We start from the raw sequence: 72,089 nt of genomic DNA on the forward strand, positions 1-72,089 counted from the left end.
GTCAATTAGTGTACTTCGATCCATCCAGTAAATTATGGCTAGATGATCAAAAAAACTGATTTTTTTTTTTGGAAAATCAACCTAAAAATTGTTAATAAAGTCCTATAATCAAAGTTTAATACTTAAGTTTTTTAATTAAAACCCAAATATTAAACCTTGATTATAAAAAACCAAAATCTAAATAGCCCCCAAGACCAAGATCACACTTAGCTTTTTAATTAAATCCTTAAGTATTAAAACATGGGTTATTTAAACAAAAAATCAAAATAATCGAAAGTTTCTAAAGGCAAAGACTTCCCTACAAACTCTGACTTATCTAAAGGCTAATACTCTCTTGCATCGCAAATAAACAAAGTTCTAAAGAAAATACCCCTCTGCATCTTCGATTGCGATTATGATTTAAGCCCAGACCTAATGACAAAATTAAAACAATTCATACATTCCCCGCATCTCCAATTATCACAAAAAACCACAAAATCTTAAGTCCTGCCTCCTTCCTATTGTGATTTCGATTAGACCAGACCTGATGGGATTATACAAACCATTCCTTAAATCACTACTTCCGGAGCTATCACAGTTACCAAAGAGTCCTGCCCCATTACCTTTGCTGACTTGCGATCTGTGATCAGGCCCGGACCTAACGAGAAAAGAAACTGCAATCTATAAACTCCCGTGTCCATATGCTATTGAAAAATTCTAAAAGATTGTGTCCATACTCCTTTCGAATTCCGATTGCGATATGCGATATAATCGACCCGCCAGGATTATACAATGAACTTAAATTAAATATTGTGTTCGCGTTATCGCAAAACTCCAAGAGTCATGCCTCATTTGAATTGTGATTATGATATCATTCCTCATGCTGATTGTGATGTGACTTCATCCTCCATGTCATACTCCATGTCATTGCCACATCACCCTAGGACCCGACAATCAAAAGTTTCAAAGGGACACGACTTATAACAAATCTTTCACCCCAGCCGATTTGCAATTGTGATTAAGCCACCTGGACCTGACACGATATTTAAATGGATATGAATGATTTCGCATATGGGCTTATCGAAACTTTCATAACCCTACCTATACCTTTGCCTTTGCTCCGAACACCAATTGTGATATAAAAAACTGACTCGCCTTGATTTAATAAATGACTCAGATCTACCTAGATCAACGACAAATAATGGTTTCGGACCCCCCTATGCTCAATTCTAAGTGTCTCACAAGGGGTCCAAAAAGGGCTTTTTCCATCTAAAACCTATATCTATGTGTCACTCCTCCATTCTTTTGGACCCCCCCACTTCAAAACCCACTTACCACTTTGAAGCCCCTCCAAAAAATCTTTAATCCTCCCGCCTATTTTGCAATTTGTGATAACACATCATTCGCCACATCATCTTCCACATGGATTTGCCACATCGTCCACCACATCACGATTATATTATCCCTCTATTCGCAAACACAAATTTTGAAAGGACATGGTTTGTAAAAAAGCCATCCACCTTCCCAACGTCGATTATGATATGTCTTAAGAAACCCCCATTTTGTATTTTGTTTAGAATACTCTAGTCTTTAAAATGATTGCGATTATTCTAAGTTCTACCCAAGTCTAAAAGTGATTGAGAATTGTGTTAAAATAGTAAAGCTCTAACTTGTCTTATCACAGGAATTACTCTACATTCCTCTCCATGATGGTTGTATTTAGAATTTATTGCAACTCTACATTTTTCCTGATTTCCTGCAAAAGTGATTTGTTTCAAATAAAACTCGCTTATCAGTTTCATTTATTTCTAACTTATCAATTCCTGTTTTTCTTGTTCAGGTTCATGACAGAGGAAAAAAACTATGGTGCTAAGTGGAAAATCAATTCAAACAGGAAGACAAACATCCTGAGAATTCGATGGAACAAATGAAGTTGATGAAGACAATAAATAACTTTCAAAAACTTCTACCAAAAAATTGTTTTCCTTTAAGTGTTGTTGAAGGGATCTATTTAAATGCCCTCAATGCTCTGCACAATAGATTCAGTTGTTTCCTGCTATTTAAGCTTACTTTTTGTATCAAATAATGGTCCTGAATTTTATGAATAAAGGCTTACGAAATCTCGCACTACTGTACTTTCATCCTTTTCTCAATAGAACGACTAGAACATTGTTTAGGATTTTTCATAAAGAATTTTGAGAAGTTGCATTTTTGGGCATGGAATACCCCCAAGGCACATTTTGGGGCTTAAAGCCCAAGTTTTGACTGAATCCTATTGTAAAAGCTCCACGAATTGTGGCGCGAAAGTATAATAGAATCATAGGGTTGTCCGCCCTAGTTTTCATAATGTAATGTCGGCTGGATAGACCTACCCATGGTCCGCGAACCATGGAATTGTATAAATAGAGTGATGCTCTATGTGTAAAAGATAACAAAAAGAAGGAAGGAATGGAATAGAAGAAGAGAAGCCTAAGCGATTGAGTCGAAGTGTAAAGTGTGTTTGTGGGTTGTAGAGTAGGAAAAGGCTCTGGAGCTGAGTGCGTGGACCCCTGCAGCTGAGTGCGCAGGGCAGGTCAAGTCTCTAACCTTTGGAGAATCAATAAAGAGAAGTTTTGCTATAATTTTGTGTATCTTTTCCTGGTTTAATGCATGACTGGATATAATTTGCAAGTATATTGTTTATTTATTGTGTGAACCTATATGAATGTTTTGTATTGTTAAGTATAACTTATAACTTAAGTAGGTGAAGGTGCTTAATTGATCTGGAAGATAAATAAGATCTCGAGTAATAGTGCAGAGTGTGGAACAACCCCTGGTTAGGGCTGTGAAAAGGTGGGATATCAGGTCACGAGGAATGGAAGATGCGCAAAAGCCACCTGCACGTAGGAACAAACAAAGGACTAGTCGAGCCTCTCAGACATCTCAAGGTTGCAGAAACCTGGTTCTAGCACCCTCCCATACTACCTCGGGTGAGACTTCAGTCCACACTCCGCGGAATGTTTCCGAAAGGGCCAGTAGTACAGGGATTTGTTTGGCTAATTCACACCAAACCTGGGTCAGGCCCCAACAAGCCAACAAATGGTTCCGTTGCCGGTACTAGGATCTGCATAGAGATGTCTAATGTCATTTCATTGGAATCTGACAAAGAAAGGAATTGAAGAGTGGTTGGACAAAAAGATTCACGAGTTCGCAATGCAGGAAAACAGGAATCTGTGACTGTCAAAGGAATAATGGTTATATTTCTCCTTGGATACGAAGATCCACGAAATTTTCTTTGCATCCTTCCCTACTAAGTTGTACAAGTGGATCGCGAAGCTAGTAGATAGCCAAGGAAGGTGTAAACTTGAAAAACCTATTGTGTGGACTCCAGAATTGGTGCGTAGACTAGAAGCATCGGATGATAAGATCATGCACGCTGTTGATCACTGGCTCAATCAAATCATAGGAGGGTTCATCACTGAATTTGTGGTAGATACTTCAGTCAGCTATAGTGAGGTAGAACGATGCTTCCTCAAGGGACCGCGAGGTAAGTACGTTAAATGTTTGAACACTTGGATTAAAATGCTACTTTGTGAAAAATTGGTTATGCGAATATATTGATGTTTGGGGCTAGGCAGAGTGAGAGAATCTACAAAAAAAAAGGTAGCACAAAACTAGAAACTAGCCCCTTGATTTCACCTCTATGAGGGGCCGAAGAAGAGCTCGCGAAGGTTTTTCCAAGTGGTGTGATCAATGTGATAAGGTAGAGAATTCCGCGCATACCACCCCCACCCACACCACCACTAGTTTCACCATCTTCACCTCCGACTTCGCCCAAACCACCTCCACCACCACCGCGAAGCAGTATGGCCAGTGTGATAAAGCTACCAGTGTTTAAGGGCGTAGGGAATAAAGATCCGAACCAGTTTTGGTTCGTGATAAAAGTTGTATGGGAAGCACAGGGTGTCCCAGATGACAATATAAAGACGGCAATGTTGGTCAGGGCTCTATAGGATCACGCGCTGACTTGGTGCATTAAGAATTCCAATGAAAATCTGAATGTGGGGATAGCGGATATCCAAACTGCGTTAAACAAAGAATTTAGCAGGCCAAAATTGTAGGAATTCACAAGGTAAGTTCCTCAGACATAACACCAAAGGAAACTGCTCACAAATAGATCACAAATCAATGCACTAGTATTGTTGACGTGGTTAAAACCCTCAAAGAGGGAAATAGTCCATGGCCTGAGCCAACACGGCCATTCCAGGCAATTTATTAATAAAAGAATGAAAATTTACATAAGCTTCTCTCATGAACGGTTACCCTACAAATGACCCTCCATGCTCTTTAAATAGAGATCATGGACCGATCGGGTGTTAATCCATGGATCAAGTGTCGGTAATACCAAGGAGAGAATGAACCGTCAGATCACTACATATCGTGACCTTCGGATTGTAAGTAACAAATTTACATAGTATAGAAACACACTTTACCTATCTCTACACTAGACCAAGTTATACTTAACTATTTCCTATGTGTCGGGATATCCTAACACCCCCCCTTAAGAACAACATGGGATAGGATAGAAGGATGTACAAATATGACACAATAGGAGAAGGAAGGAGGCATTAGAGCCTATCCCCCCTTAGTGACAACTTCCTAAACTCCAACCATAAATAGAAGTTTAGTAAACTTTGCCTCTGTGAGAGCCTTTGTAAAGATGTCTGCAACTTGATCATCTATTGAACAATATTGGACTTCAAGAACATGGTTGTGAATGAGATTTCTGATGAAGTGCATGTGCAGTTTAATGTGTTTGTTGTGCTGATGTTGGACTGGATCTTTGCATAGTTGAATGGAACTTTGATTATCACACCAAAGTGTAGTCGGATTCTGCTACTAAAATCCAAACTCTGACAAGATCTAACGAAGCCACATGGTTTCCTTACTAGCTTCTACGACACCACGATGCTCTGCTTCTGCGGAAGAAAGAGAAATGGCACTTTGTTTCTTGCAATACCATGTAATAGCTCATGAACCAAGAGTGAACACATAACCTGCAGTAGACTTCCAATCATCGAGGTCACTAGCGCAATCAGAATCATTGAAACCAACCAATAGAGGATATGCTTCTGCACTGTAATGAATCGCAAACTGAACTGTACCTTGAACAAGATGAAGTATTCTTTTATCTGTTTTCCAATGAATTTCATGTGGGTTTTGTATAAACCAAGAAATAAGGCCAACAAGAAAGGAAAGGTCAGGATGAGTATAGGTTAGATACAAAAGTTTTCTTGCAAGTTGACAGTATAAGGTAGCATCAACTTCAGGGGAAGTACACGTGACTGAAAGTTTGGCTCCAAATTGAAAGGGAGAAGGGTTTGGCTTATAGTCTTCCATGTGAAATGGCGTAGAAGATCACATGCATACTTGGACTGGGAAAGGGAAATACCTTCCTTGGATTGCAAGACTTGAAGACCAAGAAAATAATGCAAGTGTCCTAAGTTTGTCATTTCAAACTTATTTTTAAGGTTGGAGTTCACATGGTTTATAAGGTTGGGATCACTACCAGTAAGGATAAGATCATCAACATAAATAACAAGAATGATAAGAGACTTGCCCACTTTCTTAGTGTAGACAGTATTGTTAGAATGACACCTAGAAAATCCAGTTTCTAAAAGAAAGCTATCCATTTTGGCATACCAAGCCCAAGGGGCTTGCTTGAGGCCATAAAGGGATTTCTTAAGCTGACATACAAGGTTGTATTCTATTTGTATAAAGCTAGTAGGTTATTCCATATAGATTTCTTCATGCAAGTCCCCATGCAAGAAGGCAAATTTAACATCCATCTGATGGACTTCCCATTTGAAAGAAGCGGTAAGGGAAAGAAAAGGTAGATAGAGTTCATTTTGGCAATAGGGGAGAAGGTTTCAGTATAGTCAATGCCTTCAACTTGTGAAAAACCGTTAGCAACAAGACGAGCTTTATGTTTATCAACTTTTTCATCTGGTCCATACTTGGTTTTGTAAACCCATTTGCATCTAACAAGTTTTCGTCCCTTTGGAAGGGGAACAAGATCCCATGTATCATTTCCCGATAATGAACGATATTCTTCATTCATAGCTATGTCCCAATCTGGATGGCCTGAAGCTTCTGTAAAGGTGCCAGGATCATAATTAGCTGAAGCTTGAGATAGTAAAGAAAAGGCTCTATCGAACTGAGAAAGTGTACATCGCTAATCTATAGGATCACTGGCAAGAGTGCCTGCTGCATCCCAAGTAGCATGGACCCATTTTGGAAGTTGAGGAGCTAAAGGAGGATCTTGAGAAGATGGGGGAGGATTTTCATCCTCATTGTCATCATCTAAAGAAGAAATATTTTCAGAAGTAGAAGGGATAGAGAGAGGTGGCACATCCACCGAACTAGGCTCGTAGGCTGATATATTTTCAGCAAACTTTACATCTCTTCTAATGATAACATTTTTGGAATTAAGTGGAATAGGTAAGTATCCTTTGAAATCTTCAAAATATCCAACAAAAATACATTTTTCACTCTTAGAGTTTAAAGCTTTATGTTTCTCATCTGGAATATGGGCCCATGCTTCACTTCCAAAAACACAAAAGTGACTTACATTTGGTTTAATTGAGCTCCATGCTTCTTCTGGAGTGATATTATTTAAAACCTTAGTAGGAGCGTGATTTATTATGTAATTTGCACAGTTAATTGCTGCTGCCCAAAAATTAAGACTAAGTCCTTTAGATTGAAGCATACAATTAGCCATTTCATTTAAGGTGTGATTCTTCCTTTCAACTACACCATTTTTTTGCGGAGTATATGGAATAGTATGTTGCATTTGAATTCCATTCTTAGTGCAAAATTTGATGAATTTGTTGTTAACATATTCTCCATCATTATTAGATCTTAGCTTAAGAATTTGATGCAGATTGTTTTTCAACAAAGGCCTTAAAGGCCAAGAACATGTTAAATACTTCACTCTTGAGTTTTAAGAAGTATACCCAAGTGCGTCTGGAGAAATCATCAATGAAAGTTAAGGAATACTTGTAGCCAGAGAATGAAACAACTGGAAGTGGACCACATAAATCACTATGCAAAAGCTATAAAGGGGTTGAGGCATGCCAAGAGGCACGTTTTTCAAAACTATCCTAATGATGTTTTCTGAGCACACATTTGGAACAAACACCATCTGTATAAGACACCATTGAAAGACCTATCACCATATTTTCTATACATAGATTCTAAAGGGAGCGATAGTTCAGGTGACCAAATCACTCATGCCAAAGTTGGCTCACTTCATCATTATGAGAAAAAAATACCGAGGGAAGATTTGATGACCCAAAGTTGTTAAACTTATACAACCTTGTAGAATCATCAGCAATGCGAGTAGCTAAAATCTATCTAGGATCTCTTAGGTCCTTAATTACAACATTGTGAGGTGAAAATTCAACGATTTTACCTTCACCTGAATGAGTTATCTGATATCATATAGAAGGTTGCAGGATAAGGTTGGAACACATAATACATCATTGAATTGACCATTGTCTTTATGAACAGTTCTAGTCCCTAAAACACTAAAATATCTATCATCACCAACATATATATTTTTGGTGTTACAATCATTTAAAGAAGAAAACATGGCTTTGTTTTTGGCCTTGTGATAAGAAGATCTAGAATCAATGAGCCACTCATGAGAATGAGAAGAAGAAGATACATTTAGTGCATATCCAGACCAAAATTCTTGACAAACACATGCAAAGAGTATTCCTGAAGATGGAGTTGAAGTTGTTGAGTGCTCCAAATGGATGTTATGCTTCTTCATTGCCGCTTCCAAGGCTTCCATCTTCTTAAAGAATTTGGATTCTAAGTGGCCATCTCGATTACAAAAGTGGCAATGTCTATTAATCTTCTTCCCTTTGTTTTTATTTTCCTTATCATTTTGTTGAAATGATTTTTCATTTTGAGACTGAAATGGCTTAGGAACCTTGTTTGGTTTAGGACCATTCTTTTTATGATACGGCTTCTTAGGATTCTTTGAATTTGGATGTTGTTGGGTGGTGAAGGCTTCCTTAGAAGAGTTTCCAAGATTAACAAGACCAAGATGTAAGATTTTTTCTTGTTCTCTTATTAAAGAATCACAAAAGGCATCAAAGGAAGGGGACTTGTAGTCTTGTCCTTGAGAAATGAAGGCTTATCTTGTAGAATGGAAGGTGTAAACAAACACAGAGTAGGCTAGTCCCAACTTAGTAAGAATAGAATAGATAAGGTTACCATCTTCTTTCTTAACCTTAAAACCTTCCAAGAGAAGTCTGAGGGTCTTGAACTTGGAAAAAAATTCTTCAATGGAAGAAAAATTATTGGCGTCCAATGTAAGCAACTCATTTTCGAGGTGATGGGCTCTAAGTTCATTTTTAATTCCAAAAATTTTAGTGATCTATTTCATTTATTCATTAGGGGTATCAAGTTCTGGGATATGGAATCTAAGGTCTGGAGAAATAGACATCCCTATCAACCCACGTGCTTTATTTTTCCTATTTTCCCATTTGGCTGCCTTATCTTCATCTTTCGGTTTGGTTTCTTGGCCTAAGGCTATTCTGTAAATACCTTTACTTCTAAGTAAATCCACAATGTAGGAACACCATTGGAAGTAGTTGGTGCTATCAAGAATAACTTGGCATGGAATTTCAATTTTAACAAAAACTGAAGCTATAGATGCTAAAACTAAGTGTTCCAATGGAAAGATCTCGAAAAATTAGGTTGATTAAAAAAAAAACGGCTCTGAAAACGACTTCCAGATGAAGAAGTTATGGTTTTTTGAAGAAAAGTTGTTGAAGATGCTGACGAAGTGCGGGAATGTGCAGAAATGAATGATAATGTTATAACTTAAAAATAAATCTGCCCCTTTCCAAACTTAATCTAATTAGCTCAGCAAAAAGAAAGACTTGAACTCAAGACATCTATTCTCATATAGTAGCTTTGGACCAAGTGAGCTAGATTAAAAGGTTAGTAATTTTTGGAAAAGAGGAAAGGGTTTTTTTTAGTCACTGAAGCTTTGGGCTGCATGCTTACTTGAGAAAGCTCTTTTTTTGCCTACACATCGAGATCACACTAAGGCGCAGTGGAAAAGAGCATACACATGAGAAAAATCCTTCCTTTTTGTTTCTAATTTTCCTAGATCACACAGAGTTGCAGGGCAAAGAGCATACGCAGAAATGAAAGGTATAGATCTGATAATAAAAAAAAAGAGCTAAATAAACCAAAATAAATAGAGAGAAAATAACTAAAAACTACAAATAAACATTGAATACCTCCAGATCTTAAAAATGATGTAGCTAGGGCTACTGGAAACCTTTTCGCATCAAACGAAAGGGGTTCCTCACTAGAACATATGCTCCTAACACAATAGAGCAGTCCACTAAGCCTGAAAGCAGTCAGTAATAGTAGATCTAGGAAACGATAGCCTAATGCAGTTTTACCAGTTTCAGATTTGGATCACCAATGGATACGACCCTCAAATAGCTCTAATACCATCTAGGAATTTACAGGGTAAGCTCCTTAGACAGAACACCAAAGGACACTGCTCACAAACAGATCACAGATTAATACACCAGCATTGTTGACGTGGTTAAAACCCTCAAAGAGGGAAACAGTCCACGGCCTAAGCTAATGCGGCCACTTTAGGCAATTTATTAATAAAAGAATGAAAATTTACATAAGCTTCTCTCATGAACGGTTACCCTACAAATGACCCTCCATGCTCTTTAAATAGAGATCATGGACCAATCAGGTGTTAATCCATGGATCAAGTGTGGGTAATAACAAGGAGAGAATGAAATGTCGGATCACTACATATCATGGCCGTCGGATTGTAAGTTACAAAATTACATATTAAAGAAACACACTTTACCTAACTCTACAATAGACCAAGTTATACTTAACTATTTCCTATTTGTCAGAATATCCTAACAAAAATTGGAGGCACAGTCGATTATTAAATTCAAGGAAATCATAATGTTGTCAGGCGAAAACCCGTGGAAATTGGATCAAAGACTGAAGTGCACAATTCACGAAGCTAACATGACATTAACAGATGGACAACACCCGCGAATGGTTTGTAGCATCGTTAACACCGAATCTACGGAACGCACTGTCGCAACATAGGCTAACCACTCAGACTGAGGCTTTAGAGGTCACAATGAGATTACATGAGACTCCAATACAAGATCCTAACCTGGGAGTTCAACAGATTCATGCGTAGTTGAAAAACTTGTGCCTTGAGATGCAAAGTTTGAAACAAGACAGGACGGCTCACCCAGAAGTGCGCGACGAGGTATGGTGCATAAAATTCAAAGGTTGGGGGCATGACAACGACCACTGCCCGATGTTCATGAATTACCTTGTGGGAGGAGGGCCAATGCCACTATACCACATGCACAAGTAGGACCAAGTGCGGCACCGGCGTTATGGTGCTTGATTTGTAAAATAGGAGGAAAGCATGCTATAGGTAACTGCCATCTATTACAGAAGTATACGCAGAATTCCTAGTAGTCATTCTGTAATTTCTGCAGGTCAGTAGGACATGATGAGTGCACCTGTAGAAGTTATGATTTAATGATGGATCAAAGTCCTACCTCCAGAGTTTAGGCTGAAACATGGACCCTCGATCAAAACATAGGAATGACGTGCACCAGATTTTAGGGGCGCAGATGAGGTTGAGGTGGAATGGGACCAGGAAGAGGTCACAGATAGCTAATATGTTACAATTGCGAAGGGCCAGGACATTATGCCCACGATTTTATGAACCCAATGCGACCATCATGCTTGTACTATACGTTGTTTGATCATAAGACAGAGGTCTTTCCAACATTGATAGCGAGGTTGCACGATAAAGGAGCACTCCAACCTCCCCTGACTCAAAACCTGCAAATGATGAGGTCTGAGCCGCGCGAGGAAGACCCTAATGTAAATATCATGCTCTAGGATGGTATTACGACAGGAGATGACAAAGGCAAGTAGCATGAAGAAAGTACCTAGGTATGCAAGGCCCCAATGAAGGAACCAGAATTTGATTTGGAGCGCGCTAAGGAGACCTTCGTGGAAGCCAAGAGGAGCTTCATTGATGCCTCCACTCCAGGAAGTAAAGATAGATTGGAGTCGGAAATGGACCCATCGATGTTCACTACATTCTTGGAGACATGCATGAAGCTGTGTCACAACAGCAAGGCTATAAAGGGGTTTCAAGAACTCATAATTAGATGCACTGGGACTGCGCCAAGAGAACCGCATGTAGTTTGGAAGCTCGGGAAGCACACGACACGAAAAAGAAGGGGGATGAGATTGACTGTGCAAATCGGTGAAGATGAGATGGATCAAGTGATTTTGGACCTAGGATCAGATGCAAACGTCCTGCTAAAGCAGACATGGGATCACATGGGCAGACTTGTGCTACAATGGTATCCTATCCAACTGCGAATGGAAAACCAGCAAAATATCCTACCTATGGGGAGATTGTAGGGAATCACAGTAGACATTGAAGGAGCAAGTGTGCTAGCAGATTTCAAAGTGATAGAGATTGTTGATGACAACAATCCCTACCCCACGCTATTGGGAATAGATTGGACCACTAACATGAATGGAGTAATAAATCTAAAGAAGCGCAAGATGATCTTTGAGAAAAAGTCACTACGCGTAGTGGTACCTTTAGACCCTGCAGAAGGATCGCGCTACACAGAGAGTGTGCGACTATGACAACGACGATGATCTCGACTGCATCTACAAAATAACCGCGTGGGAGTAGGACTGGGTAAATCCAACCGCGGATGGCCGAATCTCGTGGGAGTGTGAAATCTTCGCACATCAGATTCTAAGGAGGAGATAGAATGATCACAGAACGGGTTACACGAGGTAACCACGCTCAACTGTAGCATGATGACAAGGTCGCTGCGTTGCATAGCAACAAAGGTAAGAGATCTACCTACGTATGATGGGTTGAGCGAGGTGGATGAATTCTTGAACAAATTTGAAAGAGAAGTGCTGGAACAACAACGTTTTGACACTCTGAAATGGGTACTGCAAGCTACGCCTGCAAGATGGTGGGGTACGCACCAACGAAGTTTTGAGGACTGGTGTGAATGCAAAAGTATGATGCAAATGCGATTAAAGGACAAGTATGATGGACGAGATGAGCCACGTGCACACCTCACGAAATGGACAAAGGTCTATGGGGAAGAGCCACAACTTGAGTGAGTGCAACTATTCTGTCATACCCTAGATATTATACCCATGAATTGGTATATAGAAACGGAGCTCTGCCATGGCACAAACGAATGGGATATCTTGCATGAAGGATTCTTGTTAACCTTCACGTTTGAGGATCATTGGTGGGATACTGTTGATGATGCGCTACAAGCAGTAAAAGCAGTTATCTTTAAAATACCCCAGGAGCCAATGGAAGTGCTTCAGCCTGAATGGGCAACCCAGCTGAGCTGCGCACTAGAGTGTTACAACGTAAACATTGAAGAAGACGATGAAGATCCATGAAAAGTTAACATTCCAGAAACTGAAGGCTATCATGAGGTTCAAGGACCATTGATTGAAGACCTTGACATTACCGCGCCAGTAAAAATGAAGCAGGTGAACATTGGTATGGAGGCCGAACCGAAGTATGCAATGCTCGGCGACTACTGGGATGATGCCACGGTGGATAAGGTCGTTGAGTTACTCCGTGAGTATACTCCATGAGTACCAAGTCTTATTCCCGACCAAGATCATGGACTTAAAGGGGATCGTTGGCATTTAGGGATGATGAATATCACCCTAGAACCCGATGTGAACCCAGTAAAACAGATACCTTACCTCTTGAATCTGAAGTACAAGGAAAAGGTGTGCATAGAATTAGACAAAATGCTCGTAGATGGAATTATTGAGTCGGTGGAAGAATCTAATTGGGTAAGCCCTATGGTAGTACAGGAGAAGAAGCAAAAGGGCAAGATAAGAATATGCGTGGACCTCAGGAAATTGAATGACGCCTGTGTGCACGACCCATTCCCAACTCCTTTCATAGATGAAGTATTGGAAAATGTCAGTGGGAAAGAAGCATATTCTTTTACTGATGGGTTCTTAGGGTACCACCAGATCAAAATCGCACTGGAAGATAGGAACAAGACCACCTTCATGACTGAGTGGGGCTGCTTTCAATACACCGTTATGCCGTTTGAGTTAAAAAATGCGCCAGCCATCTTTTCGCTCATAGTTGTGGCAACATGCAAAGAATATATCCACAAATTCTTAGAGGTCTATCTAGATGATTGGACTGTATTTGGATTGGTTAAGCACCATGTAGCGAGCTTACGCTTGATGTTGGATACTTGCTGACGACACAAAATTGCATTGAACCTCAAAAAGTGTACATTCCTAATTCCCTTTGGGAACCTATTGGGACATGTGATCTGCAAACAGGGACTAATGGTAGACCCCACAAAGATTGCAGTAATTTTGAATTTGGAAGCACCGCGAAGTGTTAAATAGTTGTGTGCTACCTTGGGACATACGGGGTACTACAGGAAGTTCATCAAAAGCTATGCCCAGATCACCGTGCCAATGGAGAAACTATTGAAAAAGGATGTCACGTTCTGCTGGAATGATGACTACATGAAGAGCCTGGATGTACTAAAAGAGAAATTAGCCTCCGCCCCAATCCTGGTCTTCCCAAAATGGGATGTGGAGTTTCATGTCCATGTTGACGCGTCATGTATGGCACTGGGAGCGGTGCTAACACAAGAGGGTGGAGAAGTCCTGGATCACCCTATCAAGTTCGAATGTCGTAGGTTGTCCAAAGCAGAAAAGAACTATTCCACAATCTAACATGAGGGGTTGGCTATGGTGTATGTGCTCCAAAAATATCGGCACTATTTGCTAGGAGGACATTTCAAGATGTATACAGAGCATTCCACGCTAAAATACTTGGTCAATAAGCTTGTGTTGTGGGGCCACATATGTAGGTGGCTCTTATTGTTCCAAGAATACAACTTTGAGGTCATGGTAAAGCCTGGACGCCTAAACACGGGATAAATCACTTGTCACGTATCGAGACGGGAAAGAAACCTACTAGTTTGGAGGAAGGATTACCTGACACATAGCTCTTTGATGTGCATGTCACAAATGGGCACTTTGAAGATATAATCCACTTTCTAACAACAAGGACTGTGCCAAAGGAATACTTAGTCCAACAAAAGAAGGAACTGGTGGTGCGCACAGTTGATTTTTCTATCATCGCAGGGCACCTATGCAAAATGGGAAATGATGAGATACTGCGAAGGTACGTACCTAAATTTGAACAAAGTCATATCCTCATGGAAGCACATGGGGCACTGCAGGAGGACACTATGCAGGACAAGCGACTGCGCAAAAGATTCTTCGTGCAGGGTTGTGGTGGCCAATCCTTCATCAAGATTCAAAAGCACACTGTAAGGCCTGTGATATATATCAAAGGACAGGTAAACCATCACAAAGGAACGAGATGCCTTTGAATCCACAAATAACCCTACATCCCTTCGAAAATTGGGCAATCGACTTTGTAGGACCTATCAAACCTCAGGGAAAAATGGGTGCGCGATACATTATCACCACGATAGAGTACCTGACTTGTCGAGCAGAAGCGCAGCTGGTCAAAGACTGCAAAGCCACCATGGCTATGAATTTTTTGTTTAAACACAAGTTGACTCGATTTGGATGTCCAAAAATATTAATGAGTGATTGCAGTACACATTTCCTGAACGAAACCATCAGCGTGATAACAGAAGAGTTCCAGGTATATCATCAGAAAAGCACACTGTATCACCCACAAGCCAATGGGACAATAGAAGCATTCAACAAAATACTGGAGACTGCACTAACCAAAGTATGCAACTCGCAGTAGAGCGATTGGGACCTATGTGTACCTACAGTACTACGAGCTTATAGGACAACATGCAAGAAACTGATGGGACAGACACCTTTCCAGTTGGTTTATGGCGTGGAAGTTGTCATGCCAATGAAGTATATTGTACCAAGTCTACGCATAGCAATGCTCACAGGTATGATGGACTGTGAAGCCCTAGAAGACAGGCTTACGTGGTTAGAAGAACTTGAGGAGGAATGGTTCCTGGTTGGCTTTCATCAGCAAGTGGAAAAGCAGCGTGGGAAGGCCTGACACGATCACCATATTAAGTTGTGCACCTTCAAGGTGAATGATTTAGTGCTGCTGTATGATAGTAAGTTTGATAAATTCCTGGGAAAGATCATAATGCATTGCTTGGGACCATACATTGTTAAGGAGGTCATAGATGGAGGTGCGGTACAGCTAGTCAAACTAAATGGAGAGCCTTTCCTAGGAAAAGTGAATGGCAGCCGCTTGAAGCCCTACATGGGTGGCTCGACTATTTGGATAACTGACAGAAGCACAATATTCATGCTCTAATGATCCAAAAAAAGGCGCAGGACTATAAACAAATGCAGGCAATACCGACATAGATGCAATGAAGTAGTTCTGACACAAAGGTCTCAAAACAACGTATGCAGCAAATCCAGCAAGCAGCAGCTTAGTGTGCTAATGACCTTGTTGTAGTTCAAGAATAGTTGGAGGGACTCTATGCAAAGATCTTCGCACTGATAGAGTGACTCGAGGGTGAGTCACGATGTTTTTGTTGGGGCCCTGTTGGGCATGGAATCCCCCCAAGGCACGTTTTGGGGCTTAAAGCCCAAGTTTTGACCGAATCCTGTTGTAAAAGCTCTGCAAATTGTGGGCACGGGGCGTGAAAGTATAATAGAGTCATGGGGTTGTCCACCCTAGTTTTTGTAATGTAATTTTAGCTGGATAGACCTATCGATAATCTGCGGACCATGGAATTGTATAAATAGAGCGAGGCTCAAAGTGTAAAAGATAACATAAAGAAGGAAGGAATGGAATAGAAGAAGATAAGTCTAAGTGATTGATTCGAGGTGTAAAGTGTGTCTGTGGGTTGTAGAGTAGGAGAAGGCTCTACAACTGAGTGCGCAGAGGCCTAGTAGCCTGCAACTAAGTGCGCGGACCTCTACAGCTAAGTGCACAGGGCATGTCGAGTCTGTAACCTTTGGAGAATCAATAAAGAGAAGTTTTGTTATAATTTTGTGTATCTTTTCCTTATTTAATGCATGATTGGATATAATTTGCAAGTATATTGTTATTTACTACTGTTGTTGGGAAAAGTATCCATTCGATATGCCCCCATCCCACTCTAAGGTGTGACAGTGCCTTAGCAACAAACAAGGAAAACTATCTTCGTATTCTTCTTTATGAAATGTAAATGGAGAAGAAGGATGTAACTAACCTGTGTCTTTCGCTAGTTTTTTGATCCACTCGTTCTCCTCTTTGTTCGTTTCCCGCTGCTTGCTTTCTCACTGGTCCAGCTTCAACAAGTTCCTGCAAGATCACAGAAGAGAGAAACTACACAAAAGACATAGATTTACATTCATAACTAGTTGAGGATCAGATATAAACTAAACATGCAAATATAACAAAGCATCATTGATATACAAGCATATAGGAGAAACTCAAATAATTTTATTGATATGATAAGAAAGTCCAAGAGGAGATACAACCAAGTGAGTCCCGATCCAGCATCTACCTCCCAGCAAAGGAATCCCTTCCTCTCCTCCAACAAAGCATAAATCACCCAATGCACTAATCTCAATCTCAAACCAATAGCAATTCTCTGCAAAGTACAAAATTCCAGCCTCTGGATCTCTTGGATGAGGGATCCATATATAGATGTAAGCAGAGAGGATGAGTCAGCTTATGTTTTGAGTTGTGGCTTCTCTCTGTCAATTCTTGCTTCCACTTGGAGGCTGAGAGCCTCTTACTCATCACTGGTCGAATTCATTGAGGCAAGTGTCATTGAGGAAGATTCTGGAAGCTTCCAGTGTCTGTACACCTCGCGGAATGACACTGCCATTTGTCATTTCTCGCTCAGCGCACCCTGGTAGTGCATTTAGGTGCGTTGCAACGCACCTAGCTAGTGTACTGGGGTGCATTGCAACGCAGGAAGCTAGTAGAGCATCTGAATTGATCCTGAATTGACTGTTTCTGAGTGGTTTTTGGTGGAGAACTTCTGGGAGAAGCTGTCATTGGTTGACCTTGTTCCTTTAGGGGCAGGAACAACTCTTTTAGGGACTTTGGATCCCTTGGATTATGGACATTTCATGCTCAATGCTGTAAGGCACAAAAATGTCTATAACAGTTGCCCCCTAAAGTATGAGGCCGTTTAACGGGTGAAATGCTTTATTAGGAGGATCCGAAGTTCTTTCAATGCTGGGAGGAGACCTGTAATAAGATACAATACAATACATTATTTTCATACTATTTTCATGATCTAGCTGAGGCGGGCATTCCCATGCTCAGCTTTATAAATTCATTTTGATGTACATAGGACAGACAATCGTCTGATGGTAGACTGATGATTTTGATGAAATCATCATCCTTTTGGTAGGATGATTATCTGTGCTGCAATGTTGTACATGTCAATGTCTTTATTTTTCCTGAATATATATCGCAGCCCGGATGGATGAAACTAGATCCGGGGTCTTCAATCTCATCCGATCTTCACTCTAAGTACAAGTCGATCCATGTGAGAAATGTTCTGAAGTCGAACATGGAAAGACATCGCTTGATTACCAGTCAATGATGTAAACTGTTAACAAGCGCGAGAGGAATCACCGATAATGATAATGACCCTCAAGGTACTGCAATACAATTCACGTGGTGTGAATAAAGGACTTGGCGTCGAACACCACGCAAAATCTTTCGGTCGAAGGTCATTGATGTATACCTGTCGCTGGAAGTGAGAAACTTGCCATTGAGGCATGCAAGCTTCAAAGTACTGAAGGGGGTGTTCCTAGATCAACTTCTTGGATAATGAGCTGATGTCGACAAGAAGTGATCCGTCAAAGGAGGGCCTTAATGTATCCCACATCAGTGACACGGAATAGAGCAAATGATTTTTATGGAGGTGAAAACGATCTGATGATATATGGTTCAGGGTGGCGGTCATGAAAGAATGAAGTATAATGTATGGTAGTGGATGGGACACAGTTGACTTCTCTGGATGACTTCTCTTGAACATATCGGCGACACTTATGTGATGGATTGGTAGCATTTACCCCAAAGATGGATGGTATGGCGAGACCATGGTGATGTGACCGGTGAATGAAACAACCCAACCCGACTCAGGCACGGAGTGGAAGTGTCATGTTCAAGAGCGACTTGCTACCAATAAAAGTTCTTTGAGTTTCTTCCCAATTTTTCCCCAGTCATTTCTGACCAGTACCTCTTTATTTTTTTCAAGCTTGAGGAGGATAACATATGCTTGTTCTATAATTTTCCCTTCGGGCAAACCGATCGCTATGTTTTAACGAGCCTAGCGATAGTGAAACTCGTTCTCATCTAAAGACAAGTTTGTCGCTATTAATCTTTTTAACGAGTCTAACGACAAAGATAACTCGGTCCTTTTCATTTTTAGAGAGTCTGAAAAGGTACGTAAAGATAACTCCGGAAGTCCTTTTTCGTCATCCAATCCCTTAAGTCTGAAAAAGTATAAAACAATACAGAAGGGATGAATTTTCGATAGTTTTAACGAGCCGAACAAAACAAGTGCTCGATCTTTTTGTGCAATAATCCCTCAGGTCCAAAAAGATTAAAATCTAGAGGAGGGATAGCACTTCCGGTCGCTTTAACGAGCTGGAAGGCCAAAACTCGGCAATCTTTTCATATTTTACGAGTCAGATGAAAAGAGCTTAAAGAAGACTCGTCTTTTGAGGAACGAGTGATAAAACGGGTAGCAGCTGATTCCAGGTAAGGGTTGGAATTTTCCAATCACGGCAGTGTCACAAGGATGGCTACTGAAATCACTCTTCGCAGCTGTTCCTCAAAATGGGTAAACAATCAAATGGAGGTGAATGATCGGCCAATGGAAAAGTGGAGGTGACGGTGCAAACACGACCAAGGCTTTAATGGCTGATAATGTTACATTCACGGTGGTTATTTACCGGAGGGTAGTTCATTTTTTAATGAGCTTAAACGCGGATTGAAACACTTGCTCGGTATTATGTTTCTTTTTTAACGAGCATGAACTATGTGCTAAAACTGCTCGATAGCATGGTCTAGTTTTGATTTTTTACCATAAATAGCTCTGCCTTTTCAAAGATAGTATTGTACCCTTAATTGCTGCATCAAACTAGTTAGAAATGAATAACATTTACTTGAAAATGAGATTAAAACACTAATATTTCACTTTGAACTACGTAAAAAGCTATTAAAAAGTGTTTTTACCTCTCATTTTACCATTTCATTTGAACTTGGTTTGTTGGAGCTTTGGAGGTGCCTCTTCCCCCTTGATTTTCATCAGCTGATTTCGGGAGATTCTGTGGACGATTCTCGACGCCGTCTGGATCAGGTAGGAGCTAAACCTGAGCTCTTTCATTTCATGGTTTCCTTTCTGCATTCTGTGCTTCATTCCCTGTTTTTCTGAGCCCCTGGGGTTTGATGGGGTCGCTCTGCCATCAGCGCACCTTGGGCACTCGAAACCTGCGCTGAATGTCAAGCAGTATGAAGGCAGTTTGACCTTCAACGCAGGTGGAACACTGTGCAGGTGCGCTGGGCGCAGAAAATGATTTTGTTGCACAGTTTTTGATGAAAATTTTTGCCTGTTTCTCATCAAAACCAGGATCTAACTCCTCTCATGTTTGTTTTTCAGAGATCTTGGAGCAAAATGACCCTTACATGGCGAGAACGAGAACATGAAGAAGAGGACATGATTGCCCTACATGATCCGGTTACGGTGAACGCGCTGCAGAACTGTGGTCTGCTGAAGTTCTTCTGCATCTCTAGCATGAGACAGCAGATCAACCTACTGCAGTATTTGCTCGATGCTTGGGACCCTATCAATCAAGTTTTCCAGATTAGGGGCAAATCTATCCCCTTGACCGCAGTAGACATTTACTTCTTGATTGGCTCGTCGAGGCGGGGTGCCCCCATCTCTTTGTCAGGTTCGACCCGTGGGAGTGACTCTGTGAGAGATTATGTCTGCCAGTATTGCAGGGAAGGATCTCAGCCGAGTAAAGACGGCAAGATCATCATCCGTGATGTTACTGACAGGTCCCTTAGGTCTATCCTATATACTTTTGGTAGGATGGCCGGAAGTGTGTCTCTTCATGTAGCCAACAGATCCTATATGCAGCATGCCTTGGAGTGCCTCCAACCGAAAATATTCAACTGGTGTGATGCAGTACTTCTTGTGATGAAGATTCAGTTGACCAAGGTAAAGGACGGGAGGTTGAAGAACTTTGGGTTTGGTTCTATTTTGACCGCCTTTGCCTTGGAGAAGATACCACTGATGCAGCCGCAATACATTGCTCTTGACTTACCTTCTCCTACTGAACCACGCATTCAGAGATGGGTTGACCATATGTCTAGGCATGCTGGTCAATCTCAGATTTCTTTCTCTGATACCTTCTTCAGGTGGTTTGAGTGTCAGGAGATGGTCTATTCCGAGTATCCATATGTTGGCATGGACTTCCGGGGTGATCCGGATTTGGTACTGCCGGATGGCGAGCAGTGGGGCGCTATTGGTAAAATCTTCGACCATATCATTGTTTATTGTTTTTATATTTAATGTCCTTGTGCTTTATTCTATCAAGACTTTTAATCAAACTCATGTGTGCATGCAGATGTTAGTCCTGTTCGTCCAGTAGTTCGCCTAAGAGTGCCAGCTGCTGCCCCAGCAGGAGAGGCTGCCAGGAGGGTTATTCTTCGTGACCTTGATGTGGCCGAGACCCTCACAGCTGTGCAGGAGCAGGTTGAGAGCCTTACTCTCGGTATTCCAGATGTGAGGATCGACGAGTTACCTTTACAGTTGCAGCGGCATACTACTGGTGTGCCTAGACGATGGACTCGTCTCTTACGCATGATCGCACAGGCTGTGACGTGCTATCATGAGCATCACTAGACTAGGGTGCCCCTAGCATTTTGAGTTTTTGGGTCATGTGACCGATTTTGTCTTGGTTACAGAACATTATATGTAAACCATAAACAGTTATATATATATATATATTTTGATTTTCGGGGTTTTATTCTGGTTGAGTTATATGATCCACATGTAAAACATTGATGATGTGTTTCTTTTTATAAATGTCGCAAATGTCTATCTAACACATAGTTTTCTAATGAGTCGGTTAATGTGTTTAAGTTTCTGGAAATATGTTGGTATTGAATCCAATCAAATTGTCTTTCCAAAATCTTAACCCTTAGGAACATGCGATAAATAGCTGGGTTTCGAACGGAATATATCCCATTGAGCTGTAGTATTACGAGTTGTGAGTCTAGCCTGACAATTAGTCGGCGTATACCATGGGTGATGGCATCAGAGAGAAGTTCTATCAACGCGCTATACTCAGTGATGTTATTCGTTGATTGACCAATACATACGCCTCTGAAACTTAATAACTCACTGCTTGGATAAAAAATGGCCCAGGCTGCGGAGGACAGGTTCCGCGAACTACGACTTGCTCCGTCGGCATATCCCACACATGTTTCCAAAAGGTTTGACATCTGCAATAAATGTAAAAAGGTGGATCACTCGACCAAAACAAACACTTTAGCAAAAACAAAATACAACAAAAGCATATTGGTTACTATTTAAGCATAGTAACGCTTGAGGTACAACCCATTACGAGGTTGCGCCAGTGGAATTCCGTCATAATCCATCAACTCGTAGGCTCCTTTTGCTAACACTCGTTTAACAATATAGGGGCCCATCCATAAAGAATTAAATTTACCTGCTCCCAATTTATCGGATTCTTGGTCGTAAAGCAAGACCAAGTCACCTTCTGAGAAGACACGGGGTTTGACATTTTTGTCGAACTGCGCCTTGACTCGTTTCTTATGGACTTCATTAGCCAAATCGGCATCACGACGGGTTTCATCCAATTGGATTAATTCCAAGAAATGGGCCTCTTCTTCTGAAGTTCCAGGGAGGAGATCGATTGCGAGTTTAAGAGACGAGATTTCGCACTGGACTGGTAAGATTGCTTCCAAGCCATATACCAATTGGAAGGGTGTGAACCTCGTTGCATTTCTTACCGATGTTCGGTAAGCCCACAAGGCTGAGTATAGGATTAGGTGCCACCTTCTTTCGTGAACTCCGACCATCCTTTGCAACATACGCTTCTGGACCTTGTTGATCGCTTCAACTTGTCCGTTGGCTTGCGGATAATACGGAGTAGAGCTGTCGTGAGATAGCCCTAGCTTGGCAGCTAATTCAACCATCATGTGATTATGAAAATGCGATCCATGATCTGTGACTATAGCCTGTGGTAGGCCGAATCTGGCAACTACATGATTGAAAACGAAAAGGGCAGTTGTTTCACCAGTGTTATCTAATGTAGGCATCGCCTCGGCCCATTTGGTAAAATAGTCCATGACGACTATAATATACCCATGCCCCCCGGTCGAGGTGGGGTTACATGTCATGAAATCGATGCCCCATTTGGCGAAAGGCCCAACAACAACTATCGGCTGTAATGGTGCGGGTGGTCTTCTGGTTTTGCTATCAAAAATTTGACAAGCATGGCAACTTCTGACTGCGGTTATGCAATCCTTGAACATGGTTGGCCAGAAGTATCCTGCTCGTAAGATTTTTTGTGCTGTAGCATATCCAGATTGATGGCCCCCACACGCGCCTGAATGGCACTCATTCAGGGCTTTTTCGGCCTCCTCATGGGTGAGGCACCTTCTCAAAACTGTATCGACACCACGACGGTAAAGCGTATCACCGACGATCATGTAGTCTTTTGCTTGGTATCGTATACGTTTTTGTTCAGAGTGAGAGGTGTTAGGCCTGAACTTTTGGGTTTGGAGATAAATTATGATATCTCCATACCATTCATTGCTTGTAGATATCAGAAACAAATTCTCATCCACGATTGATTCTTCGGATGTTTCATCGTTGGACGACGATGGGAGATCGCACAATAATTCTGCGAAAACTAGAGCTTTCTTTGATTTGGATTTTACAAATTCCAGATCAAACTCTTGAAGGATCGCTATCCATTTTGAATATTTTCCCCCCAGCAACTGTCGCGACAATATATAAGTCATGGGGTTGCAATCTAACAGAATGGTAGTTTTCCGAAAGAGGACATAGTGTCGAAATCTTTATATCGCTTGAACAGCTGCAAGCGCTAGTTTTTCAACATAAGAATATTTGCTTTCTGTATCATTTAAGTTTCTACTTAAATAATATATAGGGTGTTCAATTCCATCGACTTCTTGAACTAAAACCACTGCGATGGTTGTATCTGTTGCAGCCAGATACAGGTTAAAATCTCTTTGATAATCGGGGGCGTACATTAATGATGCTTTTATTAAGGAATCTTTTACAGAATTAAAGGAAGCTTGCGCAACCTGATCCCAGACGAAGGGTACCTCCTTTTTCAAAAGACGTGTATAACCTTTAGCAAGTTCGGCGTAATTTGGAATGAACCTCCTCAGAAAGTTTGCTTTCCCTTGGAGTTTCTGAATCTGAAGCAAATTTGAAGGTGGAGGCAAGTTGATGATTGCCTGGACCTTGCACGGGTCGAGACGAATCCCATCCTTGGAGACTACAAACCCAAGTAAACGACCAGAACCGACGCAAAATACACATTTGTGCGGATTGAGTCGTATCTTGTAGTGTCGGCAACGTAGAAATATCGCTCTTAAATGCTGCGGATGATCAGTCCGCTTTCGCGAATGAGCCGAAAGGTCGTCGAGGTATGGTTGAACGATGTTCTTGATGTCATGGAAGGCATAATTCATAGCCCTCTGAAACGTCGCCCCTGCGTTCTTTAAACCGAAGGGTAATTTTCGATATGCGAATGTGCCCCATGGACAAATAAATGCAGTCTTTGACTGGTCCTATGGGCGGATATTTATTTGATTATACCCGGAAAATCCATCCATGAATGAAAAGATTTCGCATCCGGCGCATTCATCAATTATATGGTCGATGAAGGGTGTAGGGTAGTTGTCTTTTGGACAAGCTTGGTTTACATCCCTATAATCGACACACACTCTAATTGTCCCCTGTTTCTTCATAACAGGGACAATATTCGATACCCAATCGGTTAGAGGAACTGGGTAGATGAAACCAGCATGGAGGAGTTTTTCAACTTCTGCCTTAATGGCAGCGCTTTCTTGGGGTGCACCTGCCTGAGCCGTTGTCGTACTGGTTTGACATCTGGATACATCTTAATTTCGTGTTCAACGATACTCGAGTCAATGCCTGGCATTTCATCATATGACCAAGCAAAGACATCTCTGAATTCGCGAAAAAGAGCATTATATATTTCCAGTTCTGAAGGAGAACAACCTTTGCCGACATAAATATTCTCTACAACATCCGTTTTAGTCGAGATATTTATGGCTATAGTCTCTTCAATATTGGATAAGTTTCGCTCGGAATCCACCGTATTTACAGTATTTGATAGAAATTCAAAAACTGAAGGATGATAAAGGTCATCTTGAGTATCTTCTTCATAATCAGGAAGAAGGGAACGATGGTGGTGATCATTCCATGGGGTCCCTTCAATCATCATTGATTGTAGGATTCCTTCGTCGGTTCCATGCACTCGCGACCAAGGATTTGAAGGCGTACCATATTCTCTAGACCTATCTACCCAAACGCTTGATGAGCGTTGATTTGGGTTTGCCTCCCATGCTAGAAACATTGATTGCTACAATATTTCTATTGGGCTTGGGGGCAAAACCATTGCATGATCCATGTTGACATTGTTTTCTGAGATCTTTGTGGAAGATATCATATTGTAGGTTCCTATAGACGCTACTTCCACCAAACCAATTGGAGGTGGAAGAGCGAAAGTTCCCATTAGTATAGGATCTTTTAGTAGGCCTACTCCGATATTCTGAAGCGAATGAGGGCTTCCATGGATCATGGGAATGCTTCCTGTAACTTGTGAACCATTGGGGAGGAAGTTTTGTTGGTCGATGATTGTAATCCCCCCTTGAAAGGGAAATGAAATCTTTCTAAAATAGGTCGACACAACAGCTGCCATGGCATATATCCACGGTCTTCCTAGTAGGATGTTGTAATCAAGATTCCCATCGATGACTTCAACATCTATTTCTACTGTTTTTCCCCCTAGTTCAACTTTCAAGTTATTTAGGATACCATATGGGGTATATGTCCTACCATCGAATGCTTTTAATGTCGTCGAAGATTGCGACAAGGTTGGAGATCCTAAAGTTTTCCAGCAACTCATCGACATAATACATGTAGATGCCCCCTCATCAATAATCGTTCGGTGAACAGTTTTGTTGAGGGCTTTCACTTGAATAAGGAAAGCTAGTTGAGCTGGTAACTGAGGATCGTATCCTTTGTGGTCGAAGGATACAAGATTGGAATCCTTAGGATCAATCCCACCAATGGCTGATAACAAAGCGTGCCTTTGAGATGGACAATTTTGTAGTACTTCAAGAGTCGACATAGCGGATGGCGATTGGGCCAAATCTTCCACTATGTTATAATGCTGCGCTGCTCTGGCGCGAGGATTAAACGTCGACTTGTGTACTACTCCCTTTGGCGGTTTTATTGTTAATTCAGGAATGATGGGTGGTACAACTTCTGTCGAAGTTGTTGTCGAACTGCTTGGTTGATCTTTTTCCTTGCCGTTCGACAGCTACAGATTCCCGTAATCTTTGTTCCTTGTCGAAATCAAAGCATCATTTTGTTGCTTCGAAATCGACAACATTAGCACTTGCGACGGGGAAGCATTTCCACTTTCAACCAGATTTTTTCCTGGATTTGGAAACGGGTCAGTTAACACAGCTGAGGTTTGTGAACTTTTAAAGAATCTTTTAAGCTCAGCTTTGTATGGACATTCTCTTGTCCAGTGATTTTCATCACATATCTGACATGGATATTTTAGTTTCCTATCTCCAGGGGGGTTTGAAGAAGTTTTTTCAGGAGATGATTCACCCTGTTTCTTCTTCTTCCCTTTGCTTTGTTTCTTCTTGCTTCCTGGTTGTTTGGTTTCTTTGCCTTTATCTGCTGATACGGCATTTACTTCCGAAGCAAGAATTTTGTCTTTTGTATTTTGATCTGAAATCTTACAGGCTTTCTTGGACGTAGCCTTTGTCGATTTCGCGTTTGTCGTGCCAATCACACCATCGCCGGCATGAGAGTCATTGTTTGATTTAGGAGGAGGAGGAATTGAGAATTCCGGTCTAGGGGCGTCAGGTATTTTGTCGTAGAGCGTGCCAGACTGAGTATAGACCAAGTCTAGATATTGTGCACGAGTGATAACTTTCTCTTCCGTTACGACTCCCCCCTTCGCCACATCTTCCGTTATGGCAGGAGGTAACGACTTGATAAACCATTTAGCTAATAGCTGATTGGGAACGTACGTTTTTACCATCCTACGACGACGTCGCCACTCATGTATATGATCAGATAAGTGAGTGGCCATTGTCTGTTTGAAGTTGGTTAAGATTTCCATTCCCGTTTCATACCTTATCGGTAATTGAAAATGGGTTAAGAAAGTCGTGGCTAGGGTGCTGAAATTGTCGAACGAAGCTCTAGGCAATTCAATATACCATTTTGCCGCTAGACCTGTTAACGTCCTCTGAAAAAGGCGAAGCCTTATCGAATCATCGTTTAGGGTGTTTGATGAACACCATAGATGAAATGTCATCACGTGATTCGATGGATCTTCACCTGGATTTCCATTAAATTTAGGAATATCCGATGGAAGTTTATGAGGAATCGCTGGCCACCAAGGGGCGTAAGCAATTGGATCATTTGTCAACCGGTGTAAATCAGGTAACTCTAAAGTTGCCACGAATGGTAACTGTTGATTCAGGTTAGGTGAAGCATACCCAGGGTATGATGGAATTGCCTGAGCAGTTGGCCTTTGCATACCAGCATAATGTAATTGATGCTGGTACGACTGATACGGTTAGTGGACATGACCACTGTAAAGTGGTTGATTTTGACCGTTTTGAATGTACGGCTGTCCACTGTTCGCAAAGATCTGCTGCTCAGAACCTTGGTACACTTGTTGGAATTGTGGTTGTTGGTATTGCACCAGCCACGGTTGTGAAGCCATGTTCTGTTGCGCTATACTAACCGTTGGACCAAGGTGCGGGGTAATTGTACCCATTTGGACCTGTGTCGCCCCACCAGTTAGCGATTGTGGTTGAGTCACAGGGTCAAGGGGTTGTTGCATTACAACCTGAGAAATCTGAGGTTGACATACAACAGGCGGCGTTTGAACTTGTGACACCGTCACAATAGCCGACTTAGTAGGTATATTTGACACAGGTACACATTGTTGCATTGAGTATACAACCCTTGGTTGTTGGGGCAATATAGGTACCCAACCACTTGATGTAACTCCAGTATAACCTGAATACTGTTGTGAACTCCTGTATGGATATCCTCCCGGAGGGGGTAATGAAAGGGCATACTGCCCCCCATACGGTGGTAATCCTGAACTCAAGGGGATTGTCTGCCCTTGGGGACTGGATTGCCCAAATTGACCTCCAAATGGATCAATTCGTCGAGTCTCAACATAAGAGTTGCCGGATATTATTCCGGATGAACAAATAGGAACGGACCATACTGTCGAAATAGTCCCTGGATGGACCCCTTCTAGCGGTTGTGAGCTAGTCGGGACAGATGGTACGCCGGCAAACATTGTCGGAGTGACGGCAGAGAGTTCTGTTGTTGCTGTGTCAGTCGACACAGTCCTAGATGTTGACGGTTGTTCAGACATTTTGAGTCTATCCAAAAGATCACCTAGCGATTCTACAGGAACTTCCACTGGTAGTAGACTAACTTCTGATGTCGAAGGAAAAAGAGTGACCCCGACTCCAAAATGTGTTGGAGTACTTGCTTGCGGATCTTCTACAATTTCCTCTATCGCAATCAAACCAGGTGGAAGGGGAAGACCGTCAGGTCCGTAAAATATTTCTGGTGCCGAAGAAGGGGTTGAATCGACAGCGACAGATGTTTGAGGAGCAAGACTCTCCGAACCGGTTGCTGATGGAACTGGTTCAGTAACACAAGTGTTTGCTCTCAGACTAGGATCAGTATCACTGTCCCTCTGTGGCTGTTGAACTTCTTCTATAGAGGCAGGGTTTCCAGAAATGTTTGGAGTAACCGGAATCTCAGATGTTGTTGGAACACTTGTTCTAACTTTAATAGGAGATTTCGAACCAGTTAAACGAGTTCTCTTTGTCCGTACTGTTTTCGATTCCGGAGACAAAGACGGTTGACCCGTAAGCCTCCGCGAACGACGGGGTTTCAATTGACTTTCTTCCACGATTGCGGATTACTCGATCAACTAAAATACAAAAAGGGGAAAGTGTGTTTCCAAATTAAATGAATTTTTAGACGCTTTAGACACAACTTGCTTTTTCAATTTTAAAGAGTCGAGAAAAAGCAAAAGATGACTCTAGTCTCCTTCGATTTTTAATGAGCCTGAAGTGACAAGTGCTCTGATGGACCTTTTCCGTTAAGGAGTCTGAAAAGGAACGAAAGGGACTGCTCTGGAGTTCTAGGTAGAGGGTGTGCCAAACTTTTCGCAAAACTGCAGAATACTTTTTAAGGTACGGGCGGTCAATCTTCCCGAATGCTGTGTTCAGTGCATTGCGATCAGTAGGGCGGCCGACACGGCTTCCTATGGATAAAGGTTTTATGCCTATAGGGGTCTCCCAATATATACTCGACGGTACGTGGGAGCACAATCCGTACTGGCACTTATCGTCTCTCAGGACGAATCACCCAACCATCAGTGAGGCGACCAGTGACCAGGTTTTACGACGCTGGAACACGTCTCTAGCCTAGACCTCTATGTTGTGCATTAAGTTACAAAGCGTTGTTAAGTTCATTCAATTTATTTTAGGTTGATCTTTCTTAGAAGTTTGCCTTTTTGGATCACCATGATATGTAGATACAATTCCTAAATGCAGTCTAAAGATGATAAGCAAGCTTTTATATCTTTTCAACAATGAAAATCCTAGCTACAAGGGGAAAAGAAAGACACAATCTTTTCTCAAAGAGCATAGAGCACACTGTACATGCACTTTTCCTAAATCAATCCATACAAACTATCAAAATGCAAATGCACATATGCATGTATTTGTTTTCACTTTCTTAATATTGATGCCTAAAAAGAAAGCTGTTGTACAAATTTGAATTCGATTTCAAGTGAAAAACACAAACAAGCATCTTTCGAAATCAAAAAGACGATTACGACACTTTATGATTTTGAAGTAAATACTTGTTTCGACACTAGAAATTCATAAATTCAAACCAAAAGACAAAAGTAAAAGCGTAATCAACTGTGAACATCAAACAAACTCACTCCTAAGATCAAAACGACACTTACGACAAGTCTAGATCTAAGGGCGACAGTATGACTAGTTTACTTTTGTAATGGGAAACTGCAAATGATGTAACAAATACAAAAAAACAAATACAGTTTCTTTGATACAACTGAGGCGGAATTTAGGCAAAGAAAAGGGGTTTCATATAGGTACACACACTGATAATAGGCTGCAAAAAACAAAGATAAAACTGAGCAAAAGGAAGCAGGGAACCACAGCTGCACAAGGCCAAAGCTGATCAGCGCACCCTCAGCACAGAGAAACTGAATTGCAGCGCAGGTAGCCCTCTCGGGACCTGCGTTGAAATGCATAACCTCTTCACAGAGCCTGCGCTGAAGCAGAAACGAGAATTGTCTCTGGGTTCTGGGTCACGGTTTGCAGTTTAATCTACGGTTTTTGGCCGGATAAAAGCTATCAATTAGGTACAATTAGAGGGATGATTTAAAGGAGGACTAAGATCTATCACAAAGGGCTGTTAGAGCATTTTTGGATCAGCTGTTCAGATCATAAACAAATCCTAGTGAAAGGATTGAAGTAGCAGCTACTTCGCATTTGATAATGGCAAATGCTTTTCGATTGCTTCTTCTTGTGTTTATGAAACAAACAATCAATAGAAACACAAATAAACTAACTAGATACGATCCCCAACGGAGTCGCCAATTTGTTGTTGGGAAAAGTATCCATTCGGTATGCCCCTATCCCACTCTAAGGTGTGACAGTGCCTTAGCAACAAACAAGGAAAACTATCTTCGTATTCTTCTTTATGAAATGTAAATGGAGAAGAAGGATGTAACTAACCTGTGTCTTTCGCTAGTTTGTTGATCCACTCGTTCTCCTCTTTGTTCGTTTCCCGCTGCCTGCTTTCTCACTGGTCCAGCTTCACCAAGTTCCTGCAAGATCACAGAAGAGAGAAACTACACAAAAGACATAGATTTACATTCATAACTAGTTTAGGATCAGATATAAACTAAACATGCAAATATAACAAAGCATCATTGATATACAAGCATATAGGAGAAACTCAAATAGTTTTATTGATATGATAAGAAAGTCCAAGAGGAGATACAACCAAGTGAGTCCCGATCCAGCATCTACCTCCCAGCAAAGGAATCCCTTCCTCTCCTCCAACAAAGCATAAATCACCCAATGCACTAATCTCAATCTCAAACCAACAACAATTCTCTACAAAGTACAAAATTCCAGCCTCTGGATCTCTTGGATGAGGGATCCATATATAGATGTAAGCAGAGAGGATGAGTCAGCTTATGTTTTGACTTGTGGCTTCTCTCTGTCAGTTCTTTCTTCCACTTGGAGGCTGAGAGCCTCTTACTCATCACTGGTCGAATTCATTGAGGCAAGTGTCATTGAGGAAGATTCTGGAAGCTTCCAGTGTCTGTACACCTCGCGGAATGACACTGCCATTTGGCATTTCTCGCTCAGTGCATTTAGGTGCATTGCAACGCACCTAGCTAGTGTACTGGGGTGCATTGCAACGCAGGTAGCTAGTAGAGCATCTGAATTGATCCTGAATTGACTGTTTCTGAGTGGTTTTTGGTGGAGAACTTCTGGGAGAAGCTGTCATTGGTTGACCTTGTTCCTTTAGGGGCAGGAACAACTCTTTTAGGGACTTTGGATCCCTTGGATTATGGACATTTCATGCTCAATGCTGTAAGGCACAAAAATGTCTATAACAACTACGCGAACCTATATGAATGTTTTGTAATTTTAAGTATAACCTAAGACACTTAAGTAGGTGAAGGTGTTTAATTGATACTGGAAGATAAATAAGATATTGGGTAATAGCACAGAGCACAGCACGACCCCTGGTTAGGTTTACGCAAAGGAAAGATATCAGGTCATGAGGAATGGAAGGTGCGCGAAAGCCACCTGTGTGTAGGAACAAACAAAGGACCAGTCGAACCTCTCAGACATCTCAAGGGTGTGGAAACCTAGTTCTAGGACCCTCCCATACTACTTCGAGTGAGACCTCATTCCGCGCTCCACAAACTGTTGCTGAAAGGGCCAGTAGCACGGGGATTTGTTTGGCTAATTCACTTCAAACCTGGGTCAGGCCCCAACAAGCCAACATGCATTACTGTACTCCTGGAATCATCTTTGTGGGAAGGAATAAACTGCTGATATTTATTTTATGAGTTGAGAAAAGTACATCTGGTATTTCTATATTTGTATCTTTGTTTTGTTCATGAATAAATAGTGAATTTATCTTTTTCAGATTTCTTATTACATGTTTTTTAATGAATATTGTTACATGCATTCATTTCTGATCATGCTGCATTAATATTTTTAAATACATGTTCAACAATTTGCTTTGATATTCTGAATGTGATATGAGTTATACACATTAATTTGATTAACTACCTAATCAAAGTAATCATCTTGAAATATTTACATTTCCATTAGTGTTTGAACAATATATATTGTCATTTACTATGGAAAATTATTATAGATCGCATCCAGATAAATGTTAAACAATCTCGGGTTATAAAATAGATTAATGCATATGTTTTTAATTTGATTCATTACTGCAAATCCATCTATTTCACTCCACTATAAGAATTTCACATTCACTCAATCATCTTTCATTTGGAAATTGTTCCCATTCTCCCCAGTCAAAGTCACTACCTAAATGGAAAAGGGGTTGTCTTAAGGTGTGGACTAGGTGGTTTCCCTCCTGTGTTGAAGCAACGATTTTTGAGGCCTCAACACTTTTTGGTGCTAGAAGGAGGGCCTGCAAGCTATGGATGGAAATTAAGTCCAATCCAAAAACAAAAGGTCATTCAAAGATTCATTCTCCCTCCAATTCTCCTACAACTTCCAGATCCCCTCCAAAATCTCCTACTTTTAGATCAGGAGTTGTGCAATCACCTCCCAAATCTCCTAGAATAATTCCTGAGTTAATCATGTGGATTATAATCCAGAATCACCAGAAATTATAACTTTGATAAATAAATTGGAATACGTCTCCATTTCAGTAGAAAACCCTGAATCATCCGAAGATTCTGAAGGAAGAATAACTTCTATTTTTCAACGAATTGGAGTTTCAACTTGGTCCCAAATTGAAAAACTTGGCATCTCTCCATTTGAATTTCCACTTCAATCTCGTCAAATGAAAACTACTACATCAGATTCCCAAACATCTAGTAGTGAGATTACCTCATACTCTTATTCACCAACATCTCCATTTCTTCCTTTTTCATTTCCTTTCTCTCTGTCGTTCACTTCATCTATTTCCATCTCCTCTACACAAACGACTAGTGTTGCCTCAAGCAGTACTATCACAGCTACCAATTTTTGTTTCATCACATCCACCTCCCCAACTATTACAATGGTAGCTAGACCATGGTCTAATCCAGGAGTTGTTCAAATTCAAACACCACTTCATCCTCTACCAAAACATCTAGAAAGGTGGCTTCCCAAATTCAATCCTAATGATGGGTTACCTGCTGAGGAGAACCTTCATAATTATATGTTATCCATCAATATCAATGAGGTAGATGAAGAAGACATTGTTGTTAGATTATTCCCGTACACTCTTACAGGATTAGCAGGGTCTTGGTAATTTTCATTACCAACCAATTATATTACTAGTTGGGATACTTTTGAAGAACAATTTTTGACTAAATTTGGTGATGATCGCTTAACTGTATCTCTTATCAATGACCTTTCCAATTTAAAAACGAATTGAGGGGAGAAGATAAAAGATTTCAATTCCAGATTTAACAAATTGTTAAATAAAATCCCATCTACTTTTAGACCTGGTGTAGATGTACAAATTGAATCATATATTTCATCTCTTCCTTCTAACATAGGATTTTTTGTAAACAGAGCTAATAAAAATACCTTGGTAGAAAACATGAAAGAAGTTATGTCTGTAGAGAAGGGGACAAATGCACTAGAAAAGAAAAAAGACCAGGAAGAAAAAAAGTTAACAACAGTTACATTTAAGGATGAAGCTAAAAAGAAAGCACCTAAAGATCCCTTTGATCTTGAAGGCTTACAACAAGTCCTTAAAACTTTATCTAACAAGATGGTAGAGATAAAAAAACAAGTAGTTGAATCCTCTTCCAAAAAAACTTTTGGATCATTTAGAATAAATAATCCACCTAATCCACAACGTCCAAACATGATCTCTAATGCAGAAACTGATGAGGAAGAAGCAACATTTTTTGTTGATGAATCCCAAGACGAACAAATAGCTGAGTTAAATGGAATATGGGATTTTATTCTTCCTATTTCTGATAGTGAAAATGAATATGAAAAATTACTTGTTAACACAAGAAGTAAAGGCCCAGTTGATCCTATACAGCCAATTCAAAAAAGAAACCTTCAACTTCCACTACTAAAGATAAAGCTGTTAAAAAATCCACTTCCAATTCTCCATCTTCACCCAGAACCTTAGTAGTTTCAAATACTATTGAGTACAATATAGTTGAGAATATGAAGAAAATAAAAGCAAATAGTTCCCTTCATGAACTCAATAAACTCAAACAACAACAAAAATGTATATTGAAAGAATTGGATGCAGAACTTGCTTCTCCTCTTCCTACTGTTATGGTATTCAAATCTTCTAACGGAATGGTAAACCTCCTGGTCATCCATTATTCGATTCTTATGATGATATTCTAATAGGTTACAATTCTAACTCACATACTCCTTTTTTTTCGACTTTTGAAATATTTAATAAAAATGTACATAACTACTTGGTAGATTTAGGGGCTTCTTCGAATATCATGCCATATTTAGTTTGTCTGAAATTAAACATGTCACCCTAGAAAACCCCAGTTCACATTATGCAACTCTATAGGACAAAATTCAAAGTCGTAGGAGAAATTAATTCAGTTCTTATTATATTATCTTCAAATCCTAAAGTTTGTCAAATAATTGATATACTTGTTGCTTATATCCCAGATTTCTACAGTTTAATTCTTAGTAGAGATTGATAAGAAAAACTACTTGGTTATTTATCCACTGATTGGTCTCACTTATGGCTCCCATTTAATGGAAATACGACTCAAATTAGAATCAACCGAGAAAAACACATGAAACATTCAGTAATAGATTTTGAAGGGGAAAATGGAGCAGTAGCATTTAATAACGACATTCTTGGAAACTTTTCTACTGAAGCATTTTTTGAGAATTTTAAAGCATAAATGTCACCATTTCTGAGTAATTCTGTAACTTCTCAAATTGAAAAATTTTCACAGGCAGACTTTTCCAGATGTGTAAATATGCTAGAAAAACCATTATTTAATTATTTATTTTGGACATTGTGTTTTGATGGGTCGAAATCAAGCAATGGTGTAGGAGCAGGTTGCATATTGATTAATCCTGAAGGTGCAAAGACAATGTTGACTTGAAAATTAGAATTTGAATGCACAAATAATATTGTAGAATATGGAGCATTAGTCCAAGGTATGTATAAAGAAATTAGCCTTAACTTTAAATACCTGCAAGTTTATGGAGATTCAGAAATTGTAGATAAATAAGTAAGAAACATGATGCATTGTATCTCTACACACTTGAAGCATTATTAGTCTATGGTTCAGTCTCTCACTTCAAATTTTTTAGCATTTAACATTTCTGCTATTCCTAGGATACAGAATGCTAGTGCTAACCTTCTTGCTAACGTTGCATCAAAATTAATCCCATCTAAAGATTACAGTCCCGATAGATTTTATGTAGAATTAATCTTTAGACCATCCATTCCTGATAATATCACCAACTAGTGAGTATTCAATAATGATGAAGACATTTTAAGTTTCTTAACTTCTGAAAAATCACACGATGACCAAATAATTGATGAGCATGAGCATGTCAATCAATTAAAACAAAAAATTGAAGATAATCCCATACCCAAATCTGTAGTTAAACTTGAGGATATCTATGATTTAAAAGACAGATTTAAAAGAGTTACTAATTCAAAACTACAGATTTCAAATTTGAGATTTGAATTAATAAATCTTGGAACATATTTTAAACCTCAAAACATCAATTTAGGACTTGGTCTCTCATCTGAATAAAGATTATCATTCATCAATTTGTTCAAGGAATATAAGGATGTCTTTTCTTGGAGTTATGAATATATCAAAACATTTAACACTTCTATCATTCAACATGCAATCCCGATGATATCAAATGATAAACTTGTCCAACAAAAACTAAGGAAAATTCATTCGAACTTAGAAAATCAAATAAAAATAGAATTTAATAAACTCCTTAAGGCTAAAATCATTTTTCCTGTTAGGCATTCAAGATGGGTTTACAACTTGGTACCTGTTAGGAAGAAAAAGGGTGATATCCGAATTTGTATAGATTTTAGGAATCTTAATAAGGCAAGTCAAAAGGACAATTTCCCTCTACCCACTATGAAATAGATTTTACGATCAGTTGTTGGTTCCAAACTTATGTCTTTCATTGATGGTTTCTCTGGATATAATCAAATCATGTTCCACCTAGATGATAGGCTAAATACTACTTTTAGAACCAAATGGGGAACTTATGCCTACCAAAAAATGTCATTTGGTTTAATAAACGCAGGGACCACTTTCCAACGAACCATAGATATAAATTTCAAAGGTCTGTTAAACAAAACAGTTGTTGTTTATCTAGATGAAATTATTGTTTATTCAAAGAACAAAAATAGTCATTTTCAGGACTTAAAACAAATTTTTGAACGCTGTAGAAAATATGGTATTCATAAAATCCAAAAAAGTTTTTTTTCGTTCTTAGTGAAGGGAAACTTTTACGATTCATTGTGTCAAAAAATGGAATTTACATTAACCCTGATAGAATAAAAAAAAATTCAGAAATTTCGCCACCATATAATAAAAAAAGCATGTAACCAATTTTTGGACAGATCAATTTTGTCAAAAGGTTTTTCCCTTATTTCTCACAAATCATTTTGTCGTTACAACAAATGATTAAGAAATACGTACTTTTTAAATGGGGTCATCATGAAAAGCAAGCATTTGATTCAATCAAAAAGTCAATTATTGATGCTCCTTCTTTAAATACTCTGATTTTCTCTGGTAATTTCAACTTATACGCTTTTGCTTCTTCAACGTCTTATGCCAATGCTTTCACACAAATTAATAATCAGAAATTGAAGCACCGATCTCATTTTTCAGTTCAAATTTTCAGGGTGTTGAATTGAATTATTCAGAAGTAGAACAACAAGCATTTTCTATATATAAATCTGTAAATCATTTTAGACCTTTTCTTTTAAAAACACACACGAAAATAATAGTCACATTCCCAACAGTGAGGAAATTACTAATGTAGAGATAATTAGGAGAAAAGAGATCAAATTGAGTAACATCTTTGCAAGAGTACGATATTAAAATAAAACTAGGCAAAATTATCAAAGGGCAAGGTTTCTGCAAGATTCTTACAGGAGAATCCAACATACCAGCCGAAGGGGACATCAGTGACAATGAACACATTTTTGAGGTAAGTGTAGTTGTTGCTAATTCCCAATACGTTGATTTAATTTTTTATTTGAAAAATGGATATGCTCCTCCTAAATTCAATTATAAAAGAAAAAGAGATTTACGATTAAAAGAAAAAAATTATGAGATTGTTAATAACATGTTATTTATGAGAAACTATCATTCCATACTGTTAAGATGCCTTGAAAAATCTGAAGCAAAAGGAGTTTTGCAAGAACTTCACGATGGACGAGTAGGTGGAAATTTTGGACGAGATACTACTGCACACAAAATCTTGCATGTTGCATATTGTTAATGTTAGTATCTTCAAACTGCCATTAGCGATCAAAATTGCTCTTTCTCGCATGCATGTTAGGTGTCTCATTCAATCAACTGCATTCCATTAGGTCATGGATCAACTAATGGTAGTGGTTTCATTTCAGTTTCCCTCATGTCATATACCTATTGGCTTGTTAAAACCTCTTTTTAGTGATTTATAGTCATTTCAGTTCATTTCATTTATAAAAACTAGTTTTAGGGTTTAGTTTCACTAGGTCTTAGGGTTTGTCATCATGGTCATCCAAGATTGAATAAAAAGGTCAGCAGGCACATGAGGAGGATAAAAAGGCACATATAGTCGTGAGTTTACTTCTAATATGCTGAAATAAATCTCTTTCACCTCCAAACTCTGTTTTGAGGTGAAACCGAGCATTTGTACTTCATGTTTTCATTTCATGTAATTATGTAATTTTATAGTTCCTATATGTAATAATTCTTCATAAGTGTTCCTGGTAACCTGGTAATAATGCCAACTCCTGCCACTGCAAAAGGTCAATGAAGAGAGTAAGTCCACATGCAAAAAGTCAAAATGTCCAAAATTCAAAAAAACAGAGTATTGTTCAAAAGTGACAAAACATTAGGAAAGAGGGTTTTTGTTTATGAAAAATCAAAAGAGGGAAAAGTATAAAAAGGACAATTCATATGTTCTAATGTTTCATTGTTGAATTTGAGAGCTAAGGAGACCTGCAAAATGCGATTTTGAGGCAAAGGGAGAAAACAGAGGAAAAGTTTGCAGCATCTTCCCAGCGTTGCACATTATTTCCCCGGTGTTGCGCACCTGTTGTAGTTGGGCAATGTATTTTTGGTCTGGCGCTATGCATTAAACTTGTGTTGTGCATTTGTTAGTAGGCACTGCGCACCTGTTGGGGAAGCTCAAAACACTGCAAATCACCATCAAACTCCTCAAAAACACCTTGATGCTTGTGCCAAGTAAGTTCACCATCCTCCTTGCTAAAAGAAAGTTGTTGCTTGATTTCTTGAGTGTGGTTGTCATCAGTTCATAGCAAACCCTATTGGCATTGAGATTTCTCTCATAAACCCTAAATAAGCTAACCTACCTCTCATAAGCCATTAAGGGTCATTGGCTACCTTTCTCCTCCATTTACACTTGGTTTATCAACTCTTCCTCACTATCCATCACTCATCAAGCTTCATTCCATTAAACCCTAATTTCTACATCAAACCCTAGCCCTAATTCCCTATTCCCAAACCCTAACTCCCAAATCCTACATATTCACTACACCTACTTCACTACCAAACCCTTATCCCACATTCTAAACCCTACTCACTCCCCTCATTTCCCCTCATTCCCTTATCAACCCTATACCCTAACTCCCTCAAACGTTCACACCCCCATCTTACACTTCATTTACCTTATATTTTAAAATCTCTTCATACTCATTTGTTCTCACTACAAACCTTCATTTCTCATCACTTATCACATCACCAAAAGACCATGGAGAGAGACTCAGACTATAAGAGGGAGGAGGAAACTTTCAGTGATACTTCCAGAGAAGCACATGTATTAAGAAAGCCACACAAAGGGGGAAAGATCATCCAAGAGGAACCTACTAGTCTGATAGAATTGCTTACTTGTCCTCTTGCTATATCTAGTTTCAGACATCAGTCTTGCTATGAGTTTTGTGAAATGGTGGAGAGGGTAAATTTTCATCATGAGCTTGCCTAGTTGTTTTTCACCCATCTACATAATGGCCAAGTGAATCTTGCTGGTGTCGCCTTCACCTTGTCACCTACCACCATCTCAAAATCAACAGGCATCCCTAATGTAGGTAAGAAATGGAATAAAGGGAAGCATGTGGACAGAGAACATTATGAGCCTTACATTAAGGTTGGATATCACAGCCAAATTAGCAGAGTATTTCCTTTCAAATACTTGGAGAACAATTTTGTTCCTCTTATGAAGCTTATCATTAAATATTTCACCTGTGAAGGAAGGTTTTCCCGCTTGTATGCATATCATATCAGGTTGTTGATGCACTTTACTAGGGTCAGGATGATGAACCTCCCTTACTTTATATACAGGAACATTGAGAAGATGGCCCATTATGTTCAAAGAAAACCTTTTCCTCAGCAACTCAGCATTATTTATCGCTTCTCATTGATTAAGATTTTTGTGTTGCACCAGTTAAACTTGCTAAACATACCATGGGAGACCTTTATTGCCCACGAGATGTTCAAAGGCCCTCAGGTTTCGTCAGTGCCTCAGGAGAAAGGAGGACCATCAGGACAGCCAGGTGTCCATGAGACCGAGACTACGGGTGTGCCAGTATTTGCTACTTATGAGAGAGGCACAAGGAGTCTTTTTTCTGCTGCCAAGCGAGTACTATCTCCACCAGGAATGGAAGGAGTCTTGCCTCCTTCACCAGATTACAGGAAAATGCTATCTCCACCGGGGGTGGAAGGGGCTTTTCCTTCTTCTCCAGCTATACAGGTTGGCCAATGGTCAAAGAGCAGAGACAAAGGGAAGCAAAAGATGCATGAGGAGAGCCCTACTGAAGGGCAAGACAGAGAGTTTACTTTGATTGAGGAGGATGTCACTGACTTGGGCTCTCAAGGCTCAAGAATCAAGGACATGATTGTCAAAGAGAAGGAGGCTGAAATACAAGCCTTATCACTTAATCTTGAGAGGGCCAAATGGATCATTAACTATCTTGATCAAGAAAACAAACAATTGACAAATAAGCAAGCTATTATGGAGCTGCAAATGATTAGGGAAGATAGGCAAGAGGCAAAGAAAACAAAGGTCGAGATGACCTCCCTTGAGCAAGAAATTGAGAATGACCGAGAGACATGGTTGGAAAGGGTGAACATTCACCTTGAGAAGTTGCTTGAGAAAGCCAACAAAGAGAAGAGAATGTTGCACCATATGGCCTATCATTACTTAACTCGGAACAAGATTTGCAAAACAAGGGTAAAGAGGCTAAAAGCCAAGCTAAGAAGAGTTTTGAGGAGCAAGAAATAGCATGATAAACTCAAGATCTTGGCTAAAGGATCATTGACCCAGAAAAGCACCTAACAAGGATCACTCATGCCAAATTTCAAGAAATTTGGAGCAATTTTTGTCAGTTTTGAAAATTTTAATGTAAAAAATAGGCTTTTCCAATAAGTGCGCAGAGCCACTGACATTGCACTTTTGATGGAGGAATCTTCTTGCAAAATGGCTTACATATCTAGAATTAGCATGGAAAAATATGTAAACCCAGAAATAGTGAGAAATTTTGGACAGGACCTTAGTCACCAAAAGGGAAAAAAACACCCAAAAAATGCCCTCTCTACCACTTTTTTGCTACAAAGGAAGCAGTCTTGGGAGAATCAAATTTTGGAGGGGCAAATGAGCTCCAAATCAAAAAAATCAAATTGTTCCAGAAACTAGACAGGCAAGGCTTTATAACAATCCAACTTTTGGACACCAGGAAGGCCTCCAAAACTTGCCTTGAAATGGCACTATGCATTAAAATTTTGGCGCTGTGCATTAAACTGATTTTGCCAGTTTTGCCTAAATTTCCAGTTTTTTCCTCGTTTTCTTGGAAATCAACTTTTTCCTCATTCCTTGGTAAATGTATGCATGGTAAATGATGAAATTGATGTAAATATGGATGAAAAATACCTTACAGGGTAGATACATCAAATTTCAGGTGGTTTTGATGATGAATGAATTGGTTTCCTAAGTTTTAGAGGCAAGTTGTTCCACTTCCTACTTTTGTGTTCCTAGTTTAGATATGGTTGAAACCTCTCCTCTTTTCATGGTTTCAACCCTTGATAGCTAGCTTGAGTAGTTTCCTTGCCTATATCATGTACTTTTTGATTCATTTGTAAAGGTTTGACTCTTGTGGAAGCTCTGAGCTCTATTGTATATCTCTACAGCAGTTGGCAAGGAATAAGACCAAGTTTCACAGCTATTTTGTGGGATTCTTGTGATATTGAGTTTATGTATTGTTTCTTCTTTGTAATGAATTTTTCTAATGTTCTATATGTATCCACATCTCTCTCCCTCTCTTCTAAACCAAATGAATCAAGGTGAATAGACAAAATACACTAATTTACAGTGCTTTGTCTTGGGAATGCATTTGGTTTTCTGTGTTTTTCAACAGTTTGAAGAGGATTCATGCTCCTTGTGCCCTCTTCAACCCCTCAGCAATCTAAATCTGCCATCTTAACCAATTTCTAGTACATAAATTCTTTGTCTACCCCACCCCACAGAACATGTATGTATCCCTGATTTGATTTTCTGGACCCAACCTACCTGCTCCATTTGATCCAGCAACCAATCATTAAATCAACCAAAAACCCTTGAGCTACTATACCTAGCCTAAAATCTAATTTCATTTCAGTCATCTCAAACTGTAATTGCAATCATATTAACCGAGATTGACAAGGAGAGAGCCCTCTCCCGACCTGGTAGGGCTAGCTACTAGGTTAAGCGTGGTTTGTGGTTATCCTAGGATTGCCTCCCTTAAGCCTGAGGTCGATCTAGGCTCTAACACATACTACGGGCCCACTCTCTTCAAAGATATCCACACATATGTGAGGAAATGAAAAACATGCCAAACAACTTTTGGAAGACAAAGGAAACTAGTTTTGGCTCCATAGCCAGTCAACATCGAGCAGCCTTTAGAACAATGGGGATTGGATATCATAGGTGAGATCGTTCCTTATTCTTCTAAATAACATAGATATATTCTCACTGCTATAGATTAATTCACTAAGTGGGTGGAAGCAATTACACTAAAGGTAGTCAATTTTAAATCTGTTATTGAATTTATTGATCAATTTATCATTACAAGATTTGGTTTTCCTTCTGCACTTATATTTGCTAATGCATCTTATTTTTCGGGTACCAGTATGATTGAATTTGCAATTAGGAGAGGTTTTAAACTCAAATATTTTTCTAATTACTATCCCTAGGGAAACGGTTTGGTAGAATCCACTAATAAAAATATCCTTAGAATAATCAAAATCATTGTATATAAAAAAAAAATGACATAAATCTGTAATATTTGCTCTGTGGGCTGATAGGATAACTCAGAAGGCCTCTATAGGCACTTCTCCATTTAACCTAGTATATGGGAAGGAAGCCATTATTCCATCACATTTAGCTCTTCCTTCATTAGCCCTAGTTCAATTTATTGAGGAAACACCTTCTTCTTCATTACAATTATGAAATTCACAAATCCTAAAACTAAAAGAAGAAAGGGAAAAAGCCAAACTCGCACACACCAAACATCAAAAGATGGTGAAAGCTTCTTTTGATGCAAGTTCAGTCATACAAAAATCCTTCCATGTTGGAGATCTAGTTCTCAAGTGGGACAAAGCACACGAAGAAAAAGGGAAACATACCAAATTTCAAAAATTATGGCTTGGCCCATTTCAGATTGTTGAACAGATAAGTCCATCTACATTTATACTTTAAGATTTATCAAGAAGGAGAGATTATCTTCCTATAAATGGGCTCATCTTAAATAAATTCTTTTCTTAATTTCTTTAAAAAAAAAAGAATAAAGAATAAAATATGTAAAAAATCACTTCCATTGTACATCCCGCTACATTTTATTTTTCCTTTTACAGATTTTGTTAAAAAAATGTTAAGTAGTACTCTATTGACATTTCAAACATATCTTGAAGTTATTTTTGTTCTTCCATTTTGAAGGTAGGAATTTTTAAGAAGTGGTTACCAAAATTGAAAATTAGATAAAAATTATATAACTCTGAAAATCCTTTCCATTAAGTTGTAAAATCTTTAAAACCCCTCAAAAATTATATCCTTTTACTCTAGTTTCAGTCAAAAAGGTTATCCTTAAAAAGTAAAGACCGTCTTACCACTTGAACACTTTCAACTTGGATTTGTCATCCAAAACTCTTAAGGAGTCAATGATCCTCCCCATCCATTAAAAAGATAATTTTAGAGTGTAATTCTAAAATATAATAAACCTAAAAAGATAAGAGGTCTCATCCAGAGCCTGCTTACCATGTTCATAGGGAACCAATTAAACTGACATTACCACTTTGAACACCAAATCAGGGTAATCGCTTATGATTTTTAATTATAAGTCAAGGGGTCTCATCACAAGCCAACTTCTTCAGTTTAACTATTACCGGTGAATGGCATTGTTGTTATCTAACCACCAAACCAGAACAATGGACTTTTAGCATCAAGAAATAAAAGAAAAAAAATTACCTCAAATTTTTGCACTATTAAATGGATGGTATACTGGATTGTTGTTGGTTAAAAGGTAACCCTATCGAGGCTATGAATGCATGCTGGTAGCAGTGGCTCTACCTGTGACGAATGAGTACATTTTAAGCTAAGTCATAAAAGGCCCCCTACTTTATTTTTATAAACTGATTAATGATTGATACAAGTAAATAGATATTTTTCATTCACAAAAGGTTTTTAAAAGAGATTGCAATTTAATGAGTTTTATAGTTAGAGTAATTTTATTTATCTAAATGTTTCGAAAAGTAGTTTTCACTTCTTAGATTATTTTTATTGAATTTTTGGAAAATTTCATTTATTAGAGATAACTGGTTCTTCCAGTGAATCGCCAATTGTTGTATGGTTCAACAAACCCCATTTTAATATATTATAAATGTCCTATAAAATTTATTATATTATAATAGGGACCCTTTAGTCTAAAAAAAAACATTTGATTTCATTTCGCAAAAAAGCCACTTTTTTTGGATAATCAACATAAAAATTGTTAATAAAATCCTATAATCAAATTTTAATACTTAAGTTTTTTAATTAAAACCCAAATATTAAACCTTGATTATAAAAAACCAAAATTTAAATAACCCCCGAGATCCAAATCACACTTAGGTTTTTAATTAAATCCTTAAGTATTAAAACATGGGTTATTCAAACCAAAAATCAAAATAATCGAAAGTTTCTAAAGTCAAAGATTTCCCTACAAAATCCGACTTATCTAAAGGCTAAGACTCTCCCATATAAAAAATAAACAAATTTCTAAAACTAAGACCTCTTCGCATCTTCGATTGCGATTGTGATTTAAGCACGGACCTGACGACAAAACTAAAACAATTCATACATTCCACACGTCTATGGCTATCGTAATAAACCACACAATCTTGGGTATTGCATCTTTCCTATTGCAATTGTGATTAGACCATAACCGACAGTATTATACAAACCATTCCATAAGTTCCTGTGTCCATAGCTATCATAGTTACCAAAGAGTCCTGCCCCAATACCTTCGCTGATTTGCGATCTACGATAAGGCCAAGACCCAACGGGAAAATCAACTGTAGTCTATAGAATCCTGCATCCGCAGGCTATCAAAAAGGTTTAAAAGCTTAATTCCATACTCCTGTCGAATGCCAATTGTGATATGCGATACAACTGGACCCATCGGGATTATACAATGCAATTAAATTAAATGCGCATCTGCACAATCGCAAAACTCCAAGAGTCGTGCCTCATTTGAATTGCAATTGTGATATCCTTCCTCATGCCGATTGCGATGTGACGTCATCCTCCACGTCATGCTCCATGTCATCACCACATCACATCATGAGGTCATTCGTGGCATCACTGCCACATTACCCCAGGACCCCGCAATCTCAAGTTGCAAAGGGACACATCTTATAACAAATCTTCCACACCAGCCGATTTGTGATTACGATTAAGCCACCTAGACCCGACACGATATTTAAATGGACATGAATGATTTCGCATTTGGGCTTGTCACAACTTTCATAACCCTGCCCATACCTTTGCCTTTGCTCCGAACACCAATTTGCGAAACAAAAACCTGACTCACATTAATTTAATAAACAACTCAGATCTACCCAAATCAATGACAAATAATGGTTTCGAACCCCCTTGCGCTTAATTTTAAGTTTCTCACAGGGGGGGGTCCAAAAATTAGTTTTCTCGTCTAAACCCTATCTCTACGTGTCACGCCTTTGTTATTTTAGACCCCCCCTTCACAAACCACTTACCACTTTGAACCCCCTCTGAAAACCATTAAGCCTCGCCTGTTTTGCGATCAAGGATAACACATCATTCGCCAAGTCATCCTCCACATGGATCTACCACATCATCCGCCATGTCACGATTACATTATCCCACACTTCTCAATCGTCAATTTCAAAAGGACATGATTTATAAACACGTTATCCACCTTCCTAATGCCGATTGTGATATGTCTTAACAAAGCCCCCTTTTGGATTTTGTTTAGAATACTCCAGGCTTTAAAACGATTGCGATTATTCTAAGTTCTACCTCGATCTAAAAGCGATTGTGAATTATGTTAAAACAATAAAGCTCTAACTTGTCTTATCACAGGAATTACTCTGCATTCCTCTCCATGATGGTTGTATTCAGAATTTATTGCAACTCTACATCTTTTCTAATTTCCTACAAAAGTGATCTGTTTCAAATAAAACTCACTTATCAGTTTCATTGATTTCCAACTTATTGATTCATGTTTTTCTTGTCCAGGTTCATGACAAAGGAAAACAACTATGCTGATAAGTGGAAAATCAATTCAAACAGGTAGACAAACATCCAAAGAATTCGATGGAAAAAATGAAGTTGATAAAGACAGCAAATCACTTTCAAAAACTTCTACCAAAAAATTGTTTTCCTTTAAGCGTTGTTGAAGGGATCCGTTTAAATCCCCCCAACGCTCTGCATAATAGATTCATTTGTTTTCTATTATTTAAGCTTACTTGTTGTATCAAATAATGGTCCTAAATTTTATGAAGAAAGGCTTATGAAATCTTGCACTACTGTACTTTCATCCTTTTCTCAATAGAATGACTGAAACATTGTTTAGGAATTTTCATAAAGAATTTTGAGAAGTTGCATTACTGTACTCCTGGAATCATCTTTGTGGGAAGGAATAAACTACTGCTATTTCTTTTATGAGCTGAGCAAAGTACATATGGTATTTCTATATTTGTACCTCTGTTTTGTTCATCAATAAATAGTGAATTTATCATTTTCAGATTCCTTATTACATGTTATTTAAATAACATTGTTACATTTATTCAATTTTTATCATGCTGCCATTAATATTTTTAAATACATGTTCAACAATTTGCTTTGATATTCTGAATGTGATATGAGTTATACACATTATTTTTATTAACTACTTAATCAAATTAATCATCTTGAAATATTTACATTTCCATTGGTGTTTGAACAATCTATATTGTCATTTAATAAGGAAAATCATTATATATCACATCCAGATAAATGTTAAACAATATCGGGTTGTAGAATAGATTAATGCATATGTTTTTCATTTTATTCATCACTACAAATCCATCTATTTCACTCCACTATATGCATTGCACACTCACTCAATCATCTTTCATTGAGAAACTAGTCCCAATATCCCTAGTCGGAGCCACTACCTAAATAGAAAAGGGGTTTTCCCCCTTTGTTGAAGCAACGATTTTTGAGGCCTCAATAGGAGTGCATGAGGAGGTTTATATGACCTAATGAATCTAATGAAAGTTCCTTCTTGGATTGGAAACCAATCTGCCACTCTTGGTAATTTTCTCCATATCTCTCTTAGACATGCAAGGGGGTTCCTCTCTAAAGAGCGTCTGATACAAAGGAGCGATCAATTATTGAGAGGAGGACTCATGCACACTTTTATATGCTGGGTCCCAAAATATCTTATAATGTAGATGCACGAGATTTGATGCATCCATTGTCCAGTTATAGATCCAACTATCAAAATGACATTTTTCACACACGACGTCTAATAGGTATGATGCCAAATAGAATTTTGATTGATGAGATGCCTATGGATTCTTTGTTGCATGCATTTTGGTTTTCAATGTTGATGCAAGGATGCTTTCCCACTTGAAGAATATGCCTCTGGTGGTGACACTGTACATGATAAGGACCCACGTTCTGAGAAAGGTATTAATATCATGTCTCTTTTATAACTGATTCAACGTTGCAACCAAGAGTTGGTAGACCTTCCTTAGGCCTTTTGTCCTATATACTTGGTTACCTAAAACATTGAAGGGCCTCTCCACCCTGATCTTAGAATGCCCTTAGTTGTTACTAGAAAATCTAACAACCACTTGGTTTTAAAGGTCTCTTCTCTCTCTGGAAACCTATAATAAGTAGGGATATTTGTGGAAGAAATATTGTGAAGGGCTCACCTATGTGGCTCCTTATCAACCACCAATCTGTTTCAATATTCTGCACGATCCATTCAATGGTCTCTGCAAAAAGGAAAGCAGGCGGATGGATAGCCACTTTGTGGAGCCAAGACCTGTTAATGTTGAGATATACTTTGAAGTCTTCCTGGTCTTGAGGGATGTCCTTCTTAGAAAACTCAGAATATGGGTGAAACCACGAGAGTTTGGTGGCCCTGTTGATATTTCATGCAATGTCCTGGTAGATAGGATGTAGTGGTCATTGGTAGCTTTCCTGGGAACTACTCTAAGTGCTCTTATGAGAAGACTTAACTATTTGAGGTGCCATCTCTCCATAGAAAGAAGAAATGAGAATGAAATCAGGGTTGTCGTTGCTTGGAATGTTAAACAAACAATCCCACAATGAGAGAGATGACATGAATTACATAAACATCAAGAAAATTACAAGAAGAGCTTTAGAATACAGGAAGAATTCTTCAGCCAGATTTTAGTTTAGAGGGAGTTCATTGGGTCGCACAACATAGGAGGTCGGAGAAAACAAGAATCTCAAGTCAGTGATTCGGTGACTTGGAAACTTGGGCTGAATTGGTTGCAAGGTCATTGGGTCATGAAGGTCACAAGGTCAAAGGACCGAAGAGGTTGTTGGGTCGCAAGGACGGAAAGGTCGCAAGGTCGCATAGTTTAGCCTATCACACCTTTTAGTCAAGTGATATGTTCTTCAGAGCATCTTGGCGAAGGAAGAAAAACTTGAAATGAGGCTTTGGGACTTATTGAATCCTAAAAAAAGCTAAGCAAGTGAGAGGAAAATGATGAATGGGTCAGAGGTTGGTCTAGTTTCTTGGTCAAAGGACAACTAAATGGGAGATTTCTAGACTTGAGGGTTTCAAGGGAATATTTTTTTTTGAGAAATGGCTAAAGGATAGATAAAAACCCTCACCATCAGGAAAGGCACAGGGTTGGAATGTAGAGAAAGACAAATGTGTAGGAAAATGACTACATTGGAGAGAAAGAGGAACCTACCTGGAGGAAGTCACATGCCTTGCCCAATTTCCCAGTCTCTCTACCACTCGAGTGCTCTAGTGAAATGGAAAAATGAGCCAAAGTGGTGAGTTATATATATAGAAAAGGTTGCACATGCAGGGCCTCAAGAGGTAAAGTATATATCCAACTCTATTGCAACTTATAAACCTGGAAATGTCTAAGGTCGAGGTCATGGAGTCACATGACAAGAGGGGTAATGAATCCCGAGGTTGAGAATGAGACTATGTTGCAACCTGGCGACCTCAAAGCTAGAGGTTGCATAGTTGCAAGACAGTGGGGGTCACGAACTTTTAAGTCAAACAACCAACTAATGCGTGACCTTGAAACTTCACCTCTTTAGAGTGTAACTTTGGGAATAAGGAGGTTTCAGGTTGTTATTTTCAACTTAATGAGAGCCCCTTTTTTGCAACCCATGAGTTAGGTAGAAGATGAACCTTAAGACTTGAAAACGTATATTTTTAAGGTGCCCAAAGGGAACTTGAATTACCTCCAGGATATGAAGGTGAGATTGAGATTTAAGAGGAAGCTTCAAGCTTAGTTAAGGAAGTCCTAAAATTTTGAAAGGGAAAAAATTTTGGGGGGTTTTTGCAGCAACTACAACAATTGGTGATTCATTGGTAGAACCTTCGTATCTCTTCTAACCCTTGATTTAAGATGCAATGGATCTTTGTGAGTGCATCATTCCAGAGTCATAGGTCCCATTAACATCTCCATGTTATCCTTAGTATTGATCAGAGGTTCCCTACTACTTTGACTTAACTTGTTAATCACACAGACCAAATATGTTCCCAATGACTCAAAATAGGGTTCAGGATAATAATTTGAGCTATAAATATTTTCGGTATTATGGATATAGGTCTATGGTGCTGCTCCACTACCAGCGAGCTTGGATAGTACCCTGACGAAGTCACTACCTAGAAATCACAAACATTGCTCTATTGTCAGCGAGCTTGGACAATGCCCCAGCGAAGTCATTGCATTACCTCTCTACGTAGGAAGACTTTCACAATCCTTTACCCCTTATTTAAATTTATTTATGTGATCATTAGCACTTACTTATTGGGCATTTATTTTCTTGTGTGGATGAGGGATCACGACTTATTTTACTTGCAAGAGAGGTTGTTTCTAGATTTTTTTAGAGACTTTATTGCTTTCCTGAAATATATTTTTCTCATTAAGGTTTTCTTTTCCCCTTTATGAGTCAACAGGATCAACCGATTCATTCAAGCTATACAACCGAGTCAAAAGTGGGGTTTTACTATTGAAAGATATGGTTCCATGGATAAAAAGGGTTCCTCGCCGAGATAGATATTCACATCTCACCTTGGTCGTGACTTTAGAAATAGTCAAGAATGAGAAAAAATAAGAGTACAACTCATCCATTAGCGTAGAGGCTACCGAAACTCTTAGGTGTCTAAATCAGGCGATGTTTCAAAATTGCTTATTTAGGATAGGATCTTTATTAATAAACTAAGAAATGATGATCGAAAAGACATGAAATCAAAATGAGACTAAGCTCAAAAATCAAAAGAGATACGAGGGCTAAGAAAAGAGTGCAAAAACAGAAAACAGAAAATAAAATTATAGTACAAGGATGGGGAGCAGCTACAAGAGCTACTAGGTGAAAGAGAATTTAAGGTCATGGCCATTTATGGGGAGGGGCTTGACCCTCCCTTCTAATGTTTGTAAATGGTAGACATGTTGGCCAATTTTATGCTTAACTTGAAAGTGTCCAATCCACAAGGCTTATAATTTTGTGTGTTTTCCTTTGTCCTCATGGGATTTGTATCATCTAAGGAGTAGATCACCTATGTTAAACTTGTTGTTTCGTAGGGATTTCTTATCGAATCACCTCTTGATTCAAATTTGGTGTACAAAAAAATTATCCCTATCCTTCTATATTTCTTCCTCCAATTTGAGAAGAGTGTCAATTTGGCTTTTCATGGTAGGGAAAGGTGTGCTCTATGACCCTTACAATAATTGGAGAGCGAAAAAGTATAAGTTTGGCAATAAAATGGCTTCCTTTCTATAGACTAGGAAATAAGGGGAGGTTCCAAGAGATTTTTTTGGGGTGACACGATCAGACTGTAGGGAATTGGTTAAGGTGTTGTGTCAGTTTCTTTGGTGTGACAACAAGGTTTTCTTGGTAATGCAAATTAAGTTTTTGTTGGTGGACTCTGCTAATCCTTTTCCTTAGGGATAATAATTAGCTAATTATTTTTAAAAAATATCATTTTCCAAATAAATATCATATAACTTCAAAAATTATAAATAAGTAGCATTATGAAAACGAGGGAGGTTGGAATGTCGAACCTGATTATGATGTGTTGATTAATGAAATATATTACCTCTTGATTGTTGAATTTTTCTAACAGGATGGCTTCCACCCACCATGTGAAGTAGTCTAGGGCTATGAGAATGTACCTATGTTGTTTTTATGAGTGCAACAAAATATCCCCAATGAAATCCAACCCCCACTGCTAAAAAGGTTCTTCCACTACTATAGATTAGAGTGGTGTGGCTGACTGAGACTCTCTTCCTTCACAGTTTGGGCAGATTGAGCATTTTCGATCATATGTGTGGGTATCCGTAAAAAGGGTGGGCTAGTAGAAATTGACTCTCATGATTTTATATGTTGTGGTGTCACCGGCGTAATTCCCCCCTGTCGATCCATCATGTAGATCCTTTAACACCCGCTAGGCTTTGTCAGATTCCAAACATTTGAGTAATAAACCATTGTGGTGTTTACGAAACAAATTTCCTTGTATCAACTGATAAGATGCAGCTTTGAGCCTCACAACCCTTTTCTGTTTCACAGACAAGGTAGGAGGCATGGCCCCTTGTCCTAAATATTGCTTTAGATATCATACTTATATGAAGATTTGTGTGATGACGTGAGGTTGTTTTGGTACATCTTCATCTCATGATCCCAACCTTCTACTTCTTCATTTTGCTAGTCTACAACTTCAGCGACTAGTTTACATAACTCGTGCCCTTTGACTATGTGATCCTGCTTGAACTCCAAGTCATATTCATGGAGGTAATTCATCAAGTTATCTCTTCATTCACCCAAATCTTGTTGGATGAAAAATGACATAAAAAAAGGATGGGGAACGAACACTATCACATGATTCTTCAAGATGTAGTGTTAGAAATGTTTAACTACTTTATAGACCATGTATGTTTGTTTCTCCATGTCCAGGTTGTTGAGCTCCGAATCTTGTAGTCTGACACTCATTAAGGATATGGGTTGCTCATCATTGTTACCATCCTTCCATCTCAGCACAACAACTAGGGATAAATATGAAGCGAAAGTGTATAGAACGAAATCTTTGTTGAAGTTTGGGCCATACAGAGAAGGGGCTTCAATGATGGCCTTCTTGATATGTTCAAATGATTCCTTTTCTTCTTGATTCCATTTGAATCATGCGTCCTTGTTTATCATATTTTGTAAGGGCTTAATGATCTCAGAAAAATCATAAATAAACTTACGAAGGAAGTTGACTTTACCCAAGAAAGACTGCTCACCCTTCTTACTACATGGGAGCGGGATCTGCACAATAGATTTCACACATTCAGAATCAATAGTGACACCACCTTTTGTTATAATATGCCCAAGAAGGTTGCCTTCAAATATCATGAATATGCTTTTCTTAGGGCTCAATGATATCCTGTACTTTTTGCAACATTAAAAGATTTGTTTCAGATGATGGACGTGGTCTAATCACCTCTTCAAAAAGACTGTGACATCATCCAATTACACTACTATTATTTAACCAATCAACCATATGAAAGCAATTTCCATTTCTCTTTATAACCTGGCTCCAACATTAATAAGGCCAAAAGGCATGGGCTAAAATGCAAATGCTACCCACTTCATTATGAAAGTTGTCTTCAGATGATCCAATTCGACAACCAGAACTTGGTTATACCTAGAGAAACCATCGAGGAAGGAGAACATTTTGGATATGGACATTGCTTGAAGGATTTGTTCCATTGAGGGGACCATGAATTTGTCTTTATCTGAAGCCTGGTTTAAATTTTGGAAATTGACACATAATCAAATCTCACCAAACTTCTTTTGTATGGGAACCAAAATCGAGGCCCAAGTGGAGTGAATGACTTTAAAAATAACACATGAATCCAAGAGCTTATTCAATTCCTTCTAAAAAAGGGGTTCCATCGTGGGGTGTACTTTTCTTAGTTTCTCCTAGAATGGCTTGACCCCATGTTTTATATGTATAACATGTTGGATGATTTAGGTGTCGTACATCTTTAGGCCATTGTACGTTGAGGAAAATACGTCTCAATATTTTATGAACATAATGATGAATGATTGCTTCTCATCTGGAAAACACCCAACACCCATATTGATAAAATTGGGGCCAACTTCTGTCTCGAGATTTATTTTCTCATGTCAGAACAGGGAACTTTGAGTCTTGGTATTTGGGGGGCCTCGAAAATGGTTTTGAAAATCGAATAACTTTTCTAGTGTAACAACACCCTTGGGCATGGGGTTTCCCTTATGTTCGTCGACTTCTTCTTGTAAGTTTGTTTCATGCTCTTCCTCATCTATCACCGCGTCCTTGAACACATCCAAATTAGCCATAAAATCGAGTATCTATTTCTCATCATTGAAAACATGAAAATTAGTTACATTGTCTGGAACATTAGGTTTATAAACAATATCAATAGAAAAATCATATCTCAAAGGTGTAAACCTAGCTGCAACCTTAGTTAAAGTGTCAGCAGTGGAATTATTGATTCTAGGGACGTATTTAATACCAGAAGCCTTAAAATAAGAAATCAAGTGCCATACCTCTTGTTCATATTTCTTTATATTCAGTGACAGATAATGAATAGCATTTTGTACCTACCTCATGATGATTTTAGGATCACCAATCACCTTCAAACGTTCAAATTTAAGATCAATATTTTTCTTAAGCCCAAGGATCAACACCTCATACTCTGCAACGTTGTTAGTGAACTGAAATTCTAACCCACAGGAAATTAAAAAAAAAAATTTGGGTCCATCAAAATACATCCATCACCATCTCCATTATGATTCTTAGACCCATCATAATAAATGATCCAAATTTTATTACCACTTACATTTATGTTGAAATTACAAGGTTCATTAGCACCAGCTAGAGGGAAAGGAAGGATTTCCATCTGTGTATCAAGTGGGATAGGCGACGACATAGATTCATAACACCCAATGCTCATCTCTAGAAAGCACATTCCCAACTCTTTCTGAGAAAAAGTATTTGGTTCATCTGAAGCTTGTGGATTACTGACAGTATGATTCATATAGGGTTCGTTTTTTACCCTGATCTGGTTCTTCTTACCCTTGTAAGGAAGCCATAAGTGGGAACAATCAATTGCAAAGTATCCCTATAGCTTTCTTGACCTATCCCTACAAAGAAAAAGTTCATACACTTTAGGAATGTCAAAAAACACTATGTCAATGCATTGGTGCACCCTAGAATTAGAAGATAATTTGATTATAATATTGTTTAGTTCTCCTACTGCACAAACTTGAGACCTATATAATTGAATGATTTTGGAATCTAACTTCTCAAGTTGGATGTTCATTTTTTTCAAACTGCTAAAGCCATGACATTAGCTGACACGCCTGAATCAACAAGACAATTGTGCATGTTGTAATTGAAAATCTCAAATGTTAGAATAAATGGGGGAGTTGAGCCTCTTGAGTTTGCATTTGTAGCATTAACAATGGATTAGAGGTTAATTGAAGTTTTGGCCTAACTGGGTGAGCTATACTTCAAGGATGAGGCAGACTTGTTGGTTGAGGATGAGGTAGCAAATGCTTTAATAATTAATTATCGTTGGCTACCTATTGTGGAAAGCTCATAAAGCAAAATGTTGGCCTGCATCTTCTTCATATCTTCTATGATGTTGTGCCCTAGATTTGACGTCATGATTTCTTCCTTGGATAACTGAGGAGTAGAAGGGGATTGCATGGACTTAACTATGGTATCTGAAATCGATCAGTTGCCTTTAGCACTTACCAAAGTACCTTTCAGAGTCTGGTCGGATGAATTCTTAGGAGAAGAGGCTAAAGGTTGATTTTAGCTATTTCGAGGAAGGATTCTTCCTAACAACACCTTATTCTTCTCCTCCATTGTGGGGTATTCTACCGGCCCCTTACTCCTTAGGTTTTAGGTCTTCAGTGGCTTAGGGGAAGGAGTGTCTCCTATGTTGGCTTCCTGGATGGATTGGACTTCTCCTCCTTAGACAACATCAAAAGTTGGTACAACAGAACCAAAATTATCATTTGGGGAGGTAGTTTCTTCTTCAGCATCCTTAGACTCCTCCTCCTCCTCCCCAGTGGTATGATCCTCAAGCACCTTAGTAACCACTGTAATCATGTTATGTATCCATTGTGGACACATCTTTTCTAAATGAGTGACTTGGTGAATGGTGTAGTGATTTTCCATACCTAGCTCCTCTATGTTGAAATTCACATTGGAGCTCCGAGATGACGTTGTGGGGGAATTATTGTTCCTTCTAAAGAAATCCTGATCTAGGTGGATGCTGGTAGCCACCCACCTATCCCACTTAGACCCCCACAACTGTCTCTTTTATTTTTTCAGTTTCCTTAATTGTAGCACAGTTTACTATTTTTAGCAGTTTTTCGAGTCCTAAACTTCAGGAGTCGTTTTTAGGCCCTCAACGACGTTTTTTGGGAAAACTAGGAGCGCCATGAGTTCATGGCTTGATGTTTCTCTTCCCAAATTTGTATTCCTTGGATATATCTTTCTAACGAGGTATTTTGTGCATCAAATGGAGATCATATGCCAAAGTTATGATCCAAGGAACTTGATGTACCAATTTACCCAAACGAGGCCCACAATTTGGTGTTTCATCTCCTAGGGTTAGGTTTTTGGATGTTTAGGGTTTTCCATTGTTTCTCAACAATAAATAGGCCTTCGAACCTCATTATAAGGCAATTCAAAGGCATGTAGCCACCACATCTCTTCTCAGAGATAACCTACCATCACTCTAGCTAGTTTATTTCCATTTCTATTTGTAAGCATATTTCAGTATTATACATTAATGAAATGAAGTATTATTTCCATTGCATCTATGTGTATATGGGTATTTCAGTATTTTGTTGCATTCCAGTTTAAATCTAGATCAGTGGTATTAGAGCGGTCTACTCTTTCTCTATTTTTCTTTTTATGTCCCCAACGAGATTAGGATATAAGGAGTTAGGGCTTGAATTGGTCTAACCTTTACAAGACCAGCCTCATAAATCTCGACAGCCTCCCATGGTGGGAGACAAGAAAGACGAGGGGGCAAGAGATCCTATCAAAATATTACTCAAAGAAACCCTCGAGTGACAAAGGAAAGTGATGATGGAAAACTTTTCCCAAATCCTTTAGCGGCTACCCACGGGTGACACATCAGCTTCCAACAGCTACTCTAGAAACGCCACACCCTTTAAGGTACAAGTTAATTTTTAAATCCCCATATTCGAGGGTTAGATAGACGCAAATGTCATAGATAAATGGTTAAATCTGCTAGAAGGATATTTTTATATTCATGATTTTTCCAGCCAACAAAAGATCACTTTTGCTCTTCTCAAAGCCTCCCCCCATGTCAAGGACTAGTGGGAAACCTACTGCGAGCAAAAGGATGAAAGTACGGGCTCATTGTTTTTAGCCACACCCACTTGGAATTCATTCTGGGTTTCATTAAGGAGTAGTACTACCTTGTCAAAAGCTATGAGGAAAAATTCATAAAGTGGACCACGTTGCGGTAGGGAAGGGACCAAGTGTGCTAGAGTTCACCAATATTTTTCATACCCTTTGCACAAAGTCGGGTATCAAGTATTCTGAGCTGCAACATTTGGTACTCAAATACCATGGCTTCCCACATAGGTACATCTAGGATGAGATGGAGTTCCTGGACATCTCCTCACTTGACAAGGTGTACTGGTACGCTTTCAAGATCGAGCAAAAGTTTAAACAGAAGAAGCGAGACTTTGGATCTGCGAATCTGAAGTAAGGGAAAGGCTTCCCAAAACTGCAGAACCAAGGACAAAGCCAAGACAAGGCAATCTAAGGCAGCCTGTCAAAGCCACAAGAAAAGAACAACACCAAAAAGTCAAAGAAGGACATAGGAAAGTGGTACAAGTTCCATAAGAGCCCCACTCACAACACAAGTGAGTGTTGGACCAAGCAGTCACTGGTGGCCGAGTTGAAGGTTTCAGAATCAGATGCATGTTCCAACCCTAAGTTAGAACCCAATAAGGGGAATGGAAAAGGGAAGCATATCATTGATGCAGAGCCCAGCACCACAGTTTCCACCACCAAGATCCAGAAGAATGACCTTGAAGATTGAGAGGAGGGGGAGCGAATTTTCCACTCACAAACATCGGTGAAGGGCTCGTCGTTTCAATTCATTGTCGACAGTGGTAGCCAAAATAACCTCATTTCAATAGAGGTCGTGAAGTGATTGGGCCTATCGACTATACCACACCTGTAATCATACAATATCAGGTGGCTTCACCAAGGACGATATCTCCGAGTCTGCCAGCAGTGTCACCTTCCCTATAGCATCAAGTCCTTCATATATGAGGTATTGTGTGATGTTGCACCTCTTGATGTTTGTGATGTACTATTAGGCCAACCATACTTATGGAGGTGACATGTTGTGTATGAGTCAAGGCCTCACGCTATTATTATTTCTTTTGGTAATTCATTATACAGGATACTGGAGGTAGCCCCACCTACCACCACCTCTTTGATCACTACTAAGAAATGCAACAAGCTCATCACTCAGACTAGGAAATCCATTTTATACCTAGTTCGCTCTCGAAGCAAGGGGAATATTGTCACCACATCCATGACCCCCGCGAAGAGTTCCTCTACATAGCAACAATAGCATATGGATACGGTTATGAAAGAAGACAGGAACATCTTCTCCTCACCCACAGGGACATCGTTGCACTATCAGGTCAAGCATTCGTTTGACCTGACTCCTAGAGAACCTCTACCCAACAGGTCATTCTATCGTCGCTCCATTCTGGAAAATATCAAGCACAAGCAGCGACATGATCAACATCAAGTACCACACAAATTTCAAGTGGGCGACAAAGTCTGGTTGCATTTGCAAAAAGAATGCCTTACAAGAGCCCATCAGAAGCTTAGACCACTCCAATATGGCCCTTACACCAGTACCAAGGCTGTGGGAAACAATGCTTTCGAGCATAACATTCCCCCATTCCTTCTCCTGCACCGAGTGTTCAATGTGGACTGCCCTCGACCAAGCTTCCCACCATTACTGGACACATCAGAGGTTGCATAACAGCTCACCAGGGACCAAGTTCAATATAAGTTTCATCATCTCATGGAGGAACTCAACGCAATGGGGAACATTGCTTCCTAAAGGGGGAGGAATGATCCAAGTGGATGTTGGTAGCCACCAACCTATCCCACTTAGACCCCCACAACTGTCTCTTTTAGTTTTTCATTTTCCTTAATTGTAGCACAGTTTACTATTTTTAGCAGTTTTTCGGGTCCTGAACTTCCAGAGCCATTTTGAGGCCCTAAATCACGTTTTTTGGGAAAAATGGGAGCAACATGGGTCCATGGACTGATGTTTCTCTTCCCAAAGTTGTATTCCTTGCATAGATCTTTCTAATGGGGTATTGTACTCGTCAAATAAAGATCGTATGCCAAAGTTACGACCTCGAGAAGTTGATGTACCAATTTACCCAAACGGGGCCCACAGATTGGCGTTTCATCTCCTAGGGTTAGGTTTTTGGATGTTTAGGGTTTTCCATTGTTTCTCAAAAATTAATAGGCCTTCGATCCTCATTGTAAGACAGTTCAGAGGCATGTAGCCACCACATCTCTTCTCAAAGATAAGCTACCGTCGCCCTAGTTGGTTTATTTCCATTTCTGTTTGTAAGCATATTTCAGTGTTTTACATTAACGAAATGAAGTATTATTTCCGTTGCATCTCTATGTATATGGGTATTTATGTATTTTGTTTTGTTCCTGTTTAAATTTGGATAAGTGGTATCAGATCGGTTTGCTCTTTCTCTATTTTTCTTTGCATGTCCCCAATGAGGTCAGGATATAAGGAGTTAGGGCATGAACTGGTCGAACCTTTGCAAGACCAGCCTCACAAATCCCGACGGCCTCCCATGGCAAAAGACAAGAAACACAAGGGGGCAGGAGATCCTATCAAAATCTTGCTCGAAGAAGCCCTCAAGTGAGAAAGGAACACGATGATAGAAAACTTTCACCAAATCCTTCAGTGGCTATCCAGGGGTAATGCATCAGCTTCCAACAGCTACTCTGGAAACGCCACACCATTTAAGGTACAAGTAAATTTTTAAATCCCCATATTCGAGGGTTAGATAGATGCAGATGTCATAGATAAATCCTTAAATCTTCTAGAAGGGTATTTTTCTGTTCATGATTTTTCTAGTCAGCAAAAGATCACTTTCGCTCTTCTCAAAGCTGCCCCCCATGTCAAGGGCTGGTGGGAAACCTACTGCAAGCAAAAGGATGAAAGTACAGGCTCATTGTTTTCAACCGTACCCACTTGGAATTCATTCTGGGATGCCATTAAGGAGTAGTACTACACTGTCAAAAGATATGAGGACAAATACATAAAGTGGACCACACTGTGGCAGGGAAGGGACCAAGACGTGCCAGAGTTAGCAATAGTTTTCATAACCTTCGCACAAAGTTGGGTATTAAGGATTCTGAGCTGCATTTGGTACTCAGATACCACAGTTGCCTACACAGGTACATCCAAGATGAGATGGAGTTCTTGGACATCTCCTCACTCGACAAGGCGTACCGATATGCTGTCAAGATCGAGCAAAAGTTTAAACAGAAGAAGCGAGACTTTGGATCTGCGAATCTGAAGCAAGGGAAAGGCTTCCCCAAACCGCAGAACCAAGGACAAAGCCAAGATAGAGCAATCAAAGACAACACCATGAAAAGAAAAGAAAAACACCATGAAGTCGAAGAAGGACACAGGAAAGTGGTGTGAGTTCCATAAGAGCCCCACTCACAACACAAGTGAGTGTCGGACCAAGCAGTCACTGGTGGCTGAGTTGAAGGTTTCAGAATCAGATGCATGTTCTGACCCTGAGTCAGAACCCGACAAGGGGAATCGAAAAGGGAAGCATATCATTGACGCGGAGCCCAGCACCACTATTGCCACTGCCAAGATCCAGAAGAATGAGCCCAAGTATCCAAAGGAGTGGGAGAAACTTTTCCACTCACAAATGTGGGTGAAGGGCTCATCATTGCAATTCATTGTTTATAGTGGCAGCCAAAAGAACCTCATTTCAACAGAGTTCATGAATTCATTGGGCCTACCAACTACACCACACTGCAGCTATATAGTATCGAGTGGCTTCACCAAGGACGAGATCTCTGAGTCCGCCAACAGTGTCACCTTCCCTACAGCATCAAGCCCTTCACAGATGAGGTATTGTGTGATGTTGCACCTCTTGATTTTTTTGATGTACTATTAGGCCAATCATACTTATGGAGGCAACATGTTGTGTATGATTCAAGGCCTCACGTTGTTATTATTTCTTTGGGTAATTCATTATACAGGATATCAAAGGTAGCCCCACGTACCACCACCTCTTTCATCACTACTAAGAAATGCAGCAAGCTCATATCCCAGACTAGGAAATTCATTTTCTATCTGGTTCGCTCCCAAAGTAAGGGGAAGATCATCGCCACATCCATGACCCCTGTGAAGCGTTCCTCTACACAACAGCAACAGCAGATGGATACGATCATGAAAGTAGACAAGAAAATCTTCTCCTCACCCAAAGGGACACCATTGCACTATCAGGTCAAGCATTCATTCGATCTGACTCCTAGAGCACCTCTACCCAATGGGTCGATCTATCACCACTCCATTCTGGAAAATGCCAAGTACAAGAAACAACATGATCAACATCAAGTACCACACAAGTTTCAAGTGGGCAAAAAAGTCTGGTTACATTTGCAAAAAGAACGCCTTACAAGAGCCCATCAAAAAGCTCAGACCACTCTGATATGGTCCTTACACCAATACCAAGGCTATGGGAAACAATGCTTTGGAGCACATCATTCCCCCATTCGTTTGCCTACACCAAGTGTTCAATGTGGACCACACTTGACCAAGCTTCCCACCATTATTGGACACATCAGAGGTTGCATAACAACTCACCAAGGACCAAGTTCAGCAGAAGTTTCCTCATCTCATGGAGAAACTCAATGCAATGGGGACCATTGCTTCCTAAGGGGGGAGGAATGATATAGGTGAATGCTGGTGGCCACCCACCTATCCCACTTGGACCCCCACAACTATCTCTTTTAGTATTTTAGTTTCCTTAATTGTAGCACAGTTTACTATTTTTAGCAGTTTTTCAGGTCCTGAACTTCCAGAGCCGTTTTGAGGCCCTAAACGACATTTTTTGGAAAACCTGGGAGCAACATGTGTCCATGAACTAGTCTTACTCTTCCCAAAGTTGCAGTCCTCAAATATATCTTTCTAACGAGGTATTGTGCATGTCAAACAGAGATTGTATGCCAAAGTTACGACCTCGGGAAGTTGATGTACCAATTTACCCAAAAGGGGCCCACAGTTTGGCATTTCATCTCCTAAGGTTAGGTTCTTGGATGTTTAGGGTTTTCCATTGTTTCTCAACAATAAATAGGCCTTCAAGCCTCATTTTAAGATAGTTCAGAGGCATGTAGTTGCCACATCTCTTCTCAGAGATAAGCTACCATCGCCCTAGCTGGTTTATTTCCATTTCTGTTTGTAAGCATATTTCAGTATTTTACATTAATGAAATGAAGTATTATTTCCGTTTCATCTCTATGTATATGGGTATTTCTGTATTTTGTTGCATTCCTGTTTAAATCTAGATCAAAGCCTTAGCCTGTTTACCACCCAATAAACTCTCGTTAGTTTTCCTCTTAAACTCAGAAACCTCATTGGTCAGTTTCTTCATAGATTGGCTAAACCCTCAAAATCAAAAGAGTCCTTACTTGTATCACTGGACTTACTAATTGAGGCTTTGGATTTCTTTGTTGTTGACTTAGACTCTACCTAAGTGTTATGCTCAAGTGCTCCTATGGAAAGTAAGTCATTTTATACGATGAGAGCTTCTGCAAATTTTTCAACTAGAGAAACTTTAGCTTCTTTCTTGACAAACACAGTGATGGCATGTGGTATATCCTTGGTATAATAATAAACAATGATAGAATCATTGAGTGCTGCATCTTCTGGGATCCTTTTTAGAAGAGTAGTGAATCACTAGTTAAATTATTTAACCTTCTTCTTCTTATGTCACTTCAATGTCTTAATTTGGTAAGGAGCATGGATTGTTTCTTATGACCTTCATCCATGGTTCCCTTTTTTAGTTCAAACTTCAGGAGATGTTTCTCAGTGTGCCAAGGCATGTCATGAAGAAAACCTTAGATACCCAAAGGAACCTAGGCCATCCAGGCTAAAGTTTGGCAATGGTTAGCTCTTAGTGATGGCGGAAATATAATTCAATTGACATAGACTTTAGTATCACTTTTAGTGCCTGACCTATATCCTTCACTAGTGTGACGCGATTCTCTGCCATTACCTTGAGGGACCCTCAGATGCCCTAAATCTTTGAAGTTCCCGATGTTTATGAGATTTCCTTGGTTCCTCAGGAATATGAGGGACCTTTCATTGTGAGGGGGGTCTATATTATATAGGTTAACTCGATTCATAATATTCTCATCACCCCTTGGCCTTTGATCCATGTCAGGGTTCCCCCTAGGAGGTTGGTCATTTCCCCTAGCATTCTCCAGTAGTGGCTGGTTATTGCCTCATATATTCTCCTGTCATGGTTTATTATCACCCCGTTTAACCGTACTCCTAGGGCCTTATCTCTCAAATCATAAGGGGCTCTCCAATCCTTCAATCGAGAGTCTTTCAATACCATCCACATAATCATCCAAAATAATATCAATCAGATGTGGTATTGAATTAACCAAGATGCCTTTATGGGTATGGTGAGGTTTGTAAGTGTGTGGGTTAGGGAGTGAGCTTGTAGTAGGGATGCCCTTAGACCCTTAGCGAACTATTGGGTAATAGGGCATAAAGTTCTCATCTGCTCATACATGACTTCATAAAGAGGAGTTTCCTCTTCCACTGAAGCATCCTCTAGTGGAGGAAGTTGAGGGTTTCCTATGTAGAGATCACCTAAAGGCACACCAAATGCGAGATGAAGAGGTGTTTCTAGGGAAGTGGGACGAGGTTGGTTACTAGCATGTTGGGAGGTTTTAGGGAATGGAAAAGTGTTACTGCCGACCATCTTGGGCCCTCCTTCTAGTGCCAAAATACAATCTAGGGATCTCCCCAGTGTACAATCCCAATCAAACTCTACACCATTTGGTTTAGGAGTCCCATCCGGTATGTATGCCCATTTTCCATCTTATGGGTTGATATTTTATTTGGACACAAGAAAGAGTATCGGTTAAAGAGGAATGAATGAAGCTTCAATAAATGAAATTTAATAACTGATGAATATCCAATACATAGGTACCATGAATATAAACAACAAAATAAAAAAACATTAACCTCAAGAAAAGTATTGTTAGCAAAACTTTAAATGAGATTCACAAAAACAAATTACCAATCACTAATAAGTTCACAATCAATAACTACATAAACCCTAATTAAGTGCATAGTATATTATGATAAAATGTTGATATCAATAAAACAGTTTACCGACATGAGCATAGTGAACACATATCATACACCATCTGTGTGTTGCAAGAGAAGTTCCACAACATAGAAAGACACATGAAAATATAGCACGCTAAATCTCATAAGAACTTCCATTTCATTAATATGATAATACCCATGGCACCAATATACAATATCTCCATCAAATCCAATAGTGGAAATAAACAATTACTCCTTGCATTTACCAAAAGGTCTCAAGTTCTCAAACGCATACCAAAATTGAGTCCAAAGCTCCAAGTCCTCTTGCAATGTGTCATGAGGATGTATTTATAGAAAAGAGGGTGAATCTTGGTCTACCCATGACTCTTGGACTTCCTCATGACCTTTCAAATTCCTACTTGATTCTACTCTATCCTATCTTGCTATGCACAACAAAACGTTGATCCTAATCTAAAAACTTAGTAATAGATAATTCTGGAACATCTACATGTTACTACTCCACGAGGTAGGTGCGACAAATCTTATACTCAGTAGCTATTGTGGCTACCTTATGTTGTTCTTCATCATGTCTATGGAGTCACTCAAGGGCATCTGGTATGAGAGTGATTTTATTGATATTGACCTAATTTGATAGAGTTACTAGCTTGGAATTTATCCTTACTAGTTATATCACATATTGTGTTCTCCTTTGTGACCTATAAGTCCTCCATGGTGGAAGCATGTCTAAAAGGATTGAGAAAAGCCCGAATTTCCTGTAGGATTTCTTCTTCGTTCCTTACTTATCTAACTTCTCTAGTGGAAGGAACTCCATGAAATTCAATCATAGACTCCAACCCACTCAACAAATGCTTGTAAGAGGTGTGAACTATGTTGAAACATCTAGCAAGTTTACCCCATGATTGAATCTTAATGTGAATTTGGGCTTTGTCATTTTGAGCGGTTATTCAATCCTTCATGGGAAGAATTTTTGGTGCCTCTAGATACTTGTTAGTCCACTCATGAATTTTGTTAATGGCCATGGTAGCTTCATTTAGCATGGAGGTATTTTCCTTCGTGTCAATCTGTATGGCCAGGAAAGCAGACATGATCTGATGGACCTTCATCATCTCCTCATAGACCATAACCATGGTTTCTTTAAGAGTCTTAAATTCCTCCTTGATTGATGCTTGCAACTTCTTCGTGCTTGATTGAGATAGGCATAGGACTTTATTCTCTTCCTCAAGCTTCTTCCTATCTTCTTATTCCTTAAAATCTCTTTGTTTAGATGTGTAGAGCTTTCCTTGGAGTTCTGCAATTTGTTTACTCATTCTTCCTACATTCAACTCAATTGTGGTTACAAATGGAATTATGGCAAAAGTGATAATTTCGATATTTATTGTGGTATCCAGGACAATATCCTTATTTGTGGTCATGGACAGAGGCTCTCTAGGGTTCCTGGAATAATACCTCCTTCTTTCCTGCATAATCTTATGATTGACCTAGTCAAAGTAAGTATTGTGAGGTCCAATACCTCTTCCTCTGCCTCATTGCAAATGCCTAATTCCTTAAGGGGAAAGTGTCCTCCTGTGATGAGGGTGGATGGAAGAACATATAATGGACGAAGCTCCGTCTATGCATAAAACTCTTGGTGTTGCAGTTGTTTTTGGAGATCTTTCTTGACCTACTTGTTGATTTCTTCTTATTGTTTCTTCATCTCCTCTTCTTCATGCTTTCTCTTTTTCTCTTCGACTTTCCCCCTTTGTTCCTCTTCTATTATTTTCTTTTCCTACTCTTCCCTCTCTTGCTTTCTCTTGAGTTCTTCCTCTTCCTTGTGTTTCCTCTCAAGTTATTACTTCTCTCACCTCTTCTTTTGTTCTTCCTCCCAAGCCCTTCGTTCATCTTCTTCCTTCTTTAGTCGTTGTTCCTCTTGTTGCTTTCTTTTCCTTTCATCTTCCTTTTTCTGCTCTTGAAGGTCCTCAAGTTGTTGATCTCCTGAATTATGTAACCACTTTAGCTCTTCTTCCCTTTTCCTCTTCAATTATTTATTTTTCCTAGCGATGGTCACATTTCTTTCTTCCAAATTTTCATTATCCTTATCTTCCTCTTGCTCACTTCAAGGGTCTTCTGGTTCTTCACCTTTATTTTTTTTAGTTTTCTTCCTATTTTTTGTTGCTCCTTTTTTCTCTTGAGTGAGGTTGACCTGGCTTGTAGGCTTATGTTTTCCCATGATTGTTCAGCCTAATCATCCTCCTTTTCTCATTTCTCACTTGGACTTAGTTCTCTGGCCGCATTGTACAAATTCTTGACTTTATCTTCGTGACATCATTTTTTATGCAGGTATGACCAGATAAAGTTTTCTTTCTTACAGTGTGCTACTATCATCCCCTTAGGGTCACAAAGTAAAATCCCTTCATCTCCTTAGCTTCCGCTTCTACCTCCTTAAAGCTCTCAACGGTATAAGCCCCAATAGTGAAATGGAAAGCATGCTAATGATTTTTCTTTCCTTTATTCAGTTTCTTTGAAAAAGTTGTAGTCATCTGGTAACATGCTTCCTGTAAAGGTAATTTATCTGTGATGAAATTAGGGAGTGCATGAGGAGGCTTGTACAAGCTGGAGACTCTAATGAAAGTTCCCTCCTAGATGGGAAACTATTCTTCCACTCTGGTAATCATCTTCATTGATCTCTTATACATGTAAGGGTGTTCCTCTATGAAGAGAAAATAATACAAAGGAGTGATGAATGATTTCGAGGCAGACTCATGCATACTTTTATAGCCCAAGTCCCAAAATATCTTATAATGTATATGCACAGGATCTAACACAATCGTTGTAAATTTATAGCTCCAAGTGTCAAAACGACATCTTGCACACACAACATCTAATTGATATGATGCCATATAGAATTCTGATGGTTGATATACCTCATATTATTTGTTGCATGTATGTTTATTTTCAATGTTGATGTAAGGATGCTTGCCCAATTGAAGATTGTGCCTTTGGTGGTGATAGTTTACATGATAGGGACCCATGTTTTGAGAAAGGTATCTATATCAGGTCTCTCATATAATTGATTCATCATTGCAGCCAAGAGTTGGTAGACCTTCCTTAGGCCTTATGTCTTGTATGCTTGGTTAACCCTTACCCATAATTCAGAATGGTTTTTCCACTTGTTGTCATTGTGACAAGAACCCTCAAATATTTTTCCTATACTTGGATTATGGACCCTACTATGGATCTTTTGATCAGTCATTTCATGGTCACTTCTTGATTGATTGAAGTCACTTGCTCACACATGCTTAGTTTGAGACAAATTAATGAACGCATGCTTCCACACAAGATTGAACAAGCATAAGCACAACCTGTCAAGACAATGTCTATGCAATGTTCAACCCATGTCGATAGTCAGTGCACATTGTCATTGACAGTCCCTCACTTTTGGTTGTGTTTTTACTTCTATTCTAGTGAGTTTCTCCAACTGTCAATTTTGTGCACCTTCATTTTCACAAGTGTCATTCCCAATTTTTTCGTCTATCACTTCTACTTGATTTCACCCTAATTAGTGTCATTTTCATGTTATTTTCACTCTGGAATGTGTCTCTTTTACTATCATTCACACATCGCAAGTGTCACTCTCCCTTTTCTCTTCATATAGTAAATTTCATCTTTACTTATGTTAGCAATCACACATTGTGTATAAGCTCATTTTGGTGGTTTCAAGGTTTTATCTTTGTGAAAATGAGTTGATATTACCATCTAAACACCTTTCGCACTCTTTCCCAAAGTTTCAAGCATTTTCGAACAAGTATCGTCGAGGTCATCGCAAAGTGTATCTTTAATGTCACACTTGCCACAAAGTCGTCACAAAGTTGTCGCATTAAGGGAAATATGTTTTTAACGTTTTTTGTAAGATCTATTTTTTTATATTATCAAGTGTTCTAAGTATTTGATCATAGTCAAGTCATATCATTGTTCACATCAATCTCATTTATCTCACACTTAGCCAATTTTCGGAAACTTCCCTACAACCTAGCCTCATCCAGCCTTCCTCAACTATGCATGGCATAGTTCCAACACTCAAGCTATAACTGAGTCCCTTGACATTGTTCAATGCATAGTTCCTACCTCCCAGGATTTGCACTGCACAGTTCTAGTGCTCAAGCCCAGACCTTGGCCCCTATAATTGTGAAATCTCGCCCTCCAACCTAGCCCCAACTATGCACTATGGAGTTTCTGACCTCAAGCCAAAACCCTAAGATCTTGAACTATGTAATCACCATGTCTTCTCTACTCCCGAAATCTATGCAGTTGATAGAAATAGTGAAAAACCATGTAGCCTAACTCATTGAGCCTAAAAAATGTGCAATCTTTTGTTGAGCCTAGCTTGAACTACGTATTGTGCAGTCTCAAGGCCCAAGCCCCAGATTTGAGCTCTTGAACTACGTGATATCGCAAGCACCTAGGCTCCTCTATTTTCCAGAACCACATAATGGGCAAATTGAATGTTCAATCTATCATGCTGGCTCCTTGTAAGTTTTAAACCCATACAAAAATTACCTACATACAAATTCTAAAACACTAAAAATAAACAATGCGAGAGCATAACACATAAAACACATATACATAGATATTTTCCCCTAGATCCCAAAACCGAGACTACCAGCTTGATTTTTCATTATGTTCCTTTCGTTACAATATATATATATATATATATATATATATATATATATATATATATATATATATATATATATATATATATATATATATATATATATATATATATATATATATATATATATATGTATATATATATATATGTATATATATATATATATATATATATATGTATATATATATATATATATATATGTATATATATATATATATATATGTATATATATACATATATATATATATATATATATATATATATATATATATATATATATATATCATATATATATATATATATATATATATATATATATATATATATATATATATATATATATATATATATATATATATATATATATACATATATGCCGAAGCATCCAATACCATGGACTGAAAACCATTCGCCCAAAACCCATGCACAAAACCATAGGTAGGTCCGACCACCTAATATAGGGTCCAAAAAAAAATCCCCCGGGTGCTACCCTGAATCTCGTAGAGGGGAGCTAACCGCCCCCCTCAAACCCCCTATGACCCCCCCGCTGTGAAGTTGGCACAAAAAGGGAGGGGCTCTACCCCCCCTCTAACCCCCCAGTTAACTAGGGGAGCTAGTCATGGAAATAATATAACACAACCCAACACTCCTAGAGCTCCAAAACTGTGCAATATTTTGCTCAGTCCAAGCCTGAATTGTGCATTGTGTAGTCTCAAGTCTCAAGCCTGACCCTTTACTACCTGAGATACATAATTTCGCATTCAACAAGCCTCTCCCTTAGTCTACCACTAGCTTCTGGCTCAATTAGTGGATCATCATGCAACATCTTAGATAGGGGTTTATTGGACTGATTTCGTCTTGTCGTGGGTGGATTGCAGATGTAGGAACTTATTGACAATGCTGGAAATATGTCAACCAAGGGGATATCCCTGATATGAAGTCCCAACTAGACCTCACACCATTTGGTTTAGGAGTCCAATCTGGTATAAAGGCCCAATTTCCAAATACTCAAAGATTTGCCTTGGCTCTAGCTATCAAGACATGAGAGTGTTACACTGGTATCTTCAAACAACAAGGTAACTGTTCTTGGTGAGTGCATAATGTAGTTGTGTCAAGGTTCTCTTACTGCAAAGGGGGAAGAAAGGTGAGCCTCTAAGTGATATGTAATAGTACCACCCAACAAGAGACACGCAAACCATGAATGGTATGTCTAGCATCCAGCAGACGTGGCAGTCGTTAAAATCAAAGTACAAGGAGAGACATGTCCACCATCTAGCAGAGTAGTCCACAACAGATGTGACGACTGTTATAACCAGTAAGCTAGGAAGGCTTGTCTAGTATCCTGCATAGTAGTGTTAGAAAATTATATATTACGGAGCAATGGAACACATAAAATATTGCAGAAATATAAACACAGAAAATGCACAAAACAAGAAAGACACAGATATACGTGGTTCACCTAGTTTGGGCTACGTCCACCCCAAACAGCCAGTCCTTCCTTTCTATTATCCATCAAAATGAAGAGATACAACCTACAGCAAAACCGCTGTAATATCCTCTATTTTCTCTCACAGTCTCACCTCTATGTTTCTCGCTCACCGAATACACATCTCTCTCACAGCCTCAAATACAATGCCCTCATATAAAGAGAGGGGTTGCCTTCTAGGGCAAAAAACCCTAAACTAAACATAAGTTCTACCGTCAGATCATCCGCCTAATGAACGGCCCAGATTGACTAGAAATTACTATACTTTTACAAGGCAATTTTACAGTTGTTTTTAGCTTTGGGGGCGCTACCCCCAAAACCCCCCGCCAGGGGGGGGCTCCCAAAAGTCGTTGCCGCCCCCCCTGGACCCCCCACGGCAGCGATTATTTTACGGGCGGTGTTGCCGCCCCATTTTGAACTGGGGTCCAATATGTCGGTACTATAGAAGATAATCAGGCTCCACACCCAACAAGTAGCCTACAAGGATGAGACAAAAGTGATAACCAATACAACACATTCCCAACAAGGTAAGTACTAAAACAACCGAAATAGTTCAACTATCTTAGTACATGTGAAACAAACAGGAATTACAAATGTCGAAAGAATAGTCTTATAAATTTCTGTAAGAAATAAATGAAAACATTTTGGCCTAAACGTGCTTTTTTATTAAGCAAAAGTTCCAAGACACATATGTACATCGTACGTCACTAGCCTCAGTAGCGAGACATTGGAGCCACTTCTTGCTCCTCAAAAAACTGAATGAAAACTCTCTATGATTTGTAGGAGGATCCAAGGTAAAAATTCCCTTGCTCATACAATGAGGGGGTATATATAGCCAAGGGTGATTCTTGACCCTTGTGAATCTTGGACTACCCTCATGATTGTTCAACTTCCTATGACGTTTCAACTGACATGACTCTTCATCTTCATTGTGTGTCCATTGGACTTTCACTTTACATTACATTCGGTTACCACATATATGGCCCATGGTAGTGATGTGGCCTTGACAACTCATGACACAACTTGACATGAGACTGCTGGCATGGGTTGTATGGTTGTGGTGGAAATGTCAAGCTATTGTCGCTACTGAATGATGGATGTGTTCCTGGATGTGCTTTGTCTTCACCTCCGCATGGCTTGATGTTTTGGGGTATTTAATGGTCTTGGTCTTGTAATATGGTTACATGCATGGGTTCCTTGTGCTTGAGTTTCTTTCATCCATCCAACTGTAATTAATTCTTCATCTAGTTCATTGTCTCGCCATGATATATCAGTGTACTTGTTCCTACAATTCACTCATAAAGGGACAACATTAAATCCAAAACCTCCTACTCTAATATGATACATTTTTTTCATGGACCAGGCCTGGGAGAGATGACAGGTTGGGGAAGAGGGCCTAGTAACTATGCACAACGTAGTTGCAATTGACAGGGAGGGAGACTGGTCACTGAGACTGTGCAGAGCACAACTTAGGCATGACTAAGGAACTCCGGGAAACAGTTTTCACTATCAAGTAAAATTGTGTAGTGGCCACTAGGAGGTATAATTTTTTAGTTGAGGTCACTAGTGGTAGTTGTAAGGTAGTACCTAGGGGCACCTCTAAACATCTTTCTGAGGAAAGACAAGACAGGGAAACAGTGGGACTACAGAGGACATTTTTGTGCAGTTTCTAGGAGTAGTGAATCCCAACTGAGGGAGGTCATTGGGAGGACATATCTTAGTAGTTATCAAAAGCAAAGAAGGCTCAGGTCTCTATGCATTTTGGAGTTCCAGCAAGTAGGGAGGAGACTTGTTGACTGATCTTGTGAAGTGAGCAGATCAGGTCGGGATTTGAGGAAGTTTCTATGCAATTTTGTGAAATAAGGTAGACTTCTCACCTTTGGGAATGCATAGTGAAACCAACTTGGAGGAAAACCTTAAGCACTGCACAGTTCCAGGTCATAGAGAAACATCATTGAGGGCTGAGACTATGCAATTAATCTCAATCGGGTTTCGGTGAAGTAGAGTTGTTTAGTCGAAAGTATATTCAGGAAAATGGCTAAGTGTGGGAGGCAAGTGAACTTGTGAGGACTTGATATTGTGATCACACACTTAGCATACTTTGAAAACATGACAACATAGACCACTCGGACAAAAAGGAAAATCATTTCCCTCTGTGAGACTGTCTAGAGTTAAAATCTATAAGTGCGGCACTTGGGATAAACCTTTGGATCACTGTGACGACACTTGTGTGACAATGCTTACAACTTTGTGTATGAGTGTGGTAGGTGTTTACATCGCTACGAAAACTTTTATACACAAAGAACAACTTTCAAGGTCACTAGAATGGTTCACAAACATGACATAACAACCAAACATGTCAAAATATGACACTTGATCCAACAAGTGAAAGGGAGCAGAGACACATAAAGGAAAAAAATGGAATGACTTTCAATGCTTGCAACCATGCATCTCATTGAAGCCAGAATGATCTAACAATGATAAGTAGTCATTCAAGATACACTAAGAGGTGCATTTCAAAAGATGTTCTTTGTTTTCCATACGTACCCTCCAAAGGGTTATGCATTAGATGGAGTCTTCATGCAGTCCTGATATTCTATCATACCTCAGGTTCCTTGGTTTTCTTATCTTTCTCCTCAACTCCTTGAGAGTCATCTAGAATGTCATCCTTCTTCGTGGCCCCTGAGAAACATAATTGTGTTGTTTTAGTAAACAGTGGTTGTTGTTGGATGAGGCTCTAGGAGGACACATTTGTGCAGTTTCGAGATGCAAGACAAAATGAGCAGCTGAGGGATAAACTGCATAGTT

This window comes from Pinus tabuliformis, chromosome 4_1, assembly GCF_031772625.1.
Source record: "Pinus tabuliformis cultivar Carrire ecotype Pingquan chromosome 4_1, CPIR1, whole genome shotgun sequence".
NCBI lineage: Eukaryota > Viridiplantae > Streptophyta > Pinopsida > Pinales > Pinaceae > Pinus > Pinus tabuliformis.